Below are 72,089 nucleotides of genomic sequence, written 5' to 3'. Positions count from 1 at the left end.
CAGTTAAGAGGATTTTCATTATGTACACAAAGGAACCAAGCCACAAAGAGGCCCAAGTGCTCAGAGGGAGGTCAGTGAGGGCATTTCTTTCCTATCAAGTTAAGTACAGAACCAATTTCCAAAGACCTCTCTCCAAAGAGAGAAAAGAAACAGACACTGAGCATGCCACAGTCACAGCACTGGCAATAGCTCTTAACAGGACAGATGTTGGAGAACTAACTCATGTCCTGCCAATGAGGAAATATAAACAGAATTTAATATTTTAAAAATTCACAATTTAGCCATTGAGTCATATATTACTTGGTGATAAACTGTCCCGCATGTTAAAGACTATATTGCAGATGAATGTCATTTTTTGGGCAATGACTTGGTATGCTGCTTACATGTCTAAAAACACATTTTGTTTTTTGTTCCTTCACTTCTGTTGCCTCTAAGAGATATATATATATAAGAGAGAGAGAGAGAGAGAGAGTCATGTACATCACATTCCGGCAAAATGTTGCTTTTAATTTGTACTGGAAGAGTGAACCAAATATCTTCATTCACTGAATAGGAGTAGCTGAAATAGCCACATACATAAGAATGGTGTGTGTGTATAAAATATGGTATAGTTGTGTATAGATAGATGGATACTATGTATATGATAATGACAAAAGTTTGAGTTAAATAGACTTAATTCAAATTAATTCAATGTAATGCACATTGAGACTAGTCATAGGAAAACCACGAGGATTGTCCCCAGTGATGTTTTGAGTTTTGGCCCTGGGATCCAGCCTGCATCTGGCATGAACACTCTGGGATGTTTGAGACCTGGAATAAGTCCAGGCTTTATGGCTGGGCAGCTACCCAGTCAGGGAGCCTCAAGGGGGGTCCTAAAGCTCAAGGAGGCTTTAAAGTGTCTGTTACTTTTTGGTAAGGCAGAAAGCACTATACACTCTGGAAAGATCACTGAAGAACCTTAGACCATCTGTTTTCTACCATAAGAATCAGTCCTTGGATGAGTGGCTTCTGTCACTCACAACTTTAGCTCAACCACTAACCCTCTAAAGGGCTTCGGGTCCGATTACCAACCTCCAGGGTCTCTTGCCCATTTCCTTGCCTCATGATTTCCAAATGCCAAATCTCAAATTAGTAATCTGTCCTATTGCTTCTGATACAATCTAGCATCAAGGCCACAAACATTCAGCATCATCAAAATCATTGTAAAGTGGACTTTAACGAGGCAAAAGAAAAGCTTTAGAAAAACAATACCTCTGAGAGGTCTTAAAAGTACAGATAAATAACATTTCATGACAAAAATTCACTGAAAAATTGCTCTCAATTTTGGCTCCTATTATTTCTATCTACATGCTTTAACGTAGATTCATATAGGGAACAAAGCTGAAAAAAGTAATGTCTATTAGTATTTGATTTACATATTTATAAATTACAAATGTCTATGTTCATATATTTATAAAATTATAAATATTACATATACAGTTATATGCTTATTTTATATATATTTGTTACATGTAAGTTATATATTATATAATTATATACTTATATCATATATACAGATTCTGACTCCATGCAATGATTATTTCAGAGAACACTTAGTTATACTAGTAGTATCCAAATACTCATAAGACAACTAATTGGGTTATTCTTTAAGTGATTTCTGTTTTTGTGTTGTAAGCACATGACATCATAGAACTTGCTATACTCATTTCATTTGTAGGATCTTTTATCTTTCAACTTTCCAGCAAACAACACCCAGCCTACTTGCATATTCTGCCTTAAGTGGCATTAGAGTCATGGTACTTTTTCTTTTTAGAAAGAGTATATGTGTGCAGGGGCAGAGGGTAGAGAGAGAAGAAGAGAGAATCTTAAGAGAGTGCCAAGCCCAGCGCAGAGACCAATGACGGGTTCCATCTCATGGCCCTGAGATCATGACCTGAGCTGAATACAAGAGTTGGATGTTGAACGAACGGAGCAACCCAGGTGCTTCTATGGTATTAATTTTTTGATATTCATATTTAAGTACTCTCTGGAAAGAACTGAAGTCACAAGAAAGGATAATATCCACATTACAGATTTCCTAAAATGAGTAGACTAACTAAATAGAAAATATTCACAACGAATATAATTTCACTGAAAAATACCCAAATCTGTGACCCCCCAAAAGCTACTTAACAATTGAGAACTGAAGTTGAGATGAAAACTGAAGGAAAATGGGATTTTACAAGCAGCCCATTTAAAATTTCCTCAGGAACAGTGTGGCTAAAGCCTTCTTAGCAGCTATGATGCTAGCACCCCAGAAGGAGGCTTTTCTTCTCCCCTGAATCATGATTGATACAGAGTATAAGGATTTAGTCTCAATCAAAAAGAGAAGAAAAGAGATAGCCAGAGCCTGAATGTTTCTCAGGGAAACCAGATTTTTACCCCAGTGTAATTACGGTTTGGGTCATTTTGTAATGATACACATATGTATATACATATATGTATATGTATAGGGAGCCATTAACTGCCTCATAGGTTATAGTGGAAAATAAAGAAATCAAAGAGTAACACCTCTTTTATGGAGAAAAAGGGTACATCCATAACTATAACAAACTGAAACCAAAATAAATGATCTCTCTCCTAAAGGTCCTTTGCTTCTGCCATGAATTTCAGAATAAATTTCACTCTATTATCTAGAATTACAGAAATCAAAACATTTATAATAAAACATATACATATAAATGATATATAAAATGTAAATGTATTAAATAAAAATATAAAACTAAAACCACAATAAGTCTTGTTAACATCCATTATCTACATAGTTACCAAAAACACTTTTTTATTTTGCTGGTAAGTACTTTTAAGATCTAGTTTCTTTGCAACTGTCAAATATACAATACAATATTAAATATAGTCACCATGATGTACATTACATCCCCATGACTTATTTATGTTATTTTTATTTTATTTTTATTTTTTAAGTTCGTATTTATTTATTAATGAAAGACAGATTGGGGGGGGGCAGAGACACAGGCAGAGGGAGAAGCAGGCTCCATGTAGGGAGCCCGACGTGGGATTCGATCCTGGGTCCCCAGGATCAGGCCCTGGGTTGAAGGCAGTGTCAAACCGCTGAGCCACCCGGTTATAAAACTTTTTTAAATAAGTTTTTAAGCTTTTCTTATTTATTTTATAATTGGAAATTTGTACCTTATCACAAGCACCTATATCCATTTCACCCACCACTCACCCCCTGCCTCTGGTGACCACAAATCTGCTCTTTGTATCTATGAGCTCATTTCTTTTTATTTGTTTGGTTTTGTTGGTTTTCAAGATTTCACATACAAGTGATATCATATGGTATTTCTCTCTCTGTGTCTGACTTATTTCACTTTGCAAAATTCCCTCAAGTCCTATCCATGATATTGCAAATGGAAAGATTTAACTTTTAATGGCTAAATAATATTCCATTGTATCTATATATCCCATTTTCTTTATTATTCACTGATGAACACTTGATATCGTTTCCATATCTTGGCCATTGTAAATAATGCTGCCTGTGAACATTGGGGATGCAAGCAATTTTTCAAATTAGTATTTTCATTTTCTTCAAATAAATACTCAGAAGTGGAATTCCTAGATCATATGAATGTTTTATTTTTAAGTTTTTGAGGAAACTCCATACTGTTTTCTGTAGTGACTGTACTAATTTACATTCCCACCAAAAGTGTACAAGGGTTCCCTTTTCTCCACATCCTCACCTATATTTGTCATTTCTTGTCTTTTTTTATATTAACCATCCTAAAAAGCATGAGGTAATATCTAATTGTGGTTTTGGTTTGCATTTCTATGATGATTAGTGATGTTGAGCATCTTTTTGTGTACCTGTTCTGTTGGCCACCTGTGTCTACTTTGGAAAATTATCCATTTAGATTGCTCTGCTCATTTTCCAATGGGATTGTTTCTGTTTTGCTATTGAGTTTTGTAAGTTATTTAATAATTTTGAATATTAACCCAGATACATGATTATCAGATACATGATTCGTGAATATTTTCTCCCACTTGGTACGTTGTCTTTTCATTTTGTTGATGGTTTCGTTTGCTCTGTAGAAGTTTTTTCACTGATGTAGTCCTGCTTGTTTATTTTTGCTTTGTTTCCCTTGCTTTTGGTATCAAATCCAAGATATTATTGCTAATGATACTAATGATGTCACAGAGCTTACCTGATTTTTCTTTTTTATGTAATATATAATGTTCTCTAACATACTTTATAATATAATTTGCATGATTTTTATAGTTATTGTTTGCCTCTCTTCCAGAATGCAAGCTCCATAAAAGCAGAGATTTCTCTTGTCATATTTTCCTATTGCTGTCTTTCCAGTGCCTAAAAGAATACCTAGCACATAATAAACACTCTATAAATATTTATTGTATGATGATTGAATTTTATAGATAGTAATATAATTTAAAATTGATTATCCTATAAGTTTTAAGCTTTTCTTGGTTACTACTACATGATAGAGAAGTTTAATCAAAATTCTTGGGACCAAAATTTCTTAAGGTGTGTTTGATGGAACATGACTCTCACAACATACTCTTGTCAAATAAATTTTTAATATATGGTTTACCATACCTCCTTCTTGGAGATATGAAAAGTGTGTCAGTATATTATAGTCTCTGAGATAGTGCACTGTACAAAAACCTCTTTAATTCGAATCCAGCATTTCCTAAATTTACTTAATGTACCTCTTTTTTCATGGAGCAGCTATTAGCATACCTATGGAGTGTTTGTTCTGATGCATACACTGGGGAAACATTGTTCTAGAACAGTGGTTTAAAAATAATAATAATAATATCTAAAGGGGTTTTAACCCAGAAATACAAATTGGCTTAGCATATGAAAATCAGTCATTGTAATATAGTATATTAACTAAATAAAAGATAGAAGCCTCATGATCATCAAAGCATTTGACAAAATTCAAAATTCCTTCATGAAAAACATACTCGGGATCCCTGGGTGGCGCAGCGGTTTGGCGCCTGCCTTTGGCCCAGGGCGTGATCCTGGAGACTCGGGATCGAATCCCACATCGGGCTCCCAGTGCATGGAGTCTGCTTCTCCCTCTGCCTATGTCTCTGCCTCTCTCTCTCTCTCTGTGTGACTATCATAAATAATTAAAAATTAAAAAAAAAGAAAAAATACTCAACCAATGAGGAGTACAAGGAAATTTCTTCAACCTGATGAATGACATCTATCAAAAAAAAAAAAAAAAAAAAAAAAGAAAGAGAGACTCAGTTTACATCATCAATGGTGAAAAACTGCAAGTTTTCTCCCTGTGATCAGCAATCAGAAAAGAATGTTAACTTGCACTATTTCTACAGAACATTAACTAGAGATGCTAACCAGGGCAGTTAGACAAGAAAAAGTATAGAAGCATCCAGACTGTAAAGGAAGAAATAAAACTATCTCTATTTGCAGGTTACATGATTTTTATGTCAAATACACATATATTATTAGACCTAATAAAATGAATTCAGCACTGTTGCAGGACATAAAACCAGTATACAAAAATTCATTATATTACTATGCACAAAAAATAAATAAACCAGAAATGAACCTAAGAAAACAACTCCATTGATAAAGCATCAAAAGGAATAAAATGCTAAGGAATAAATCAAACAAAAGAAGTGCAATGTAAGCACACTGAAGAGTACAGAACATCATTAAACTTTAAATCAATGGAGACCTAAATAAATAGAAAGACATGTTGGAATGGAAAGAATCAATGCTATTAAGATGGAAATTATCCACACATTGATCTCCAAATTCAACACAATTCCAATTAAAACTACCAGTTGAATTTTTTCCCCAGAAATTGACAAGCTGATCCTAAATTCATGTGGAGGCTCATAGGACCCCCAAATAGCAAAGACAATCTTTGAAAAGAACAAAGCTACGAAATGTACTTCCCTATGTCAATACTACAAAGCTTCAGTAATCAAGATGGTGTGGAACTAGCCAAGGATAGACATATAGATAAAGGAAAAGAACGGAGAATTTTCACAACAGATTAATGATGGAGCTGAGATTCAAACTCAGATGAAACATGAAAATCTGTTTCTTTACTACCAATTAAGTTTTTTTAGTTGTCGTTCTCCATATTCTCCACAATACCTAACCCAGCACCAGGTGCTTTATAAGCAGTCAATGGTAACCAATGAATGAATAAAAATACTGCTGGTGATAACAGCTATCCCAGAAGGTAGTGAATGGGATATAAAAAAGAGGATTATACTTTTAAGGACAGCCCACCAAAGAAAGAAATTAAAAACTGTAATTGTTGGAGTGCCTGGGTGGCTCAGTTGGTTAAGCACCCAACTCTTGATCTCAGCTCAGATCTTGCTCTTATGGATATGAGTTCAAGCCCTGTGTTGGAGCCTACTTAAAACAAAACAAAACAAAACAAAAAGCCCCCCACAAAAACCTGTAATTGTCTATGTTCTGAATAAAAACACAGATGGAGTTTCTACTAACATTCTTCAACCTTCAGAATGGATTAGTAAGAATACGAAGTTAAAAATTATCAGTCTCAGGCCGAAAAATTATCAGTCTCAGTCCACCCGGGTGGCTCAGCGGTTTAGAGCCACCTTCGGCCCAGGGCCTGATCCTGGAGACCTGGCATCGAGTCTCACGTCGGGCTCCCTGCATGGAGCCTGCTTCTCCCTCTGCCTGTGTCTCTGCCTCTCTCAATCTCTCTCTGTCTCATGAACAAATAAATAAAATCTTAAAAAAATTATCAGTCTGAAATATAAAACACTATCAAACTTAAGACCAAAAGTGGAATTAGAGTAATTAGGAGGCATTTACCTCATAGTTCCACTTTTCCTGCCAACTTATTATTTTCAGTGAGATTGAAATATTTTAGCTATGTAGGTGGGGAAATTTTACATATATACTATACAGGTGACATTTCCTCGGAAGTCCCAGGAGCCACTATAACTTTTAAGATCCTTGGAAATTTTTAGTCTGGAATGGATTCACAAAACAATCCTAAGGATTTTAATGTCATCAGTGACTAATACGCTCCATCTCAAACCTGCTTTCTCGGACACAGAGAATAAAATGCTGTCACAGTCAAGCTCAGAGGTGATAGTGTTGGAGCACTAAGCCCGTTTCTAACAAATTTAGATTCGACTGTTATTTTGTCTTTCTCCTATCCTAGTGAATTAGTCCACAAGAACATGGCATATTCTTTGGAAGCTGAGAACCTATCTTCTTACAGTCTGGGATGCATGCCTTACAGCTTGGATTGTAGGATATACTTGTGGCAGCTGCTCAACAACACAGGGGAAGGATGTCCAGAGGAGACTGTGGGTGAATGATAGGCCAAACTGCTCAACTTCTTATTAATCTCCTTTTTAGACTTGAGAGCTAACCACAAGCAGTTGCATGCTTTGGTAAAAGTGGATCATAGAAACGGAAATAAATGCCATATCTGGCACACATTGTAGACTCATTCCTTTGGATAGTTGAATGTAAAGAGTTGTCTTTTATGAGGTGATAATGTCTAACAGGTATTTTTAAAGGGCTTATATTATATCTTCTAATATTATATAATTTAAGCTATTTTTAGGTAAAGCAAACAACATCTGAACATTGGTATTTCATTGTCACTAACCCATAAAATCATAGAGAATAACTTACTTCATTTTTAGAACTTAAATTTTCCTGCTTGTGAAAACAACGATAATAAAAGTCATCTTTCTATTCCTGTGTTAACAGGAAAGCTATTGCACAGATAACATAAAATATCACTTTGGCATGAATTTAGCCCTGAAAGAGTGATGTGGGCCTGTGCTAGAAGAGTACAGGACCTTATAGGGTACCTTCTTGGTAGCTAAACTTAAAAGCCTAATTTATCTTCCTACTCTTGTTTACCCTTTGCTCTGATTTTAATATGTAGTCTTTTAACTCGTTATATTATATATTTATTTTGTAAGATACCTGCCCAGAACTCTTTTGGAAAAAAATGAGGGTATAAATAATCAAATTTAATGAAACTGTACAATCCACTGGATTTTCTTGAGCATACACTGGGTATTTATGGGGGTGATGAAACAAACAATAAAAAAAGTCCTAAGTCATTGCTTAGAACACCAACTTGTTAACCACTTAAAATGCATAAATCATGGGGCGCCTGAGTGGCTTAGCCCATTAAGCATCTGGCTCTTGATTTAGGCTCAGGTCATGATCCCACCTCCTGGGCTGGAGCCCCCCACCCTGCCCCCCTGGGCTTTGCACTCAGCAGGGAGTCTGCTCAAGATTCTTTTTCCCCTCTGCCCCTCGCCCCTCACATGCAGACTCTTTTTCTCTAAAATAAACAAATAAATATTTTTTAAAAGCATAAATTATATACAGATAAACAAGGCTTGCCCTAATGTTTGGGAGAAATTTTGAAATATAAAAATGCTCTAAGTAGAATTAAATATTTATTAACATACTTTTATACTTCATTCTAGGTACCAGACTCTAGGTTGGTTGTTTTGTATGTATGATGTATGTTCTCTTATTACCACCATCCCCACTTTCCAAATGAGGAAACTAAGGATCAGAGTCACTAAGCACCTTGCCTAAAGGCACCCTGTTAAAAAGTGGCAGCCAGGATTTGAAGCCAGGCAGGCTAGCTTTGGGTGTATTATACCATTATGTAGCATTAGTTCTTGAGACAGAAGAAAACGGTTGTGTGAATAGCTCTGTGATTACCAATTCTAAAGGCTCAGTAACATCATCTTGGGAAGAAAATGTGGGAGGTTAAAAACATTCTGAAGTCTGGGCCCCACTCAAAAATCATCATGTATATTTTCTAAAAGCCCCATAGGTGATTCTCTTCTTGCTCCCCTGGGTTATGAACTACGGAACTAGATGAACCATAAGCTTCACTTAATAAACTAAAGAGCAACAAAGACTCTGAAGAGATCTTCTATATTCTGAGCAGGCTCTTCAAAATCTGTGGAATATAGGAATGCAATGAGTGCAGTGTCATAGTGATAAAACAGTTATGAAAATAGTCATGACCCAAAGAAACCAAGCCATATAGAGGCCCTGAGCTTTTACTCCTTTCAACAAAAGACAACATTTGCAGCCATAGGACGTTATTGCCTATTTTCAAGAGAATACAGAAATGTCAGTCCAGAGTGAACAAGGGCAGATGAGGCAATACCTCCTTTACAGCCTGTTTAAGTTACACTTTCCATTAACAGAAATGGGAAGATGTACCATTGTAAAAAGGCCACTCGCTTAGCTAAAAGTATAGCCACATGCTCCATTTTCAATACATGAAAAAGAATGTCCTTTTAAATTTTTTTTTAATTTATGATAGTCACACACACACACACAGAGAGAGAGAGAGAGAGAGAGAGAGAGAGAGAGGCAGAGACATAGGCAGAGGGAGAAGCAGGCACCATGCACCGGGAGCCCGACGTGGGATTCGATCCCGGGTCTCCAGGATCACGCCCTGGGCCAAAGGCAGGAGCTAAACTGCTGTGCCACCCAGGGATCCCAAGGATGTCCTTTTAACTTATGTTTTATGGTCAAAACAATGCAAAATACCTTTAATAACTTTGATTTGTGATAGAATATCACAGAGATCGAAGGTTAATATATACTGTGTGCTCAGAAACAAGATTTTATTTGGAAGAGAGAGAATCAGAGCAAAGGATCAAGAAAGAGATGAAATGAAAAAGGCTTGATAAAGTATGGCCAAGTAATAAAACTAACATGTATTTTTCTTGAGAGGTGTGATTCCACTGGAGACACTTTAATGTCAACCCTCCCAACCTTTCCAATTATTTTAGTTCCTGGAGTTTCCCAGATGCACAAAGGATTTAACAAATTATAAAGACCACATCAGTGAATTATTCACTTGACTCCTCATTGTATATTTCATTCACATCAACACTGCTAGACACAGTCGTATCAGGTGCCAAGTTCCTGAAAACAAAGGCTGTCTTTTCCTCAGTAATGGCTTAGATGCTTCAGATCCTTTATGGTCTGATGGAGATGTAACAAAACAATATATGTCCTCAAAACCTCCTCATGTTTATTCTTGCACTAACAGACGGATTTGCTAATGAAGTGACTTGACAAAGTCAAGCTGTTTGTAGTTTGAAACTATAAAATAACTCCTCAAGAATTTGGAGAGCCCTACATAAATTCAAATAAGCAAAAGGGATTATCATTCTGTATAATCCTCTATAGACTTTCACTTTTGAGGTATACTAAATTGTTTGATGATAAGGGAGAAACCCACCAAACAATATAGAAAGAAATAACCAAAAAAAGGAATAATAGTAACTGGAATTACAATAATTTGGACAAGGTGTAGGCTGACATTTTCCCCATTACGACAAGAGTAGTTAAAAAAGGTAGGCTAAACAAATTAATACTCTGCATAAGATTGCAGAGCAAGTAGTATTAAAATAAATATTTTCTGGCATTTTTTTTGAGAGAAAGAGAGACTGAGTGTGCACATGTGCACACACAAGTGGGAGGAGGTGGTGCCAAGGAGGAGCAGAGAGAGAATTTCAGGCAGCCTCTGTTGTGCCCAAGATTGCGAATCCGAGAAACCACCAAGGAGCAGACACCCAGGCAAACACAAGAGGGTTTATTTACAAGCTGGAGCTTGGGTCTAAGCATACCGGACACAGCGGAGCAGGGACTTGGACCCCGAGGTGGGTTTCAGCTGAGTTTTAAGGGCTGGTCTAGGGGAACTTCAGAAGGGGGGAGGAATTTCTCAAGTTCTGTTTACATTCTGATATGGGGCTTTCAAGGGCATTGAGCTCCATTCTCATTCTGATATGGGACTTTCTGCCATGGGCATTGAGCTCTGTTCTTATTCTAATATGGGGCTTCATGCCCTTGGCTTGGGCTCTGTTCTCATCCTAATATGGGGTTTCCTAAGACATTAAGCTGTAAGCTGTGTTTTTTTTCCCTATAACTGAAATAATGTAAATTTCAGCTCTTATTCACAGGGGCCTGGGATGGCTGTACCTGTGCTAATGCTGAACTTAAAGTGGAATGGCCTTAATTTTCTCCGCCTGCACAGCCTCCACGCTAATCTATTAAACAATTCCTAATTTAAAATGCTTTAAAAGACACAATAGTATGCATAATTCTTTTGTTCATATGAGGTATTTTTCTAAGTTTAATTCCATGCTTTTATATCTAATATTTATTAGTATTGTAAAATATCCAACAAATTGGGAATGTTTACAATGATTTATGAGAGTATTTTTCTGCATTTCAACGTCAAAATGCTATCTGCAATTTTCTTTTTAACTTGAAATGTTTATTCATGGTTCAACTTAAGAGCAATATTTGGAACTATTTCCATTCAGGTGAAAATTTAACATATTTGATTACTTAAAAAATATTAATTTGCCTTATATCATCTGGCTTCATGTTTGTTTTTGTCTGATACAGACTGACAATTGTCCTTAAAATACAAATTTAAAATAAAATAAAAATTCTGCCATTTGTCTTTTTTTTTTTTTAACTTCTTTGCTCTCCCGTGGGCTGGCTGGGCTCAGAGGCAGGTGGATCGCCGCTCCTTCCAGACCCAAGCCCAGGGCGCTGGATGGTGATGCTTCACCCAGGGTGGGGGCAAAGTGCCCAGGGTAGCAGCACTTCTTATTTTTGGTGGAAACTGCCCCTCGCTCCTGCTCTCAGGACCTGGGGGTGTGCGCACTCATCGCGACTGTCCCTCTCTTAAGTGGGGCACTCCGCGCGCCCCCCACCCCCCGTCACCTCTGCGCGCCCCCCTGCAGCCCTTGCAGCGCCCAGGGCACCCCAGCGGCGGCCACTGAGCTTCAGGCAAGTTCACCAGTTGCCTCCGTCGCCGCCTGGGAATCTGGGGCCCCCAGCGACTGCGAGCCCCGGTCTCCCTGGGACACGGCGAGGGCGCGCGGCCGCTGTGCCTGCCCCACCCGCCACCCCTGCGAGCGGGGAGGCCCGGAGAGGCGGGGGCGGCCAGCGGCTGGCCTGGGGCAGGAGCAGCGCCGCCCACAGCCCGGGGTCTGGAGCGCAGGGGAGGGGGAGCGGCTGGGGGCAGAGCTCTCCTCCTCGGGGGGGACCCCAGCCGGGTGCACAGCAGCACCAGCCAGCTGCCCAGACGCGCGGGGGTTCCTGGAGCGGGGCAGCCCCGGCGCCGGGGTGGGGGGGGGGACAGCTGCAGCGGGATCAGGCCTCCGTGGAAGCGTGGCTGGTGATCACCGGGACTTCGCCTTCTCTTACTTTGTTAGGAAAGCCACCAGGTAAGGAGGGGACCCCGGAGGACGCGACTCCGTGGCCGGTACAGTCGAGACGCCCAAGCGTGGGGTCCATCCCACTTGCTCACACTTAGATGCAACAGTGTACAGGCCGGACCCCTCCCTCCCCGCCCCACACCCCCGGCTGCCCTGGCGATGCCCGAGGGCGACTGTTCACAGACACCCGCCTTCAGAGGCCTTCCCCGGGCCCCCTCTAGCCTCCGGGGCCCCCTAAATCTTAGCGCCCCCCAAACCCTCCCCTGCAGCTCCTCCGGGAGCACCATGTCCAGCCTGGTCGCAGCGGCTCCGCTCCGCCCGGCCCCCCTCGCCGGCCCTCGCGGGGCGGGGAAGCCGGCGGGGGAGAGCGGAGGAGCCCGAGGCAGCAGCAGGCGGCGTCCTCCCGGGGTGAGTGCGGTCGCCTGTCGCCCCCCGCAGTCCCTCCCGGGCTCGCGCGCTTCCTTCCACTCTAGGCTGCGCCCAGGGCTCCGCGGCGCGCACGGAGGCGCTGGGGAGGGCGGCGGCGGCGGCCAGCGGGGGGCTGGCGGGTCCGGGCCTGGCCAAGCCCGAGGCCGGCTCCTCCCGGTCGGAGCCCAGCGCCCGGGCGGCGGCGGCGGAGGGCGGGTGCCCTTTGGAGACCGAACAAGGTAGTTCCCGAGCATCCCCCCCTTCCCACTTCCCTTGGGGGCGCGGGGCTGGGTGCGGGGTGGGGGCGTCGGGGTCACGCCAGCGGGGGGGTGTGTATTCTAAATAATACACCTATTAGAATTCTATCAATCCATTTTTTCATTCTTACTTGCTACTCTGCATGGTTTTATAGTCTCTGGGTCTGCGCTAATATTTCAGTGCATCGACTAGTTAAAAGGGAAAGGAAAGATGGGTGTAAAAACAAGAAAAGCAGTCGATTTCAAGTAGAAGAAGTAAGCACCTGCTTGTTCTCAAAGATGCTTCTGGTTTTTAATCAGCTCAGAAGTCTGGAAAACCCTTGTAAGCAAGAAAACAAGCTATTTCATCTGGCTTCGGTTTCCATTTCACCGCCAAGAAGGATTGATGGCTTGCGAGTCTGACCTGTCACTCATGGAAATTAGCTTGCTTTATTCAGTTACCCAGGGAACGTTTGGGTTTATGGACTCCTCTACTGTTATGAATTATACATGGCCTTTTTTTTCTTCTATTGTAGATGGATCTATAGTTAAGTATGCAATGTTCGAGAGCTTTTATGGGTCATAGAAAGCCTGTCATGATAGGACTGCAACTATACTAAATACTCAACTTTCACTCATATACAAATAAGCAGTACGTACCATGTTAGGGTAGTACACACATGCGCATTTGCTAACCACTGCTAATTTGGTTTGCTAATCACTGCTAATTTGGTTTTGGGTTCAAAATTTACTTTTTTAAATTTATAACAATATACCTCACCTTCCTGAGCAGAACACGTTAATAAAAGGTCTTTCTTGACTCCTTGACATAAGCTCATCATCATGCACTTTATTATATATACTACACCAAATGGTGACGTTCACAGGAATCATTGAGCTGCCACGTGAAGGGCTCCAAAACGTGCCACGGTGAAGTAAGGACTCTTCTGGGCTGAAGATAGCTGTGAATCCACAGTACAGGGAGAGCTTTCTTTGAAGTCCCCTTATCCATCTAAAGATATATCCTCCCCCTAGAAAACCTCAATTGTCTTAAATCCTCTCCCCAAAAGTCTCATCCCCCAGGGAAGACCGGTTCATCACAGAGCCTCAGAAAGGTAGGCACTACACTCAGACAGACATGGGCACAACCCATCATATCTTCCATCTGTTCTCCTAAGGACTCACTTGTCTTTCCAAAAATTCATTTACTCTCCCTTCAGTGGCCTTTCTCCCTGCTCCTTTCCCTTTTTAAAATGCTCTATCTGCTCTCAAATCTCACCACAGCTCTGGGTATTTAGTTCTTGTCGTGAGGTCCCTTTACATGTAAAATTAAAAATTTATAAACGTGGATGCCTTTACTCCTGTTATTTTGTCTGTTGTCAGTTTTGTTCACACACCCCCAGGTACTGAACTGAGAGGGTCAGGAGCAAGTTTGTCCTCCCCTGAGCAGCATTTCTGGCCGCTGTCTATGTGGCCCAAACTGCTTTACTCATTTCATTTAAGGTCTTACTCTGTTAATCCCTTAAATGTTTCTGTTTTCCTTCCTTTCCACCTTCCTTTTCCATTTTCTTCTTTCTATTCCTCAGTTCTCTTTCCCCTCCTCTGTCTCTGCCTCTGCATTTCTTTCTCTCACATTAAGCTTCTATTTCATCTGCCATAGTTCCTCTCACTTCTTGCTGTTAAGAGTGTAATCACCTCCTCTCTAATCTTCCATGGGAAGAGAAAATAAATGCCCATATGTTTTAGAGTTATTTCTAAAAGCAGGTCGAGCAGGATTCACCTGAAGACTCTTTTTTTAATAATAAATTTATTTTTTATTGGTGTTCAATTTGCCAACATACAGAATAACACCCAGTGCTCATCCCGTGAATGGGTGATGGGCACTGAGGGGGGCACTCGACGGGATGAAGACTCTTAATATAAAACTCTTCCTTCAGTGAAGTGCATGACTTTAGTGTATAGGCCTCGTAATGTCTATTTTACTTCCTCAAAAGAGATTTTTCCTTCCTTCTAGATTTGGTCAGTTGCAGATAACTTACATAGCTACAAATATTTTCTAGATATATGAAGCATTGTGTATGAAACATACACGTGCATTACGAAGAAAAAAGTTGAAATTTCATTTTCATGTAATTAGAAATATATACACTTCTTGCACATACATATTCATATGTATTGTATACATTTGTATATGTGTATGTAACAAACTGCACATTTACACAAATTAGTGCATCAGTTCTTTTGAGTTGTTTTAAGATTTTTTTTAAGTAATCTCTACGTCCAACCTGGGGCTCGAACTCACAATCCTGAGATGAAGGGTCACACACTCCACCGACTGAGCCAACCAGGCATCCCTCTTTTGGCATTTCTATTTGAATCTAATCACATGTATATTCTTAGTCTCATTCCTTATTATTAGTTTATAGTTCATGATTAATATTAGTTTATAGTTCATGATAGATTTTTGTATCAGTTAAACCACAACCAAATTACCTACCAATGAAAAAAAACACCATATCCGATTTTACCCTAAAAATTATTTTATGGATAGCCTGTTGCTCAGCTTATATAAAGTACTTTTCAATTAGAAAAGATTTTTGCGTGTACTAGGTTCTAGACACTGCTCTAGCTAGGAGTCACTGGGAGAGAGAAGGGAGATGAACTGATAAGGCTTCTGAACTACAGGTGTATTTAGGTGTTAGAAGTGAGGAAAACTATATAAAGGCAGGAACTTTTAAATATCTGTGGTGGATCAAGGGCATTGTTGACCACTCATTCCAACAAAGGCAAGCAGCAATGGAAACAATAGTACCAAGGACTCAGGTAAGAAACACATGACACCTTTTTGGAATTGTAAGTAGTTCAGTAAAATTCAAAATTCATTCTCTCTCTCTCTCTCTCAGTAAATGTGTGAAAGCAGATTGTCTTTGCTTATCTGCCTATTTGGTTAATATTCTTGGGAATAACTGTTATTGTTATTGTTACGTATCTGTACAAAGACTGAGTCACAAAAAGGACATTTGTGAATAAAAATGACCTTAATTACATGGCATCATGGAGCAAATGAGTATCCATGGAGATTATGTAGCTAATTCCCCACTCAGAATATTTTCACATTGTGAAGATGTTTGGCTTTTGTTTTGTTCCTTTTTGATGTGTGCAATGTATTTATTTGCTAGCCCTATACTTATTTTGTTATAGCTTTTATTTCAAAGAGGCTATCGTCTGGTGTATACTCTTAGCATTTAAGGGAAAAAAAACCCCACATCACATACATCCTAGAGATTGCTATTCAAATCTTCCCTCTATCACTAACTAGCTGTGAGACACTAGGCAATTCTTTCAAGCTTGTTGGGCCTCAGTGGCCTCATTTGTATAAATTGAGGGTTTGAGTCAATGACTTCCTATGACTGCCTGAATCAAAGTGATTATTACCTCTGCTTCTTTGAAGTCCAAATTGATATTCAAGTAAAAAGTTCCTCAGCTACCAATCCCTATACTTTACAGCAGTGAAATTTAGAAAGATTTGTGCTTCTTTATGTCTTTCCCTCTTGAGGCCTACATGCATTAGCTCTTCTTTGAGTGTTAATGAAAATGTAAATTCATGCTGAAGTAGCTTTCTAATTAGATTTGTTTATAGAGTGATTTCAATTGTATCTTTCCTGAAAATTAGAAAAGGAAAATGATCACTTATTGAAATCACTGAATTTATCATACATTTTAATTAAGCAAGGTAGGTAATTTTGTTCTCATTTCACAAGTGAGAAAAATGAGTTAAAAGGGCTTTTAGGTTTATATTATGTGCATTTTATCACATAAAATAATTTTTTAAAGAATTGTTAAATGTCTAAGATAGTGAAGTACCTGAATATATATATACATACATATATATTATAACTTTGACCCAGATCTGTACAAGGCCAAGTCTATATTATATCATGAGGGTTTTGTATTAAGAATCAGGGTTGGGGATCCCTGGGTGGCTCAGCACTTTGGCACCTGCCTTCGGCCCAGCGTGCGATCCTGGAGACCTGGGATCGAGTCCCACGTTGGGCTCCTTGCATGGAGCCAGCTCCTCCCTCTGCCTCTCTCTCTCTCTCTCCGTGTCTCTCATGAATAAATGAATAAAACCTTAAAAAAAGAATCAGGGTCAATTACACATCTTTTAAACTCTTGGCTACATCTGATTTTGGGGAGGCCTTCTATCCCATCCATCTTCCTCTTTTGACCCTAAGTTCTCTATTTTCTAGCTTTTATCACTTTTTTTTCATCTTCCAGGACACTTTCATCAACCTTGTAATGACTGATAAAAAAGCAAAAGCTGAGATGCCTGGGATGTGCAGTTGGTTAAGTGTTGGACTCTTGCTTTCAGCTCAGGTGGTGATCTCAGGCTTGTGAGGTGGAGTGGCACAAAGGGCTCTGCACTCATTGCAGAGTCTGCTTAAGAATTTTTCCTCCCTCCACCTCTGCCCCTCCCCACTGCACTCTATCTCTTTCTTTCACTCTAAATAAGTGAACATCTTTTTAAAAAGTATTTTTTATTCATTCACGAGAGACAGAGGACTCCTTTTTTTAATAAATTAATTTTTTGTTGGTGTTCAATTTACCAACATACAGAAAAACACCCAGTGCTCATCCCGTCAAGTGCCCCCCTCAGTGCCCGTCACCCATTCACTCCCACCCCCCGCCCTCCTCCCCTTCCACCATCCCTAGTTCATTTCCCAGAGTTAGGAGTCTTTATGTTCTGTCTCCTTTTCTGATATTTCCCACACATTTCTTCTCCCTTCCCTTATATTCCCTTTCACTATTATTTATATTCCCCAAATGAATGAGAACATACACTGTTTGTCCTTCTCCGATTGACTTACTTCACTCAGCATAATACCCTCCAGTTCCATCCACGTTGAAGCAAATGGTGGGTATTTGTCGTTTCTAATGGCTGAGTAATACCTGGGAAATGAACTAGGGGTGGTGGAAGGGGAGGGGGTGGGGTGTAGGGGTGAATGGGTGACGGGCACTGAGGGGGGCACTTGATGAGATGAGCACTGGGTGTTATTCTGTATGTTGGCAAATTGAACACCAATAAAAAATAAATATATATAAAAAAATAATGTATGTTTCCAATAATAGAAATTATGGTAATAGCTCACTAAGACCTTTTACTTAATTCATCACAAAGCCCTATGTGTATCTGTCAAAAAGATTCCTAATGTGTTAATTCATGTATTTCTTCACAAAAGAACCTCTCACCTGGACAATTACTATAAACCTGTGATAGAGCTTCTCTTTCCATTGTCCATACTGTTCTCCAAGTGAAATTTCTCAAAAGCTATCTGATCAGGTTATAGCCCACTTTTAAATCCTTCAGTGGATTCCTGTTACCCTTGGTTTGAAGTTTTCACTTCATAGAATGGAACACAAGGCCTTTTTCAACATTCCTGTTGATTATTCTCTAAATTTTCTGCCGCTTCTACTCCCTAATCTCCACCCACTTTGCTCTGCTGGGATGCCAAACCATTTGCAGTCTCTCAAAACAGGTCCTGCTGACTCTAGTTTATGTAAAGGCCTTCACATGCTTCCTGGCATGTTATAAATGCAAAATAAGTGCTGCTATTATCTTTACTATCACTCCTGATCCCTGCTTTACTCTCCCCCCACCAAATTGTTCCAAATTTCCACTCCATCTCATTGTCCAGAACTTAATGATATGGCCACCCCTGACCTACAGGAGAGCCTGGGAAAGTCAATCTTTGAATCGAATGGCCATGCACGCAATCGGTTTTTAGGAGTGCCTGGGTGGCTCACTTGGTTGAGTGTCTGACTCTTGGGTTCAGCTCAGATCATAATCTAGAGTTATGAGATGAAGTCCCCACATTAGCCTCCATGCTGGGCATGGAACCTGCTTAGAATTCTCTCTCTCTCTCTCTCTCTCTCTCCTCTCTCTCCCCCCCCACCCCTTGCTCTCTCTCTCAAAAAAAAAATTGGTTTTATTAGAAAGGAATAATGTATCTTGGGAAGCCATTACTTCTTGATGTAAAAATTAATGTCTGAACTGAATTTTGATAATATCACCACTCCCTTGTTTAAAAATACTGGCAGTGGCTTACAAGTGTGCTTACAATAAAATATAGCATCTATGGGAAAAGCAAAAAAAAAAAAAAGGTTACAGATAAACAGGGCTGTTATGGTGGACTTGCCATCATTCTTCTTCTTAGTGCATCCTGTAATACGCAGCTACTATCGTTTGGTTCAATAAGGCTGCACGAGCTCCAGCCATTGATTCCACATTTTACCAAACAGGAATGAAAAGTCACAAAGAAGGATGCACCCCTTCTGTATTAGTGTGGTTAGGCTGTCCTAACCAAATACCACTGACTGGGTGGCTTAAACAGTAAAACCTGTTTTTCTCATAGTTGTGGAGGCCAGAAGTTAGGGAGGGGAAGATAGATGTGTAGAAGAAAATCAGTGTGCTGATGATGCTTTTACTAGAGAGAGATGAAATGGACCCTGGACAGGAAAAGAAACAAAACTTCACTACTCAAAGCTAGAGATCCCAAAATATACAGCTCTTAAAAACATGATGAGAATATAAATACTAAATCCAAACATATAGAAGATCAGAAGAATTAAAAATGAGAAATGACACATAAAGGACCTTAAACCCTGGGATTGGGAGTAATAAGTAAGAATTAAATGGAATAAAATTATAATTCTTTTAAAATTACTTGGAATAAACTATCTTCTTTTTACAGAAATGTTAACACATAAGGCATTAATCAATTACCCCAAATTAAAACATCGTTAGAAAATAATATATATAATATATATGAATGTAGTCTTGAGGCAAAGAGGGTATTCCAAAAAGAGACCTAAGCCTCAGAAAAGAAAAAACTAGATGGACTTGACAGCACAAAAACTGCAAAAGCTTATACAGCCAACAAACCATGTACTCTGATCTCATTAGAGCCCTTTATGACAATCTGTGTTTTCTAAGAGGAGAATAAAGAGTAGCAGAAAAAAAAATCCCTTGAAATCAGAATCAGCTCATTCGATCCTATAGAAATTTCTAAAATTCATATTTCTGAGGATCTTCAGTATCGATCTCCAACTCATGTTTGCAGTGATGCCAAACCAAGTACCATGTAGCCGTCCTCAAAGGCCTGGCAAGGGGAAGATTTGCTGTAAGCATGGAGGATTGGGGATAGTCCCAGGCAAGCCCTTTCAGTGACCACCTCTCTTTGTTCCTGGCCTTACACAGTAGAAGCATAGACTCGGTCCAAGGCGCAGTGGATGCCATCCTCATTAGGGTGCACCTGTTATGAGTCAAGCCAAATCTGAAACATTTCCATATAGTGTTCTTTTATTTTTGGAAAGTGGAGACTCTTTAAAACAAAAGGGATGTTTAGGTGTGTCATTGCTGTCTTTGATCCCGGCACAAATAATTTAAAAACATGAGTTGCGCTACTCCTGACTAATTCTGGTGGCATCTGGTTTGCCTGATTTCCACCTTCTGCGTTTCAAATTTTTTAGTTAAAATTTTCAAATTAAAATTCCTGCTATCATCATATATACCCATATATGCACACACGTATATAGACGTGAATATGTATGCACTCACGGGGTGATATGTATACACAAGCAAATATGTGTACCTGTATACATATGCAGATAAACACCCACACATATGTGTGTTTCTATGTAGGTACACGTACGTGTGCATGGACATGTTTGCGTATAAATACACATATATAATGTATAAGTAGACATTTTAAGTTATAGATTAATATATAGCTACATAATTGATGAGGAAATGTTGTCCTATTTATTTTTCAAAACATCTACATTTCCCCCCTTGTTTCTGTGAGAAATACTTTCCCAGCCATAAATGCTTAAATCCTTTTTGATTCAGAATCTGTTTGTGAGAGACCATTTTATACTTCTGATTCACAGGCCTCCTCCATAATTGATCTCCTACAATGGTTTTGTGACAGGCTCCTTTCTGAAGCAGGCAAAGAAATAAGTGAGATAATGCAACCCTATTTATTTATGAGGATTGTATTTTCATTGATTGACATCTGAACCCAGAGGAAATATGGTTTCATTTTCCACCAGCCGGGTGAATCGAGATTAAATGTCACCTAAATTCTCTCAAGTCAAGAATTCTTTTTATCATCCCCAAAACAAGAGAATCGTTTCCATTAGCCTGAACACAAAGCTTGAAACTTCGTTCCTTACGCCAATTTGTCATGATTTGTATATAATTGTGAGGAAACTAATTAATGTGTTTTATATTTTTCCTATTAATTAGTAGACATTGTGGAAACTTCTGTCAGAAATGTCAGAACATTTCATAGATTTTTTTTTAATTCTCCTTTGAGCTTTCTGGAAATGATGGTGCAGGCTCTTTTCTTTGAAGAAAACTGGAATTCTTGCCTTGGATACTAGTACTCATAGTCGAAAATTGTAGTATAAAATAATAACTGTTTTCCCCACTATTATTTGAAGCCTTAGAATGGGGAAAGGAAGGATAATTGGTTGTTATGTCTAGTCTGTGACAGATTTTGAAAACTAGTTTTGAAGTGTTTACTCTTGTATTCTTTAATGTTTCTTATATGAAGGTAAAATAACCAAAATCAACCATGGAGAGAAAAACCAAACACTTCCTTGAGGGACTGAAAGATTTAATTATGGTCAAACGAGATAGTGTTCAAAATTTTTCATGTTTAAAGGAAGATGCTGTGCTCAGACGGTCTCACTTAGAAGAGATAAATGAGTCAGCTGCTCCATGGCCAAGTGGCCAAACTTTTAATTGGTCTTTATCATAGGTGGGCTGTAAAAATCCTATGTGAAGATTTTGGGTGTCAAAAATGAGCATTTCCGCTACCACATGCAATTTGCAGAAATCCATCTGACAAGTCAGCCTCTAAGGCAAGTATCTCAGCCAAAGGTTTCACTTCCAACAACGTTAAGGAAGACAACAGACAGCTAACAGGGAACGAAGGAACCACGAGGACGCTGCAGCTGAAAGTGCATGTGGGATTTCCTGCTCTTTAGAAAAGGCAATTCACTTTCCCTGGCTGACTCTTCAAGAGATTTATTTTCCTTTTTTGTCAGGATGAAGGAGATAACTCATAACCAAAGAGCAGCTGTTTTTATGACGTGTTCGGTAATAAAGTCTAATAAAGCCTAAGGCCTCGAAAAAAATTTAAATCACTTATTTCAAGGTACAAATTAAATGTGCTTAATTGTTCTACAAGCTTGCTCCTCAAACCGTGAGCATGGGCATCACCTAGATGCTTCCTAGGACTGTAGGATCACACTCGTACCCTTACATACACTTCCAGTATCTTCATTTAAACAAGACCCCCAGGTGCATTTAATATGCACATGCATATTAGTCTAAGAAACCCTGCTTGACAGTATCTGTTCCGAATGCTGATCCAGATCCAATATCTTCATTTCCTGGGTAATCAATACCTCAGGTGCCCGTTTCAGTGTTGGATAATTCCAGTGATTATGAAAATCTTCCTCACGTGAAGACAAAATTCTGCTTATCTATCCTATGCATCAAAATAGTCCATATTCTTCAAGGGCCAATCATGATAAGGTTTATTTCTCTGTCAGGATAGAATTTCAGATACTTAAACTTGTTGCTTGCTCTATTTCCTTACTCTTTTCTAATCCCTTTCGTCAGTGCTCACAAAGTAGTTATTTCTCCAGCCACGTTGGATGCTCTATACGAACTACGTCGTGATAATTTGGAATCAAGGTGTGGTCTCTCGATTTAAAAAGCAGTATTCCAGTGATCAATGCAGAGTTGAGTAAATGCTGCCTCCTAGATCCTGCACATTCTTTCTCTATTACTGAAACTTAAATTGCATATATACACACACTGTATACATCACAGTGTACTGTATTCTTAGACCACTTCAGAAAATATACTATAAACATTTCATTTTGCTTTTTAAGAAATTATGCATATCATACCCTCATTTAAAACATTAAACAAACTCCATTAGATCATGTTGATGGGAGCTCCTTGAGAAAGGACACAGGTCTTCCCTTTCATTCTTACTACCGGTCATAATCTGCTGTACATGTTAGGCATAAAATAATGATTTTCCAGTTATTGTGTCCATCTTTGATGTATAGAAGTAAAATCAGAGGCATAGTGAATATTGGCGAGAATGGAGATTCTGAGTTGCAGACCAACCTTTTCGCCCTGGTTACGAGACTTTGAATGAGTTGCAAGCCTGTCTAGACTTTGTATGCCTCACCTGTAAGAGAAAGTACTAGAATCTACTGACTTTCAATCATTTTTTTAAATAGGGATTTTTTTCTTACTCAAAGGAAACCTTACTTAGAGCACAAATCTCATAAAATGGTAAGAGCTAAGTTGCTCAAGCTGAAGAGGGGGATTGAAGAGGAAGGCAAGACCTTCCTAGAAAATGAGAAGGAAAGTACGTTAACCTAATACGTATTTGAGAATCTCAAGTAAATATTATGAGAGGCAAAAGCTCTCATATGTGTTAGAGACTCAGGATTAAGCTTTACTTTTCCACCAAGGATGGCTTACGTTAGTTTGGATATCTCTTATATTTTGAATATCCTTTTATATTCTCTTATTTTGGATCTTTCAATGTGCAGTTATTTCTTAATGTTGAGAAAGCTGAAATGTGAAAAAGAACTCTGGGTAAGCCTTTTTTTTAATTTTAGTAGAAATAAACATGAAATCTACCCTCTTAAATGTTTAAATATGCTGGTTGAACAGCCGGTCTCAAGGATGTTTTCATCTCGTGACTGAAACTATTCCGATGGAACAAAAGGTGCATTTCCACCTTTCATTCTCTTTGCCTGGCAACCACCATTCTAACTTTGTGCTGTGATGTTTAACCATTTTATATATCTCAAATAAGTAGAATCATGGAGTATTTTTCTTTCTGTTACCAGTTTATTTTATTTATCATAATGTCCTCACAGTTCATTCACATGCAGCATGACGGGATTCCCTTCTTCTTCAAGGCTGACTAATATTCCACTGCCTGTCTGTACCACACTTCCTTATCCATTATTCTCTAATGGTCACTGAATGATTTCTACTTCTTGGCTGTTGTGAATAATGCTGCAATACATATGAGTGCACGTATCATTTCTAGATTCTGCTTCCAATTATTTTGGATAAATATTCACAAGTGGGATTGCTGGATCATAAGATAATTCTAATTAAAAAGAAATTTTGGGGAGGGAGAAGCTCTCTGCTGTTTTCCATGGCAGCTACACCACTTTACATTCCCACTTAGAGTGCACAAGTGTTCCAATTTCTCCACATTCTTACTAATACTTTAAAAAATTTTGGGCATCCCAGGTGGCTCAGTGGTTTAGCACCGCCTTCGGCCCAGGGTGTGATCCTGGAGACCCAGGATCGAGTCCCACATTGAGGTCCCTGCATGGAGCCTGTTTCTCTTCCCTCTGCCTGTGTCTCTGCCTCTCTCTCTCTCTCTCTCTGTGTCTCTATAAATAAATGAATAAAATCTTTAAACAATTTTTTTCTCTATGTACAAAATGTGTATCTGTGTTTGATAATGGCCAGTGTGTTGGGTGATAATTCACTGCATGAGTTGATATCTCATTGTGTTTTTTATTTGCATTTCCCTGACGGTTAGTAATATTAAGCATGTTCTTATGTCATGTATCTGTTCACCAGTTGTATATATTCCTTGGAAATACATCTATTACATTCTTTGCCTATTTTATTTATTTATTTTTATTTTTATAATTTTCTTCCTATGTTTGTTCTTTTTTTTAAGATTTTATGTATTTATTCATGATAGTCACACAGAGAGAGACAGAGAGGCAGAGACACAGGCAGAGGGAGAAGCAGACTCCATGCAGGGAGCCTGATGTGGGATTCGATCCCAGGTCTCCAGGATCGCACCCCGGGCCAAAGGCAGGCGCCAAACCGCTGTGCCACCTAGGGATCCCCTCTTTGCTTATTTTAAAAATCAGGTTATTTGGTTTTTGATATTGATTTGTCAGGTTTCTTTATATATTTTGAATATTAACCCCTTATTATATAAATGGCTAACAAATATTTTTCCTATTCCATAGGCTGCCTTTTTACTCTGTTGATTGTTTCCTTTAATGTGTAGAAATAACTACATCTCCTGTACTCTCATTTATCTATTTTTGTTTTTGCTGTTTGTGCCTTTAGTATTTTATCCAAAAAATTATTGCCGCGATCAATGTCATGAAAATTTTTCCCCCTGGCTTTCTGCTAAAGATTTATAATTTTCGGTTTTACATTTATGAGTTGTTGTTGTTGTTTGGTATGGTGACATATAAGGTTCTCATTTCATTCTTTTGCATGTGAATATCCAGTTTTCCTGAAACCAGTGTTTGAAGAGATGATTTTTCTCCCCATTTTGTATTCTTGGCACTCTTGTCCCCCCAGGACAGGCATTATCTTAATAATAATTATTTAGGTATTATATATTATATATTATCTATATAATTAGGTATTATATATTATATATTCCTGAGTTTCTAAAGGGAATTCATAACAGATCTCCCAACTATCCTGAAAGGGGGCTAGTCTGGGTACGTGGTCTCTCCTGTGAAGGTAAGGACACTTTAGATCCCGAGTCAGCACACCTTGGAATTGCTCCAAGTTCTTCAGTGTCTGAGATGGAAACACAAGCAAGGTTCATTTATTTACTTATGCCGGACCTCCCTCATCACAAGAGAATGTTTTCTTAAAATCTCCTAGTATACAAAATATAAACACAGGCAAAAATATAAGCATTCTATGTAGTTATCCATCTCTTTGGTAAAGCTTGAAATAACTTCTTGCCAATAAAGAGTGGTCATTGCTGGAGGATAATATAAAATTTATAACACTAGAATTCTCTCTCCCTTACTTTTCTTCTATGGGTAAGTAACCATTTGGTACAAATGAGACCGTATAGGGAAAACAAGAGCGACTTAACTCCTGTAAAGCGTCTGGTCTCAGGCAAGGGTCAAGAGTTTCCATATGCTCAGAGACAAATACCTTTTATGGGAAAGAGAACAAACCAGAGATAACAGCTGACAGGGAGGGATGGTTGTCTGGCAAAATTAGAAGTAACAATTTAAACCCTGCTGTATTTCTAATTTCCAGGAGCCCTAGAAGAATTTTGACCAGAAAGAAAGGAATCCTGTGATTGTCTTATGTCTGCTAAACAGTAATGACTACAAAATAATGATCGTGGGACTGAAGGATGCCTACGCAAGCCCAGCCTCTTATCCTTTGGAAAACTGCTTTTATGTCTGGCACACCACCCCTTCAGAGGAGGGCATTGCTCTTTTCTTTTCTTTTCTTTTTTTTCTTTTCTTTTCCTTCCTTCCTTCCTTCCTTCCTTCCTTCCTTCCCTCCCTCCCTCCCTCCTTCCTTTCTTCTCTCTTTTTCTTTCCTTTCTTTCTCTTTTTCTTTCTTTCTTTCTAGATTTTATTTACTTATTTGAGAGAGAGAGCACGAGCAGGGGGAGTGTGAAGGGTAGAGGAAGAATCAGACTCCTCCCACTGAGTGTGGAGCTCAAGTTGGCTCCATCCCAGGACCCTGGGATCATGACCTGAGCCATGCAGGCATCCCAACATTTTTCTTTCTATCCAGTCCCCTATATGTAAGGTATCTCCAATAAACTCCACCTGCTTTCTTTCTCTCAAGTTCAGTGGTCATTTCTATGAAATTGAGACTCAAGAATTTGGTCTTGGTGGTCTAGTCGCACAAATGTATTTAACGTTTTAGAGAAGTTTTCCTATAGAATCAGAGATGCTCTATGTATGTTTTCAGGTCTTAAACACTTTGCCCCTGAGAACCAATACTATTCTTGAGATGCTTTAAAAGTTTTATTTCCGAAGAAGAGGAAGAGGAAGAGGAAGAGGAAGAGGAAGAAGAAGAAGAAGAAGAAGAAGAAGAAGAAGAAGAAGAAGAAGAAGAAGAAGAAGAAAGTTGTTTTATTTATAAACTCTGAAGGACTATGGGACAGACATTGAATTACATGAATTTATCACAATGTCACTTGAACAACTCTCCTCTACATTTTAGCTTTGCTCTGAAATATACTCATTGGGGAAGATATTTAGTTTTGCCTTGTATCATATTCACCTAAGCTCCTATATAGCTGTGCACATAGTACTTGCTTAAAAAACATGTTTTTTTTTAAGTTTATATTTTTTTTTGCGAGGGGGAGAGAGAGAGAGAGAGAGAATGTGTGCACATGCACATGAGTGAGAGGAGGGGTAAAAGGAGAGAGAGAGAGAATCTCAAGCAGACTCCCTATTGAGTATGGAGCCTGAAGTGAGGCTCAATCTCATCATCCTGAGATCATGACCTGCACAGAAATCAAGACTCAGACACTTAACCAACTGAGCACACCCACCCACCCCAGAAAGTATGGTTTCATTTGACTATATTTGGAATTGCTTTCTAGACAAATTCTTGGTAGATTTCCTTGGATGAAAAATTTATTAGTCTCATTGACATTGTGTCTACCTCGTGTGTCATTATGGCTTCATACATACTGTCTTTCTTTTTAGATCGAAAATAAGGATGGGGAAGATGGTGGAAGAGTAAGGTCCCCAAGTCACCTGTCCCCTCCAAATTACCTAGATAACCTTCAAATCATCCTGAAAATTTATGAATCCGGCCTGAGATTTAAAGAGAGAACAGCTGGAATGCTACAGTGAGAAGAGTTCACGCTTCTATCAAGGTAGGATGATGGGGGGAAATGAAATAGAGAAACAAAAGGCATCCAAGGGGGAGGGGCCTCACGAGAAGTCCAGCAAAGGCTAGTGCCCCCAGAAGAGGAAAGCCCCGTCCTGGAGAAGCAGGAGCTTAACCAATCTTCCCAAGCAGAAAGATGCTCGCAGGGAGTTAGAGCAGGACCCCAGGAAGGCGGGGATGCCCTCAGGCTCCCTGGGACACTAACAGACACCTGCGCCCCCAGGAAAGTGCACCCAGCTCCCTAAGGGCTGCAGCGTGTGCATGGCGGGACCCCAGAGCAGCTCGGAGGGGATCCAGCAGAGGCTCCGGAGAGAGGGGGCTGCAGGGACCCGAGAGCAGCTCAGAGGCGGCTCTAGCAGAGGTAGAGGCTCCACGTGGAGGGGGCCGTGTGGCCCGGGAGCAGCTCTGTGGGTCTCAGGTGGCGGTTCCGCAGAGAGGGTCTTCGCGGCCGGAGCGCGAATCCAACAGCACAGGCCCGGGAACACAGGGCTCTGGGGACACAGCCTAGGATCCAACCTCCCCCCAGGACAGGCAGAGGCCAGGAGGGCCCAGGACAGCAAGGATGCTTCTGCCCCGAGCTGAGGAGATCAGCGGCCCCGCCCCCGGAGCATCCAGGCCCCTGCAGTCCGAGAGCTCCCGAGTTACTGCGGAAGCTGAATCCAGGGCTCCAGAGCCAGCCACTGCCACTGTGGTTGTTCCTCCTGGGGCCTCATGGGGTAAACAACCCCCACTGAGCCCTGAACCAGGAAGGGGGAGAGCAGATCCCCCAAGTGCTAACTGAAAATCAGCACAACAGGCCCCTCCCCCAGAAGACTAGCTAGACACACAAGTTCCAGGGGAAGTCAAGGGACTTAAAGTATACAGAATCAGAAGATACTCCCCCGTGTGTTTTTTTTTTTTTTTTGCTTTTTGATTTCTGTTTGCTTTCCCCATCCTTTATTTTCCTTTCTTTCTTTCTTCTCTTTTTTTCCTTCCTTTTTTCTTTTTCTCATTTCTTTCCTTCTTTCTATCCTCTCTTTTTCTCCTTTTCCCAATACAACTTGTTTTTGGCCACTCTGCACTGAGCAAAATGACTAGAAGGAAAACCTCACCTCAAAAGAAAGAATCAGAAACAGTCCTCTCTCCCACAAAGGTACAAATATGGATTACGATTCAATCTCAGAAAGCCAATTCAGAAGCACTATTATACAGCTACTGGTGGCTCTAGAAAAAAGCATGAAGGACTCAAGAGACTTCGTGACTGCAGAATTTAGATCTAATCAGGCAGAAATTAAAAATCAATTGAATGAGATGCAATCCAAACTACAAGTCCTCACAACGAGGGTTCACGAGGTGGAAGAACGAGTGGGTGACATAGAAGACAAGATGATGGCAAAGAGGGAAACTGAGGAAGAAGGAGACAAACAATTAAAAGACCATGAGGATAGATTACGGGAAATAAATGACAGCCTGAGGAAGAAAAACCTACCTTTAATTGGGGTTCCCGAGGGCGCCGAAAAGGACAGAGGGCCAGAATATATATTTGAACAAATCCTAGCTGAAAGCTTTCTTAATCTGGGAAGGGAAACAGGCATTCAGATCCAGGAGATAGAGTGATCCGCACCCCCTAAAATCAATAAAAAATGTTCAACTCCTCGACATTTAATGGTGAAGCTTGCAAATTCCAAAGATAAAGAGAAGATCCTTAAAGCATCAGGAGATAAGAAATCCCTGATTTTATGGGGAGGAGTATTAGGGTGACAGCAGACCTCTCCACAGAGACCTGGCAGGACACAAAGGGTGGCAGGATATATTCAGGGTCCTAAATGAGAAAAACATGCAACCAAGAATACTTTATCCAGCAAGGCTCTCATTCAACTTGGAAGGAGAGATAAAGAGCTTCCAAGACATGCAGGAACTGACAGAATATGTGACCTCCAAACCAGCTCTGCAAGAAATTTTAAGGGGGACTCTTAAAATTCCCCTTTAAGAAGAAGTTCAGTGGAACAGTCCACAAAAACAAGGACTGAATAGATATCATGATGACACTAAACTCCTAGCTTTCAATAGTAACTCTGAATGTGAATGGGCTTAATGACCCCATCAAAAGGTGCAGGGTTTCAGACCGGATAAAAAAGCAGGACCCATCAATTTGCTGTCTATAAGAGACTCATTTCAGACAGAAGGACACCTACAGCCTGAAAATAAAAGGTTGGGGAACCATATACCATTCAAATGGTCCTCGAAAGAAAGCAGGGGTAGCCATCTTTATATCAGATAAACTAAACTTTACCCCGAAGACTGTAGTGAGAGATGAAGAGGGACACTATATCATACTTAAAGGATCTATCCAACAAGAGGACGTCACAATCCTCAATATATATGCCCAGAATGTGGGAGCTGCCAAATATATCAACCAATTAATAACCAAAGTTAAGACATACTTAGATAATAATACACTTATACTTGGTGACTTCAATGTAGCTCTTTCTACTCTCGATAGGTCTTCTAAACACAACGTCTCCAAAGAAACAAGAGCTTTAAATGATACATTGGACCAGATGGATTTCACAGATATCTACAGAACTTTACATCCAAACTCAACTGAACACACATCCTTCTCAAGTGCACATGGAACTTTCTCCAGAATAGACCACATACTGGGTCACAAAGCGGGTCTGAACCAATACCAAAAGATTGGGATCGTCCCCTGCATATTCTCAGACCATAATGCCTTGATATTAGAACTAAATCACAACAAGAAGTTTGGAAGGACCTCAAACACGTGGAGGTTAAGGACCATCCTGAATAAAGATGAAAGGGTCAACCAGGAAATTAAGGAAGAATTAAAAAGATTCATGGAAACTAATGAGAATGAAGATGTAACCTTTCAAAATCTTTGGGATGCAGCAAAAGTAGTCCTAAGGGGTTAATGCATTGCAATACAAGCATCCATTCAAAAACTAGAAAGATCTCAAATACAAACGCTAACCTTACACATAAAGGAGCTAGAGAAAAAACAGCAAATAGATCCTACACCCAGCAGAAGAAGAGAGTTAAGAAAGATTCGAGCAGAACTCAATGAAATCGAGATCTGTCGAAGAGATCAACAAAACCAGGAGTTGGTTCTTTGAAAGAATTAATAAGATACATAAACCATTAGCCAGCCTTATTAAAAAGAAGAGAGAGAAGACTCAAATTAATAAAATCATGAATGAGAAAGGAGAGATCACTACCAACACCAAGGAAATACAAACGATTTTAAAAACATATTATCAACAGCTATACGCCAATAAATTAGGCAATCTAGAAGAAATGGACGCATTTCTGGAAAGCCACAAATTACCAAAACTGTATCAGGAAGAAATAGAAAACCTAAACAGGCCAATAACCAGGGAGGAAATTGAAGCAGTCATCAAAAACCTCCCAAGACACAAAAGTCCAGGGCATGATGGCTTCCCAGGGGAATTCTATCAAACGTTTAAAGAAGAAACCATACCTATCCTACTAAAGCTGTTTGGAAAGATAGAAAGAGATGGAGTACTTCCAAATTTGTTCTTGAGGCCAGCATCACCTTAATTCCAAAACCAGACAAAGAGCCCACCAAAAAGGAGAATTATAGACTAATATCCCTGATGAACATGGATGCAAAAATTCTCAACAAGATACTAGCCAATAGGATTCAACAGTACATAAGAAAATTATTCACCGTGACTGAGTAGGATTTATTCCCAGGACACAAGGCTGGTTCAACACTCATAAAACTATCAATGTGATTTTGCAAGTGACATATCAGATAAAGGGCTAGTTTCCAAGATCTATAAAGAACTTATTAATCTCAACACCAAAGAAACAAACAATCCAATCATGAAATGGGCAAAAGAACAGAAATCTCACAGAGGAAGACATAGACATGGCCAACACCCACATGAGAAAATGCTCTACATCACTTGCCATCAGGGAAACACAAATCAAAACCACAATGAGATATCACCTCACACCAGTGAGAATGGGCAAAATTAACAAGGCAGGAAACTACAAATGTTGGAGAGGATGCAGAGAAAAGGGAACCCTCTTACACTGTTGGTGGGAATGTGAACTGGTGCAGCCACTCTGGAAAACTGTATGGAGAATCCTCAGAGTTAAAAATAGACCTCCGTACGACCCAACAATTGCACTGCTGGGGATTTACCTCAAAGACGCAGATGCAATGAAACGCTGGGACACCCGCACCCTGAGGTTCAGAGCCGCAATGCCCATGATAGCCACACTGTGAAGGGGCCTCGGTGTCCATCAAAGATGAATGGATATGGAGGGTGTGTGGTCTCTGTACAAAATGCAAGATTACTCAGCCGTTAGGAATGACAAACACCCACCATTTGCTTCGACGTGGATGGAACCAGAGGGTGTTACGGCTGAGGGAAGAAGGCAATAGGTGAAGGACAAACATTATATGGTGTCATTCTTTTGGGGAGTATGACAAAAATAGTGAAAGGGAATAGAGGCGAAAGGAGAAAAAAATGAGTGGGAGATGGCAGAGAGGGCAGAACAGGAGAGACTCCTAACCCTGGGAAACGAACAAGGGGTGGAAGAAAGAGAGGAGGGCGGGGGGTGGCGGTGACTGGGCGACGGGCACCGAGGGGGGAACTTGATGGGATTAGCACTGGGGGGTTACTCTCTATGTTGGTAAAACGAACTCCAATAATAAATAAACCGATAAACTCACAAACTTCCCGAGACACAAAAGTCCAGGGCCAGTAGGCTTCCCAGGGGAATTCTATCCAATGCTTCAAGATGAAAGCATACCTATGCTACTAAAGCTGCTCCGAAAGATAGAAAGAGATGGAACACTTTCAACCCCGTTCTTGGAGGCCAGGGTCACCTTAACTCCAGAACCCAAGAACCCACCAAAAAGAAGAATCCTGGACCGATGTCCCTGATGAACGCAGATGCACACCTTCTCCACAAGATACGACCCAACAGGATGCAACGGGACATTATTAAGAAGTTACTCACCACGACCCAGTGGGGTTAATCGCCAGGGTGCAAGGCTGCTTCAGCACTCGGAGAACACTCGATGGGCTTCATTCATCAGATCTGCAAGAGAGAAAACAAGAACCAGATGATCCTCTCAAGAGACGCAGAGGAAGCATTTGACAAAATACGGAATCCATGCCCGATCCAAACGCATCAGAGTACAGGGATACAGGAAACGTCTCTCAGCATCTTCCAAGCCATCTCCGAAAAGCCCGTGGCAAATTATCATTCGCAATGGGGAAACACCGGGAGCCTTGCCCTGAAGAACAGGCACGAGACTGGGATGTCACTCTCACCACTGCTATTCTCAGCACAGTACGAGACGTCATGGCCTCAGCAGTCAGGCAACAAAACGAAACAAAAGGCATTCAAACTGGCAAAGAAGAAGTCAACAACTCCCTCTTCGCCGATGACATTATATTGTACCTAGAAAACCCAAAAGACTCCACCACATGATTGCTCAAACTCCCTACAGCAAGTTCGGCAGTGCGGCAGGATACAAACGTGGGGCCCAGAAACTAGTGGCCTTTCTACATGCGAACAAGGAGACGGAGGAAAGGGACATCGAGGAAAGGGTCAACCCCAATTATACAACTGCAGCACCCCCAAAAAAGCATGAGCTACCTAGGAAGAACCCTAACCAAAGGTGTAAAGGGTCTCTACCCGAAACACTGCAGAACAAGTCTGAAGGAAACTGAGGAAGAAACAAAGAGATGGAAAAGGTTCCATGATGCTGGATTGGAAGAATTAATATTCGGGAAAATGTCAATGTGACCCAGGGCAATTGACACAACTAATGCAATCCCTGTCAGAAATACCATGGACTCTCTTCAGAGAGCTGGAGCAAGTCATCTGAAGACTTGTGTGGAATCCGAAAAGACCCCGAACGGCCACAGGAAGAGTAGCCAAGAAAACCACTGCGGGGGCAGCACAATGCTGGATTTCATGTTGTGCCACGAAGCTGTGACTGGCAAGACAGTGTGATACTGGCACAAAGACAGGCACACCGATCAATGGAACAGAAGAGAGCATCCAGAGGTGGACCCTCAACTCTATGGGTAACTAATATTCGGCCAGGCAGCAAAGACCTTGCAGGGGGAACAAAAAAGACAGTCTCTTCAGTAAATGCTGCTGGGAACACTGGACAGCCACACGCAGAAGAATGAAACTGGACCATTCCTCTCACACCATACACAAGGATAAACTCAAAATGGATGAAGGATCTAAATGCAAGACAAGATTCCATCAAAATCCTAGGGGACAACACAGGCAACAACACCATTCTTGATCTGGTCCACAGCAACTTCGTGCAAATTACATCAGCCACAAAGGCCAGAGAAACAAGAGCAAAAATTGATCGCTGGGACTTCACCAAGATGAGCAGCTTCCGCACAGCAAAAGAAACACTCAAAAAACTTAAAGCCAACGCATAGAATGGGAGAAGATATGTGCAAATGACCCTGTCAGGTAAAGGGCCAGTATCCAAGATCTCTGAAGAACTTCTGCAACTCCACAGCAAAGAGACCAAGGATCCAATCTGGTAGACGGGCAAGAGACGTGAACGGAAATGTCACAGAGGAAGACGTAGGCGTGGCAGACAAGCACATGAGACAATGCACCGCATCACTGGCCGTCAGGGAAATACAGGTCATAAGCACAACGAGATCCCACCTGACACACCAGTGACCACGGTGAATGTTAACAAGACAGGAAGCAGCGAATGTCAGTGATGATGTGGCGAAAGGGGAACCCTCTTGCACTGCTGGTGGGAATGTGACCTGGTGCAGCCACGCCTGGAAAACCGTGTGCAGGTGCCTCAGAGAGGTAACAACAGATCTGCACTGTGATACAGCATGGGGGTGCACTGGTGGAGAGTACCCCAATGATACAGATGCAGGTAAATGCTGGGACACCTGCACCCCGAGGTTTCAAGCGGCAACATCCATGATAGTCACTCTGCGGAAGGAGCCTCGGTGTCCATCGAAAGATGAATGGATAAGGAGGGTGAGTGGTCTCTGCACACAATGGAAGATTACTCAGCCGTTAGAAACGACGAACACCTACCATTTGCTTTGACCTGGATGGAACCGGAGGGTATTAAGGCTGAGGGAAAGAAGACAATCGCGAAGGACAAACATCATATGGTCTCATTCTTCTGGGGAGGATGAAAAAAATAGTGAAAGGGGAGAGAGGGGAAAGGAGAAAAAAATGAGTGGCAGATAGCAGAAAGGTAGACCGAACAGGAGAGACTCCTAACCCTGGGAAACGAACAAGGGGTGGAAGAAAGGGAGGAGGGTGGGGGGTGCGGGTGACTGGGCGACGGGCACGGAGGGGGGCACTTGATGGGATGAGCCCTGGGGGATTATGCTCTATGTTGGCAAAATGAACCCCAATAGGAAATAAGAAACACACCTATAAAGAAACACACAAACCTCCCGAGACACAAAAGTCCGGGGCCAGATGGCTTCCTAGGGGAATTCTATCAAACGCTTCAAGAAGAAATCATACCTGTGCTACCAAAGCTGCTCCGAAAGATAGAAAGAAATGGAATACTTCCAAACTCGTTCTTGGAGGCCAGTGTCACCTTAACTCCAAAACCCAAGACCCCCCCCCACCCAAAGGGAGAATTCTGGACCGATGTCCCTGATGAACACGGATGCACACCTCCACAAGCTATGAGCCAACGGGATCCAACAGGACATTATTAACAAGTTACTCACGATGACCCGGTGGGCTTTATCCCCAGGGTGCAAGGCTTCTTCAGCACTCAGAAAGCACTCAAGGTGCTTCTTCAGATCTGCAAGAGAGAAAACAAGAACCAGATGATCCTCTCAAGAGACGCAGAGGAAGAAGCATTTGACAAAACACAGCATCCATTCCTGATCCAAACGCTTCAGAGTACCGGGATAGAGGGAACGTCCCTCAGCATCTTCAAAGCCATCTACGAAAAGCCCGTGGCAAATTCTCATTCCCAATGGGGAAACACTGGGAGCCTTTCCCCGATGACCAGGCACGAGGCGGGGATGTCCACTCTCACTGCTGCTATTCTCAACATAGTACGAGACGTCGTGGCCTCAGCAATCAGGCAATGAAAAGAAATAAAAGGCATTCAAATTGGCAAAGAAGAAGTCAAACTCTCCCTCTTCACCGATGACATGATACCGTACCTAGAAAACCCAAGACGGCTGGAACTCCTACAGCAAGTTCGGCAGTGTGGCGGGATACAAACTCGGGACCCAGAAACCAGTGGCCTTTCTGTAAGCGAAGAATGAGACCGAGGAAAGGGACATCGAGGAAGGGGTCAACCCCATTTATACAACCGCAGCACCCAAAAAAACCATGAGCTACCTAGGAATAAACCTAACCAAAGGGGTAAAGGATTGCTACCCAAAACACTGCAGAACATGTCTGAAAGAAACTGAGGAAGACACAAAGCGATGGAAAAAGGTTCCATGCTCCTGGTTTGGAAGAATTAATATTGGGGAAAATGTCAACGTGACTCAGGGCAATTTACAGAAATAGTGTAATCCCTCTCAGAAATACCATGGACTATCTTCAGAGAGCTGGAAAAAATCATCTGAAGACTTGTGTGGAATCAGAAAAGACCCCGAACGGCCACAGGAATAGTAGCCAAGAAATCCAATGCAGGGGGTGGGGGTGGGGCAGCACAATGCCAGATTTCAGGGCGCGCCTCAAAGCTGTGAGCATCAGGACAGTGTGGTACTGTCACAGAAACGGACACATGGATCAATGGAACAGAGGAGAGCATCCAGATGTGGACCCTCAACTCTACGGGCAACTAATATTTGGCCAGGCAGGAAAGATGGGAAAAAAAAGACAGTCTCTTCGATCAAGGCTGCTGGGAACACTGGACAGCCACATGCAGAGGAATGAACCTGGACCATTCCTCTCACACCAAACACAAGGATAAACTCAAAATGGATGAAGCATCTAAATGTGAGACAAGATTCCATCAAAACCCCCCGGGAGAACACGGGAAACAACACCCTTCTTGAACTGGGCCACAGCAACTTCTTGCAAATTACATCAGCCACGAAGTCCAGAGAAACAAGAGCGAAAATGGATCGCTGGTACTTCATCAAGATGAGCACTTTCCGCACAGCAAAAGAAACACTCAACAGAACTCAAAGGCGGCCCACAGAATGGGAGAAGAAGGTATGTGCAAATGACCCCGTCAGATAAAGGGCCAGCATCCAAGATCTCTGAAGAACCTCTGCAACTCCACAGCAAAGAGACCAACCATCCCATCCAGAAAACGGGAAAAGTCACGAACAGAAAAGTCACAGAAGAAGACCTATATGTACATGGCTAACAAGCAGGCAAGACAATGCTCTGGGTCACTGGCCATCAGAGTAATAAAGGTCAAAACCACAATGAGATGCCACCTCACACCGGTGAGAACATTAAAAAGACAGGAAACACCAAATTTTGGGGAGGCTGTGGAGAAAGGAGAACGTTTTCAAAATGCAAAAATTTCAGAGGTAGCCATACTCACCTGACAGGGACCAAGCGGGAGGGGCGGGCTCCTGGCCAGGCTGGGGTGCTTGGGGAGGGACCTGAGAGCTGGGAGGGGGAGGCAGGCGGAGTAAGAGCCAAGGGCTTGGGGAGGCTCCTGGGGCCCAGCAGCCCAGGCCCTCAAGCCACCGTCCCAAGGCCGTGCCCTGACATTGCAAAGTGCCTGCACCCTAACCCCTCTGAGCGCACGCACATGGGTTCTGCGGTACCTCCCTGAGCCCGGGGGAGGGGCCCCGCACCCTCCCTGAGCCGCCCAAAGGAGACCTGGCCTGACCTGTAGGAGGCCCCACCGCCGACCCCTCCGCCAACAGGTCCCACCACTCCTCCCCCGCAGCCCTCTGCCCGGCACCCTGGCGGCCCAAAGGGTGTGGGTCCGGCTCGCCACGGGGCCACCTCCATGCAGCCCCAAGGCCCGCTGTCCCCCTCCCGGTCCCTGCCAGGCACCTGCTGCGCCACACGCGAGGGTCAGATGCCCCTCGCACAGCCACCCCGGGGCCCGTCACGCCTCCCGGGGCCCACGCTGACCTGCGCGCAGGGGGCCGAGGCCTGCAGAGCCGCTGCCGGGAGCCCGGAGCGCCAGGAACCGCAGGCCTGGAGGGGCGGCGCGGCCGAGCTACCTCCTGCCACCGCCGGGTCGCCGCATCTGCGCACAGCTCCTCCTGTGGCCAGCCGCGGCCCGCTTCAGGTCACGCTCGGGGTCAGGCGCAGGGGCAAGCTCCTGGAACCCTGTGGCCTCACCCCCGCTCCCGTCCCTGGGCCCGCCCCCCGCACAGAGGCCCGCCCTTCGCGGAGTTCAGAGCGGAGTGGAGAATGCCTATGCCTCTGCCGGGTAGTCTGGTCAGGCGCTGGGTTTGAGGCCTTGAGCCCCCCGCTCAGTCCCAAGGGACTCCTGCTCATGGAGGCACGAAGCCTCTCTCTGGCTCTGTGTCTCCCTCCCTGTCCTTCCGTCCGGGTCTCTGTCTCTCCCTCCCGGTCTCACTCTCTGTCCCTCCTGGTCTGGCCCTGTCTCCCTCCCTATCTCTCAATCTTAGCCACAGCAATCAGACATCAAAGAGAAATAAAGTGCATCCGGAATTGCAAGGATGAAGTAAAACTTTCACTATTTGCAGTTGACATAATAGTACACACAGAAAACCTTAAACACTCCTTCAAAAACATTCTATAGCTGAGAAATAAATTTGTAAAGTCACAGGATACAAAAACAACACACAGAAATCTGTATCATTTCTATACACTAATAATGAAACAGCAGAAGGACAAATTAATAAAATAATCCCATTTACAATTGAACCAGAAATATTAAAATACCTAGGAATAAGCTTAACCAAAGAGGTAAAAGACCTATACTCTGAAAACTATAAAACAATGATTAAAGAGTTGAAGATGACACAATTGGAAAGACATTCCATGCTTATGGATTAGAAGGCCAAATACTGGGATCCCTGGGTGGTGCAGCGGTTTGGCGCCTGCCTTTGGCTCAGGGCGCAATCCTGGAGACCTGGATCGAATCCCACGTCGGGCTCCCGGTGCATGGAGCCTGCTTCTCCCTCTGCCTGTGTCTCTGCCTCATTCTCTCTCTCTCTCTGTGACTATCACAAATAAATAAAAATTAAAAAAAAATTAAAAAAAAAAAGGCCAGATACTGTTAAAAGGTCTATGCCAACCAAAGAAATCTACACTTTGGATGCAATTCCTATCAAAATATCACCGGCATTCTTCACAGAGCTAAAACAATCCTAAAATTTATATGGAACCACAGAATACCCCAAGCAGCCGAAGCAATCTTGGAAAAACAAAACAGGAGGTAACACATTCCAGACTTCCAGTTCTATTACAAAGCTGTAGTAATTCAGAAAGTATACTGTTAGTACAAAATGGACACACAGATTAATAAAACAACACTAAAAAATCTATAATTATATGATCATTTACTCTCTGACAAAGCAGGAAAAAATAATGGGAAAAAGTCTCTTCAACAAGTGCTGTTGGGAAACTGGATAGCTACTTGCAAAAACAATGAAAGTAGGCCATTTTCTTACACCATACACAAAATATACTCAAAATGTATCAAAGACCTAATTGTGAGATCTGAAAGTATAAAAATTCTAGAAGAGAGCAATTTCTCTGGTATTCCTGTAGCGACATTTTTCTAGACATGTCCCCTAAACTATGAGGATGCAGCAAAGGTGGTCCTAAGAGGAAAGTATATAGCAACACAGGCCTTTCTCAAGAAACAAGTTGCAAAGACACAACATAACCTGAAATCTAAAGGAGCTGATAAAAGAACAACAGATAAAGCCTAAATCTAGCAGGAGAAGAAAAATAATAGAGTGGACCATAAAGCAATGATATGGGGGAAAAAACAGAAAAGATCAATGAAATTAATAGCTGATTCTTCGAAAGAATTAATAAAATCGATAAATGCCTAGCCAGACTTATCAAAAAGAGAAAAGAGAAAGGACTCAAAGAAATAAAATCATGAATGAAAAAGAGATCACAAGCAACACTGAAGAAATACAATTATAAGAGAATATTGTGAGCAATTATATCCCAACAAATTAGGCAATTTGGATGCATTCCTAGAAATATATAAACTACTAAAACGGAAACAGGAAGAAATAGAAAATCTGAACAGAGCCATAACCAGCAAAGAAATTGAATCAGATCTCAAAGGTCTCCTAACAAACAAGAGTCCAGGGCCAGACGGCTTCCCAGGGGAATTCCACCAAACATTTAAATAATTAGTACCTATTCTGAAACTGTTCCAAAAACTAGAAATGGAAGAATAACTTCCAAACTCATTCTATGAGGCCAGCATCAATCCCAACACCAAATAAAGACCCCACCCAAAAGAAGTACAGATCAAAGATCCCTGATGAATATGGATGCAAAAATTGTCACCAAGATAGTAGCAAATTGGATCCAAAAGTTCATTAAAAGGATTATTTACCATGACCAAAAGGAATTTATTCCTGAGATGCAAGGGTGGTTCAACAGTTGCAAATCAACATGATACACAACATTAATAAAAGACAAAATACAGCATTCTTTCTTGATTGAAACTCACTGCAGTATAAAGACAGAAGGAACTTACCTCAGTATCCTAAAAGCCATACAAAAAATCCACAGTGAATATCATCCTTAACAGGGAAAAACAGAGATTTTCTTCCAGGGTCAGGAATAAGACAGGGATGTCCACTCTCACTGCTGTTCAACATAGTGCTAGAAGTCCTAGCCTCAGAAATCAGACAAATAAAAAGCATCCAAATTGGCAAAGAAGTCAAACTTTCACTATTTGTAGACAACATGATACTTTATATAGAAAACCCAAAAGATTCCATCCCAAAATTGCTTGAACTGATGTAGGAATTCAGCAAAATCGCAGAATATAAAATCAATGCACAGAAGTCAGTTGCATTTCTATACACTAAACATGAACGGATGAAAGAAATGAAGGAATGGATCCCACTTACAATTGTCCCCCAAACCATGAGACACCTTGGAATAAACCAAAGAGGTAAAGGATCTGTACTCTGGATACTATGGAATGCTTATGAAAGAAATTGAGGAAGACATAAAGAAAAGGAAAAACATTCCATTCTCATGCATTGGAAGAACAAATATTGTTAATGCTACCCCAAAAGTTGTCTATTGCTACCCAGAGCAACCTACACATTCAGTGCAATCTCTATCAAAATACCAATTTTTAAAAGGTTTTATTTATTTATTCATGACAGATACACAGAGAGGGAGAGAGAGAGGCAGAGACACAGGCTGAGGGAGAAGCAGGCTCCATGCAGAGAGCCCAACGTGGGACTGGATCCCGAATCTCCAGGATCCGGCCCTGGGCTGAAGGTGGCGCTAAACCGCTGAGCCACCTGGGCTGCCCGCATTAGCATTTTTTACAGAGCTGAAACCAACAACTCTAAAATTTTTTAAAATAAATTTATCTTTTATTGGTGTTCAATTTGCCAACATATAGAATAACACCCGGTGCTCATCCCGTCAAGTGCCCACCTCAGTGCCCATCACCCCCACCCCCCACCCTCCTCTGCTTCTACCACCCCTAGTTCGTTTCCCAGAGTTAGGAGTCTTTCATGTTCTGTCTCCCTTTCTGATATTTCCCACTCATTTTTTCTCCTTTCTCCTTTATTCCCTTTCACTATTTTTTATCGTCCCCAAATGAATGAGATCATATAATGTTTGTCCTTCTCCAATTGACTTATTTCACTCAGCCATAATACTCTCCAGTTCCATCCACGTCGAAGCCAATGGTGGGTATTTGTCATTTCTAATGGCTGAGTAATATTCCATTGTATACATAAACCACATCTTCTTTATCCATTCATCTTTCTATGGACACCGAGGCTCCTTCCACAGTGCGGGTATTGTGGACATTGCTGCTACAAACATCGGGGTGCAGGTGTCCCGGCATTTCATTGCATCTGTATCTTTGGGGAAAATCCCCAACAGTGCAATTGCTGGGTCCATAGAGCAGATCTATTTTTAACTCTTTGAGGAACCTCCACACAGTTTTCCAGAGTTGCTGCACCAGTTCACATTCCCACCAACAGTGCAGGAGGGTCCCCCTTTCTCCACATCCTCTCCAACATTTGTGGTTTCCTGCTTTGTTAATTTTCCCCATTCTCACTGGTGTGAGGTGGGATCTCATTGTGGTTTTGATTTGTAGTTCCCTGATGGCAAGTGAGCGGAGCATTTTCTCATGTGCTTGTTGGCCACGTCTATGTCTTCCTCTGTGAGATTTCTCTTCATGTCTTTTGCCCATTTCATGATTGGATTGTTTCTTTGCTGTTGAGTTTAAGAAGTTCTTTATAGATCTTGGAAACTAGCCCTTTATCTGATATGTCATTTGCAAATATCCTCTCCCATTCTGTAGGTTGTCTTTGAGTTTTGTTGATGGTATCTTTTGCTGTGCAAAAGCTTCTTATCTTGATGAAGTCCCAATAATTCATTTTTGCTTTTGTTTCTCTTGCCTTCATGGATTAATCTTGCAAGAAGTTACTGTGGCCAAGTTCAGAAAGGGTGTTGCCTGTGTTCTCCTCTAGGATTTTGATGGAATCTTGTCTTACATTAAGATCTTTCATCCATTTTGAGTTTATCTTTGTGGATGGTGCAAGAGAGTGGTCTAGTTTCATTCTTCTGCACGTGGATGTCCAATTTTCCCAGCACCATTTATTGAAGAGACTGTCTTTTTTCCAGTGGATAGTCTTTCCTCCTTTGTCGAATACTATTTGGCTATAAAGTTGAGGTTCCACTTCTGGATTCTCTATTCTGTTCCATTGATCTATGAAACAACCCTAAAATTTGTATGAAACCAGAAAAGACCTCAAATCACCAAAGTAATGTTGAAAAAGAAAACCAAAGCTGGAGGCAGCAAAATTCTGGACTTCAAGCTGTATTACAAAGCTCTGATCATCAAGACAGTATGGTTCTGATACAAAACAGACACATATATCGATGAGACAGAATAGAGAACCCAGAAATGGACCATCAACTCTACGGTCAACTAATCTTTGACAAAGCAGGAAAGAACATCCAGTGGAAAAAGACATTTTTTCAACAAATGGTGTTAGGAAAATTATACAGCCACATGCAGAAGAATGAAACTGGACCACTTTCTTACACCATACACAAAGATAAGCTCAAAATGGGCGAAACACCTAAATGTGAGACAGGAATCCATCAAAATCCTAGTGGAGAATACAGGCAGCAATCTGTTGAACTCAGCCGCAGCAACTTCTTTCTAGACATGTCTCTGGAGACAAGGGAAACAAAAGCAAAAGTGAACTACTGAAACCTCATCAGGATAAAAATTTTTGCACAGTAAAGGAAAAAACCAACAAAACTAAAAGGCAACTATGGAATGGGAGAAGATATTTGCAATGATCTTATCAGGTCAAGGGCTAGTATCCAAAATCGATAAAGAACTTATCAAACTCAAGCAAAAAATTCAGTTGAGAAATGGACAGAAGACATGAACAGACGTTTGTCCAAATAAGACATACACATGGCCAACAGACACATGAGAAAATGTTCCACGTGACTTGTCATCAGGGAAATACAGATCAAAGCCAAAATGAGATGCCACCTCACACCAGTCAGAATGGCTAAAATTAACAAGACAGGAAACAACTGATGTTAGCAAGGATGTGGAGAAAGGGAACCCTTTTACACTCTTGGTGAGAATGCAGACTTTTGCAGCCTCTGTGGAAAACAGAATGGAAGTTCCTCAAAAACTGAAAAATAAAACCATCCTACCACGCAGTAATTGTACTATTAGGTATTTATCTAAAGGATACAAACATAGTTATTCAAAGTAGCTCAAGCAGTCCAATGTTTATAGCAGCAGTGCGTACAACAGCCAAAATATGGAAAGAGCCAAGATGCCCATTGAGAGGTGAATGGAGAAGCAATATATATGGATATAATATGGAATATTACCCAACCATCAAAAAGAATGAAATCTTGCCATTTGCAGTGATGTGACTAGAACTAGAGGGTATGATGCTAAGTGAAGTAAGTCAGTCAGAGAAAGACAGATACCATAATATTTCACACATACGTAAAATTTAAGAAATAAGACAGATGAACATAGGGGAAAGGAAGGAAAAATAAGATGAAAATTGAGAGGGAGGCAAACCATGGGAGACTCTTAACACTAGGAAACAAACAGGGTTGCTGGAGGGGAGGGGAGTGAGGGGATGAGGTAAATGGGTGATGGACATTAAGGCAGGCACATGATGTAATGAGCACTGGATGTTATATGCAACTGATGAATCACTAAGCTCTGCCTCTGAAACTAGTAAAACTATTCGGACTGTATCAAAACAAAATGCTTCTGCACAGTGTAGGAATCATCAACAAAACTAAAAGGCAACCTATGAAATGGTCTGGGGATATAGTGCACAGCACGGTGACTATAGTTAACAATATTACATATTTGAAAGTTGATAAGAATGTAAACCTTAAAAGTTCACATCACAAGAAAAAGAATTTGTAACCATGTGAGGTGTGGATGTTAATTAAATTTATTGTAGTAATTTCACAGTATATATATATATATATTTCAAATTAATATGCAGTACACTGTTTACTGGAATTTAAATAAAAATATTTTTAAACTGTTATATTCTTTACATTTATGCAATATTACATGTCATTTATATGTCAATAAAGCTGGAAAAATTAATTTTTAAAATTGTTTTTACGTTTTCCATCCACACCTCAGAGACAGTGCTATTATCCTTATTGGGCTTTTCGTTGGTTAATTTACATTCTTGAACTTGTACTATCTCATTATTCCTTGGCTCAAAGACCTCCAGTAGGCAGGAAGATACAAAACAATAATAAAAGTAGCCAAGAATTACCATGTTTGTGAAATCACTTAATTCTCACAGCAACTCCATGATATAGGGACTACTACCATGATCATCTTGTAGCTTAAAGATAAAGAGGGGCATGGAAAGCTGAAATAACATCCACTTTGGAAGAGCTAGTAACAGAAGGGGTAGGAATTTGAACCCAGTTAGGGATGAATCTTATGTTCATCCATAAACCCACTTCCTTAAACTACCTCTCTACAGTTTACAAGAACAGTTGTTGCCTCAGGAAGACTACACCCTGGAACATCCTCACTCAGAAAACAATCACAGGATGTAGAAGCCACCAGAAGGCAGGTAACTTCCACTTTTTATTCTATACTTCTACATTCTGAGGGTTTTTTTGCAACAAACATGTATTCTTTGTAATGATCATTATCCATAAAGATGGTACTTAAAATGGAAGACAGGGCATGACAAGTTTTTCAAAGAAAAGGATAAATTTAGCCCCAAGATCACAAAACTAAGGAGTATGCCCCCACACTCTCCCTCTATCTCTGGTAAGCACCAATCTATTCTGTTTCTATCAATTATTATGTAAGTGAGATTATAAGTGTTCATCATTCTCTGACTTATTTCACCTAGCATAATTCCTCCAATGTCTATCCATGTTGTCATAAATGGCAAGATTTTCTTTATGGCCAAATAGTATTCCTTCATCCATTCATTTGTTGATAGATACTTAGGTTGTTACCATTGGTTAGCTATGGTGAATAATGCTGTGATGAATATGGGGTGTAGACATATTCAGGGTGGTGATTTTGTTTCATTGAGTTATATATCCAGAAGTGCATCTATTTATAGTTTCTTGAGGACCCTTCCTACTGTTTTCCATAGTGGCTGTCCCAATTTCCACTCTCAGATGGACCGCTTTCAGACAGTAAAGAGTGTCCCTGAGGAGAGCAGTGCTAGCCACTTGGATGGACACATGAAAGGACAAAGTTAGAGGGACCCAGGTAGAAGGAATGGGGCACTGAGAGGGGGGAATCCAAGGGCTTCTGTTCCTGTTATGACTTTGATTGCACCTCCAAAAGAGATATATTGAAGTCCTAAGCCCTGGATACCTGAGAATATGATCTTATTTGGAAATAGGGTCATTGCTGATGTTATCAGTTAAATGAGGTCATACTGAAATAATGTGGGCCCCAACCTAATACGGCTAGTGTCCCTATCCCTATAAAAAGAGGAGGGAGACACACAAGGGAACTCCATGTGAAGATGGAGGCAGAGATCAGAGTGATGTGTCTATAAGCCAAGGGGTGACAAAGATTGCTGCAGCCACCAGAAGCCAGGACAAAGGCATGGGACAGTATCTTCTCCACAGCCTCCTGAAGGAGCCAACCCTGCTGGCTCCATGTTCAGACTTTTAGATGCCACAACTGTGAGAATACACATTTTTGTTGTTTAAGCTACCTGGTTGGTGGCACTCTGTTATGGTAGTCCTAAGAAACCAAGACAGTTACCTTCATAATTTGAACCCAAGATGCCTCCCTGCTGCACACCTTCACACACACACCACCCTGTCCAAACTTTCATTCATAGCCCTCACATGAAACTTTCTAGTTTTTGACTTCTAGGCTTATTTTGTTAACTGGAAAACTTCCATATCTTCATCCTAACTCTTTTTCATTCACCCTTATATGTTCTGCCCATTACATGTTCGTATGGGGTTAGAAAATACCTTCTGGTCCTGTGAATTAGTGAGTGGGGAAGAGTGCTTTAAGCTGGTAGTAAGAAGTAGTTAGGGTGACATTTTCTTATAGTCATTTCCTTTCATGATCCCATGGCAGCTGGATGTAGAGTCTTGATTCTCACTGAGCAGTGGTCTCAGGGAAGCATCCCTATGCTGGGCCAAGAATCCCACCCAGACCTGCACATAACCTTTACCTCCCCTGGTTTACTGGCAAGATTGTCTGAGCATCACAATGTTGTGCACAATGCCCTGCACATCAGGACCTGCAGCCCTACTTCTTGTTATCAGGCCACCTGCCGGTACATCCTTACTCTGACTTGCCCACGTCTCAGATGAACAGTGGTGGGCCTCAGGATGACACCTTACTCTTAGCTCTCCAGACTGGCTTTTGAGGAGTTCCATCCCCACCTCTTGAAATAACCAAAAATCTGGGATTCAGGGTTGGGACCCTCATTCTTGGTATTGGTGGTTTCTCCACATGACAACTGCCTTTTCATTTTCCCTCTAGGCCTCAGGGAGTGGGATTTTCACAGGCTTACATGAATCTTACCTGAATCCCATTTATCTTCCAAGCCTCAGGTTCAGAAAAATGCTGCCTATCTGTGCTCTTGAATTACAAGCTCTATGAAAAGTGACGAGTGAGAGCATTATAGCAGCAGCTATAGCTAAACTTTATTCAAATCTAGTCATGCTAGCATTGTTCTAGGTGCTTTGAGCCTAGGCACTCTGGCTCCAGAATCCAGGTAAAAAAAAAACTGTAAGCTTTTATACTTCCCTTAGGCCCAGGTTCTTAGAAGGGATATGATAGATATTGGTGAGTACATCAAGGGCCAGAAATTGAGGGGGAAATGAGTAACTGGTTGTCTTTCTCCAGGGTGGGTTCCACCATGAACACTGCCTGTGCTCAACCCAATTCTATCACTTCCAGACCCTTCTCTGCCTTCTCAAACTTCGACCTAACTTTGGTCATTTGACATGTTCAGAAAAGGGTGGAATTTTGATGAGTTGGACATCTGCCAGGTATATAAGTGAATACCATAAAGAGGGCTTGAGTGTGTTTATGAAGCTTTTATTTCCTCCTCCGCCTAAGCATGACATAGTCTATCCTTGGAAGAAGTACAAACACCATCTGTCCCTTGTCAAGCCCAGTGACCAGAGGGCTTGGTCACTCAAAGAACCTGTACTCTTGGGTGGCAGGCTACCAGGGATTGTGCAAGCATTGGGTGGCCCCAGGCTGGGGGTGGACAACTTGACACCATCACATCTCTTTGGTCTGTGTCTTCCTACGTGTTTTTAGGGGTAGACAGTAATAAAAATTCCCTGCCTGAAATGATAGTCAGTGACTGAAGAACTAATGTTTCCCTCTGCCCTGGCTTCTCTTCATTTCTATCTTTCTCTTTAGAATGAGAAAGTTGGCTGTGACACCCTGTTTCAAAGACTCACATCCGAGGAAAATCCATTCTCAACAAGGCAGAAGATCAGGCCATTTGAGCATGCCCTGTGCCAATGAAAGCACATGTTCAGTTGTATACATTTGCCCTTGCTTTCAGATGTTTTTATTCTCGGTCTGCATCCTTCACCTTGAGATTTTAGAAGCTAGAAACACTTTCTTCTACTTAGTTGTAAGTCAGATGCTATTGCATGGAAACTTCATGGTCTTTAGCCAGCAGGGTGGACAGCAAGTTAGAGATGACAGCCATGTGTTATCCTGGTATCAGCCAGGCTAAGTACTGCTAAGTACTAAGAGGCTAAGTACCGCTGCTATACCAAGTGACTCCAAGGTGTCAGAAGCTACAAAATTAAAGATTTATTTCTTGCTCACACCATCTGGGTCAGCCGCATGTCTACTCTAAATCATATTAACCTGGGACTCAAGTTGATGGAGAAGATGCTTTCTAAAGAATTGCTGGGTGTCATGGTGGAGGGAAGAAAGAGCATGGAGATTAACACCACTGAACTGTGCAATTAAAAATGTTTAATATAGGGACGCCTGGGTGGCTCAGCTGTTGAGCATCTGCCTTTGGCTCAGGGCATAATCCTGAAGTCCCAGTATCAAGCCCCACATTGGACTCCCTGCATGGAGCCTGCTTCTCCCTCTGCCTGTATCTCTGCCTGTCTGTGTGTGTGTGTGTGTGTGTGTGTGTGTGTCTCATGAATAAATAAGTAAAATCTTTAAAAAATTTTAAGATAGTATTTTTTTACCTTATATGCATTGTACCACAATAAAAAAATGAAGAGAGATAGAGAGAACCATACTCCAAGTATACCCTAGCTTCTGCTGGAACATAGAATACACATTTCTGCTCACATTTTAGTATTCAGAGCAAATCATATGACCATGTCTATTGTCAGTGAGACAAGGAAGTATACTCTACCCTAACAGTGTCAGTGAATCTCTGAAGATACTAATACATTCTCTCAGACCCTGTTTCTTTTCACGAGCAAGCCCTTGGCTATTCCTCTAAGAACTGGGGAGGTAGGGCAGCAACAGATAGAGCTAGCTTTCTGTGGTTCTCCTGATGTTGAGAGCAGTTGGTGGTGGAGGCAACAGGCACGAGACAAAATTAGGAGACCCACATCACCTCTCAGTCAACTTTAGCCAAGTTTTGCATTTCTCTGAGCCTCAGATTCTTCATCTGAGGAATCAGAGATTAGATCAGACAAGTGCTGATGTTGGTGCCAGCTGGAGCTTTCCTGTGCATCTTCTATTTTACCCTACTTTCTTATGTTGAATTCTACCCAGATAGACCTGGGGGTGTGGGGTGGTGGGAGGAGGCAGGGTGGGAGACACTGGTAAAAAGACTGGACAATCCTTGTTCTGCATCACCTCATTGAAGTATGACACTCCCATTCTAACAAGTGCTAACAAACCATCCCTCCACTGGTTTATTCCATGGACCAATGCAGAAGGGCTCCTTGAGAAGTGGAAAGACTAAAGACAAAAGGATTTGAAGCACAGAATCCTTTAATAATGGTAGCCCATTTGGGCATCGCTCTCTCTATGATTCAAAGGGGAAATTCCTTCTGGGGTTTGCTTCTGTACAGGGAAGCTCTTACAATATGTTGAGGAGAAGGTTGTTCTTCAAGCAAGTGTGTCCCAAGGACCTTCTCAGCAACACTAGGAGATAATAAAACATTCGGGTAAAACTACCAGTGCTGCCAAGATGAGCTCTATAACCAAGGGGACTTCCAAGGTGAGTGCCAACACATCTCTGCTCTCCCTCCCTTCCCATCCTTTATCCCAATCCATTGTCTTATGTCTGTCTTTTTTTTAATTTTTTTAATTTATTTATTTATGATAGTCATACAGAGAGAGAGAGAGAGAGAGAGAGAGAGAGAGGCAGAGACATAGGCAGAGGGAGAAGCAGGCTCCATGCACCGGGAGCCCGACGTGGAACTCGATCCTAGGTCTCCAGGATTGCGCCCTGGGCCAAAGGCAGGCGCCAAACCGCTGCGCCACCCAGGGATCCCTTATGTCTGTCTTCTAAGTACCTTCCTACGACCTGTCTCTCTGCTTCTGAGCTGCCTATTGATTTTCCTCACTGACTGTCTTTCCTTCCTGTGAAGGAATAGGCACAAGCCCTTCTTTTAAGGAAGACTGAATGGCAGCTGGGCGGCTGGGATGGGTCCTCAGGATTTACACTAAGTATGAGTTTGTAGGTTTAAATTGTTTGCTTTTCCATTCCAGTTGAAAAGTGTTTGTCCTTGCCTATTTATTTCTTAACTCTCTCAACAGTATTTTTTTATTGAAGTATAATTAACATACAGTATTATATTAGTTTCAGGTGTACAATACAGCGATTCAACAATTCTATATATTGCTCGGGGCTCATCAAGATAAATGTACTCTTAATCTCTTTCACCTATATAATCCATCTTCCACCCACCTACCTGCTAGCAACCATCAGTTTATGCTATTTAAGAGTGGTTTTTGTTTGCCTTTTTAAAAACCTTTGTTTGCTAATTTGTTTCATTTTTAAAATTCTATATATGAGTGAAATCACATGATAGATATTTATTTTTCCTTGACTGCCTTATTTCACTTAGCATTTATGCTCTAAATCTATCCATGTTATTTGAAATGGAAAGATCTCATCCGTTTTTATGGTTGTGTAATATCCTCTTGTATAGACACGCCTGGGTGGCTCAGTGCTTAAGCATCTGATTTTGGCTCAGGTTGTGATCCTGGGGTCCCAGGATTGAGTCCCATACTGGGCTCCCTGAAGGGAGCCTGCTTCTCCCTCTGCCTATATCTCTGCCTCTCTTTCTCTGTGTCTCTAATGAATAAATAAATTTATTTATTCATACACACACACACACATACATATCACGTGTTCTTTATCCATTCTTCAGTCCATGGACACCCGGGTTGTTTTTTCATATATCAGCTATTGCAAATAATTCTACAATAAACATAGGGGTGCATATATCTTTTCAAATTAGTGTTTTTCATTTTCTTTGGGTAAATACCCCAGTAATGAAATTATGGGATCATATGGAATTTCCATTTTTATTTTTTTGAGGAACCTCCATACTGTTTTCCACAGTGGCTATCCCCAATTTGCATTCCTACCAACAGCACACAAAGATTCCATTTTCTCTGCACCCTCACAAATAATTGTTATTTCCTATGTTTTTTATTTTAGCCATTCTGACAGGCATAAAGTGATATCTCATTATAGTTTGAACTTGCATTTTCCTGATGATTAGTGATGTTGAGAATCTTTTTTTATGTGTCCGTTGGCCATCTATATATCTTTCTTGGAAAAATGTCTATTCAGGTCCCATGCCCATTTTTTTTTCCATGCCCATTTTTTTTAATTTTTATTTATTCATGATAGGCACACAGTGAGAGAGAGAGAGAGGCAGAGACATAGGCAGAGGGAGAAGCAGGCTCCATGCACCGGGAGCCCGAAGTGGGATTCGATCCCGGGTCTCCAGGATCGCGCCCTGGGCCAAAGGCAGGCGCCAAACCACTGCGCCACCCAGGGATCCCTCCATGCCCATTTTTTAATTGGATTATTCGTGGGGCTTTTTTGGTATTGAGTTGTATAAGCTCTTTATATATTTAGAATATTATTTATATATAATTTTTATTAGTGTTTATATTATTTATATATTTTATTTTTTATAAGTTATATATTATTTATATATTTAATTATATATTTAAAAGATATATATAATTTGCAAATATCTTTCTTCATTCAGTAGGTTGCCTTTTTATTTTGTTGGTGATTTTCTTTGCTATGCAAAAGCTTTTTATTTTGGTGTAGTCCCAGTAGTTTATTTTTGTTTTATTTCCTTTGCTAAAGGAGATATATAAAGAAAAATGTGTCTACAGATGATGTGAAATTACTTCCAATGTTTGGTTATGGACTGGAAGAACGAGTATTGTCAAAATGTCCATACTACCCAAGCAATCTACAGATATGCAATTCCTATCAAAATACAACAGTATTTTTTACAGAACTAGAGAAAATAAAAGTAAAATTTGCACCACAAAAGACTGAGTAGCCAAAGCAATCCTGAGGGAATAAAGCTCAAAGTATCACAATCCCAGATTTCAAGATACACTACAGAGCTGTAGTGATCAAAACAGTATGGTACTGGCACGAAAACAGACACATAGATCAATGGAACAGAAGAGAGAATGCAGAAATAAACCCATGCTTGTATGGTCAATTTATCTATGGCAAAGGAGAGAAGAATATACAATGGGGGAAAAGGCAGTCTCTCCCAAAAATGTGCTGGGAAAACTGGGCAGCTACATGTATACAAAAGCATGAAACCAGACCACTTTTTTATGCCATTCACAGAAATAAGCTAAAAATGTATTAAAGACTTAGATGTGAAACTTGAAATGATAAAATTTCTTACCAGTATTTTTTAAGACCACAAGTTACCTTCTGGCATCTAAGCATTTTTCTCCAGCCAGGGCAAAGGATCAATTCATGAAAGAAGCAAATAAACCAAATTCCTATAAGATCCTCTATCTTTCCACTTAATACCTACTCCCCTCCACACACACACACACACACACACACACACACACACACACACCCTCCATGCCATCCTAGTTTTAAATAATTTTGATTTTGGGTGGAGGAATCATGGAATAAGCATGATCTTGGTTGGGGGATAATAAATTCTCTGAGCTCCTTTTATGGCTTACTCTTTGAGATGAAAATTTTCTTTCTTCATTCAGTGCCTCAGGAATCCTCAGTACCCAATGGCATTAAGTGTCCTGCCTGCTACAACGTGTATGATGTTTCCTGCGACCCAGTTCTTCTTGCCTGCACTGGTACAGAGACAAAGCGTGTGGAAGTTATTGGCATAGGTACAACTATTTCCACAGGATTCTTGGTGTTCATTTTCTCAAAGGATATATCTGTGCTAGTTATCTTTGCTGTGTAATCATTACTCCAAAACTTGGCAGTTTAAAACAATGAGCATTTATTATTTCATGGCATCTGAGGGTCAGGAGTTTGGAAGTGGCCTAGCTAAGTGCTTCTGGCTGAGTTTCTCATGAAGTTGTAATCTAGCTGTCAGCAGGGCCTGTCACCAGGAAGACCTGCTTCCAAGATCACCCATGTAGTTGTCAGGCTTGGTTCTTCTCTACATGGGTCTCTGTGTGGGCTGCCTGGATGTCCTTATAATGTATTCCCCCACAGCAAGTGATGAGAGAGAGAGAGAGAGAGAGATAGAGAGAAGAGAAGAGAAGAGAGAAGAGAGATAAGAGAGATGGAGGGAGGGAGGAAGAGCACTAACTGGCATTTCTCAGGGCAAATGATGACAGAGGGAGAAGAGGAGGAGAAGAGGGAGGGAGGAAGGAGATACTACAGTTTCAAAGTAATCAAATATCAGAAGGAACATTTCTTCACTTCTGTTGTATCCTGTTGGTTGCACAGATCAACTCTGATACAACATGGGAGAAGAGTATACAAGGACATGAATACTAAGAGATCGCAGGCCATCCTAGAGACTAACTACTATGTACAGCAAAGGCTGATACAGGGCCAAGTCCTAGTTCACTCTCCAAAGTTTGGAGGGAGCCATCTGTCAGAAGAGAGAAGGGGGAGAGGAGAGGACAAGGAGAGGAGAGGGAAGATGAAGAGAACACAACTGCTTTCCACAGGAAAGTCTGACACTTGGGAACATGTCATATCATGATCTCCTCGAATGGGAACTTGGGTCATTGGCCATCACCCTCTTCAACAAAGAGGGTGATACCTCAGTTCTGGTTTTTTTCATCACTACCATTATTGCTATTACCCAATCCCCATGAATAAGCATGATATGATTCTGAAATCTGCAGAAGGACTTGCCATTTTCCTGAGGAGGAGAAAAGTATGGACTTGTAATAAGATGCACAGATGCCATTCAGATAGAAAACAACAGGTACCAAGGGGCTGTTTAGGTGAATACATGAGTTCTGACCTCAGGCTTTTTCCTCTCTTCCAACTATCTCTCGCCTCGTCAGAAGGTACAGACTCCAATCTCAGCTATGCATCTGACACAGCAGGGGCCCTTTGGGATTCATCCTAAACTGAGATGTCGGGCCCAAAGGGAACTAAGGCTTGGTCCCTGGACAGAGATGGAGCTGTGGTTCTTGCTTCTTTCACAGAAGGCAGAGGGGAATTCTGGGGCATTCTGTGTACCCTTTTCTTCCCCAAGGGAGGCAGATAGGATAGGACGTGGGTGAAGAGGGGAAACAAGATAAGAGAGAAGACTAACTCTTGGATTTTTCTTTTGGCAGATAGTCCAATATTTATGATTTTTGCCATGGGTTGTGCTACTGAAACTGTCCTCAACTTGAGGAATATAAGTATATTGAATAACATAAAAATCCGTACCAACTGTACAGAACAAAGCAATGGAGATCCCCACTGATGTTCATCACCTCATCAATCTTGACTGGTCCCTTCTTGCTCAAAGTCTTGCTTTGAAGTTTGCACACTTCCAAGCTCATAATTCTACAAACCTGAAAAAGTTGGAGTCCTCTGATGTCTCCCCTCCCCAACATTCTCCAGACATTGCAGAATTAAGTTGCTGATATTTCCTTAAGTATGTTTGTAATCTTTATTAGTAACTCAGGTTAAAAAAAATCTTATTGAAGGGGGGTCTCTGGGTGGCTCAGTGGTTGGCACCTGCGTTTGGCGCAGGGAGTGATCCTGGAATCCTGGGATCTAGTCCTACATCAGGATCCCTGCATGGAGCCTGCTTTTACCTCTGCCTGTGTCTCTGCCTCTCTCTCTCTCTCTTTTTGTGTCTCTCATGAATAAAAAAATAAATTAAATATATTTTAAAAAAATCTTATTCATTCATCTAATGGATTCTTTCTTCAACCCAAGTAATAAGTAAGGAAATATTAGATAGCATCTCAGGCTGTGTCCCACAAGTCAGGGGCAGTCACAACCATTCTTCATGTGATGCCATGAGGAAGCAGGGGTCAGGAATAACCCTTACAGGATCCAAACTATGATGTCCTCATGGTGCTGAACACAATGGACACCGTGATACCTGCTCATATGGATCTCTTGATTCTCCAAATTCAGTTTCCTACAGGGTGCAGTAAGTTGCATAAAAGAAAAGAATACCTCACACGTAATGATGACCTTCTGGGAAGCAATCTGTTGTCTGTATCGTGCTGGGGCCCTCGCACTCTATAAGCTTATCTGAGCCTGAAATCTACATAGACTGTGGCTTTCTCCTTGGGACTATGTCTCCATTTTCTCTTCCCTGGGCTTTTGAGCAGGCAGCGTGCAGAGTTTATATGTCCAGGACTCGTTTTATGCATATTCTCACTGTGTGCTCAGCACAGTGATGGAAACTGCAAAAGACACAGGGTTCTCCCTCAGGGATAAGGAGCTAATACACAGAGAATGATGAAAGGATTGCATGTAACTGCACGGAATTCTAAGCACAAATAATCAGAGGGGCAGGAAAATTCAGGGAGGAAAAAGGAAGTAGAGTCAAAACTGGTACACAAAGGTGGTAAACTGAGACAGGGCTTGAGGAAGGAGTGTGTATGAAAGTGAAGTTCCCACTGGGGAAATGGTAGGCTAAAAAATGGTTAAACAGCAAAGTCCCCAGAAAGGCAGTAAATCAAAATAGAGCCTACACAGGAGACCTTTGATAAGGAAACCCTTAGGGTAATAATGGGAAATCCTGTGCTGATTCAACTCCAAGGAGGTCACATCAGCTCAAGTGGGCTGGTGTTGCTGTTACCACCACATACGTTTTACAAAGAAAAAGTGGCAACAGGATGGAGACTCTAACCCAAATTGTCAATTTACAATCTGGGACTTTATTCTCTGTGCCATCCTGCCTCTCAACCAATAACCAAGTCCTGGACACATCAGTCAGCTTGGACTACCACAACAAAGTAACATGAACAAGGTGGCTTAAGCAATAAAAAATTACTTTTCTCAGTTTTGGAAGCTGGAAGTTTGAGACCAGGGTGCCATCAACACTGTTGTCTTCTGAGGTCTCTCTCTTGGGCTGTCTTCTCCCTGTGTCTTCACATGATCCTTCCTCTACATGTGTCTGCTATATATTGGATGTTTGTGCACCCTACCCCCAAGCAATGGTATTGGATAGTGGGGACTTTCAAAGCTTGCCACCCTCATGAATAGCATCAGTGCCCTTATAGAAGAGGCTCCACAGAGCTCCCTTGCCCCTTCCACTGTGTGAGGACACAATGAGATGGCTGTCTATGAACCTGGAAGAGAATCCTTAACAGACATTGAGTCTGCTGGTCCAAGTCTGGAGCTTGGTCTTGGTCTTCCAGGCTCCAGAACTGTGAGAAATAAATTTCCATTGTTTATAAGCCATCGGTTGTGTGTTATCTGGTTGTAACAGTTCAGATGGACTAAGGCAGTGTCTGTGTCCCAATCATCTATTATAAGGATATCAGTCTGATTGGATCAGGGCCCACTATAGTGACCTCATCCTAAAAGGCTATGTCTCCAAATACAGTAAAGTTCTGAGGTATTGAAGACTAGAACTCCAACATATTAATTTTGGCAGAACACAACTCAACCCATAGCAAAGGGTTATAGAGTAAATGACTTTAGGCATTGAGAAAAACTTTTCAACTATTGCTCCCGTATGAAGTGGTTGGCACAGTGTTAATACACAGTGTATACTTAATAGGTATAACCCATTATTCTTTTTCTTCTCTGCATCCTTCTCATCTATGCCCATTACCTTCCCATTTCTTTTCCCCAATTTTCCTTTCATTTTTCTACTGATTATTTCCCTGTTTTGCTACTCTTTCCCTGAACTTCATTCTCTTCTGGAATAAGCAACAGTCATACCTCCAAGAAAGCACGGCAGTCATTCATGGGTGTGGCAGCCAATTGATCACTATATTCTGTGGGTAAGAATATGGGGCTAGAGAGCAGCATCTGCATCTCAGGAGAGAGATTCCATGAGGTCAGGGGCCTCCGAAAGAACATAAGATTCCTAGGGATCATCAGCATTCTGAAAACTACAGAACACTTATGAAAGAAATTGAAGAGGACACAAAGAAATGGAAAAACATTCCATGCTCAAGGAGTGTAAAAACAAACATTGTTAAAATGTTTATGCTATCCACAGTAATTTACACATTTAGTGCAATCCCTATCAAAATATCACCAGCATGTTTCACAGAGCTGGAACAAATAACCCTAAAATTCCTATGGAACCACAAAGGACCCTGAATAGACAAAACGATCTTGAAAAAGAAAAGCAAAGCTGGAGGCATTGAGATTCCAGAATTCAAGCTGTATTACAAAGCTGTGATCATCAAGACAGTATGGTACTGGCACAAAAACAGACAGTGGACCAGAATAGAGAACTCCGAAATTGACCCACAACTTGATAGTCAACTTATCTTCAACAAAGCAGGAAAGAATATCCAATGGGAGAAAGACGGTCTCTTCAACAAATGGTGTTGAGGGAACTGGACAGCTGCATGCAAAAGAATGGAACTGAACCACTTTCTTACACCATACACAAAAATAAGTTCAAATGGATGAAAGATCTAAATGTGAGACAGGTGACAGGCACTGAGGTGGGCACTTGACGGGATGAGCACTGGGTGTTATTCGATATGCTGGCAAATTGAACACCAATAAAAAAATAAATTTATAAAAAAAATAAATGTGAGACAGGAAACCATTAAAATCCTAGAGAAGAACACAGACAGAAAACTCATTGACCTTGGTCTTAGCAACTTCTTAGTGGACAGGTCTCTGGAGGCAAGGGAAACAAAATCAAAACTGAACAATTGACACTTCATCAGGATAAAAAGTGTCTGCACAGTGAAGGAACCAGTCAACAAAACTAAAAGGCACCCTATAGAATGGGGGAAGATGTTTGTAAATGACGTATCTGACAAAGGGTTCGTATCAAATCTGCAAATGATTTATCAAATTCAACACCCAAAAAATAAATAATCCAGTTAAGAAACGGGCAGAGGGCACGAATAGACACTTTTCCAAAGAATAAATATAGATGATTAATAGACACATGAGAAGATCCTCACCATCACTCGTCATCAGGGAAATACAAATCAAAACCATGATGAGATAGTACCTCACATGTCAGAATGGCTTAAATTAACAAGACAGGAAACAACAGGTGTGGGGAAAGGGAAACCCTTTTACAATGTTGGTGGGAATACAAACTGGTGCAGCCACTCTGTAAAACAGTATAAAGGTTCCTCAAGAAGTTAAAAATAGAACTACCCTATGACCCACCAGTTACACTAGCAGGTATTTACTGAAAGTGTACAAAATACTGATTCAAAGGGATACATGCACCCTAATGTTTATAGCAGCAACATCCACAATAGCCAAACTATGGAAAGAGCCTTAATGTCCATTGACAGATGAATGGATAAAGAAGCAGCAATATATATATAATTATATATATAAAATATTACTCAGCTATCAAATAGAGTGAAATCTTGCTATCTGCAGCAGCATGGGTGGAGCTAGAACCTATTATGCTAAGTGAAATAAGTCAGATAAAGACAAATACTATGATTTCACTTATATGTGGAACTTAAGAAAGAATACACATGAACATGGGGGGAAAGAGAGGGAAACCATAAAAATGAATGTTAACTATGAAGAACAAACTGAGGGTTGCTGGAAGGAGGTGGGTAGGTGGGGATGGGTTAAATAGGTGATGGGTATTAAAGGGGGCACTTGTTATTAAGAGCATGGGGTATTGTGTGTAAGTGATGAACCACTAAATTCTACTCCTGAAACACGTATTACACTGTATATTAACTAACTGGAATTGAAATAGAAACGAAGACTATAAAAAAAGGAGGAGGAAGAGGAGGAGGAAGAAGAAGAAGTGAGTTATAATTTATAGGGTTTCATCCCAGGTAAGGAAATGTCAAATAGGTTTCTGCATAAATGATAGCAGACCCATTGCATATGTGACATTGAGTCAGTGTTAAGGAGGAAAAGTCAATGAGACTTGAGCTCCCCAGGCGCTACCTGAGCGGGGAAGTGAAGCATTTTCCTCCAAGAAAGACTTGGCCACCTCTGAAGATGAAACCACATGAGAAGGAACTAGTTTGGTCCAAAAGAAAAAGCACATCTTTGGATTTGTACTGTTATTTCATTCAGACCCACTACCTCAGCACTTTATACAGGGCACAGAAGCCAAAAGTAAATCAATTTAGCTTCATAAAAATACGTGAATACAAAATGCAAACATGCTATTTTTCCATTTAAAACACATGCAAAAAATCTATTAAAGAAATTTTTAAAATTCAGTAGGCTAAACAAAAATAAATGAGGTATCTGTTTCAGTTCTAACCTGTTTCTTCCATCCTGCAAACAGAGCCTCTGTAGACAGAGGAGTACACAAGTGGCCAAGAGGGGACACAAAATTCAAAAGAGAGAACACACACACACACACACACACACACACACACACACACACGGAGAGTAAAACCCAGGCATGTGTGTAGGTAAAAGAGGCAGTGAAGTACTATCAGGATGGGGAAACAAACAGAAGGGAAAAGTAGGGATGAATTTATATTAAAGAATGTCTCCATCTTGTGGTCATTATGGTGTAACCACTAATTAAGTCAAGTTTTATTTCCATTTATTCATCCATCCATCTTTCTGTGCATTTATTCACCAACCTAACTGGTACTTTCCAGTTGTGGCAGGCACTGTTCTGAGTGTTAGGGCTAGAGTAGTGAACAAAATTCCCTGCCTTTCTGTAACTTCCATTCTGGTTAGAGTTTACATTAATTAAACAACTATAATGTGTGGTATGTTACATCAGAAAAACAGGGGCGGGTATATCAGAAGCTGTTGGGGGAGGCAGTCAGGATTTTGATCAGGGTGACTTTCAGTAAGTCCTCAGTGAGGTGGGAGAAGGGCCTGAGGAGAGGGAAAGAGGGACGCCCCAGTTGTGTGGGGAGGGAACATCCAGGAAGAGGGAACAGTCAGTGCAAAGGCTTTGAGTGGAAGGCTAAGGCTGGTGCTCAAGAAGGGTGAAAAAACCATCTGGGGCTGTAGTGTGGTGAGCAGGGAGGTGAGTGACTAGGTGAACTTCTAGAAGAACCAAGAGAAGAACAAGGAGGTGAGGAAGGAAGGAGGCAGCACAAGGAAGAAGACCAGGTTTGGTCTGGTCATACAGGCTTTGGTTTTGGTGCTGAGTGAGGTAATGGAGGATTCTGAACCTGGGAGGGATGAGATAGGACATGTTAACTCTGGCTACTCAGTTAGAGGAGCCTCCAGGGAACCCAGACTGGTTAGGGCCACTGTGGTTCTACAGGTGAGAAATGGGGTAGGCTTGGATCAAGGCTATGGGGATGGTAAAAATGGTAATATTCTAGATACATTCTGAAAGAAGATTCAACAAGGTTTTTGTAGTGTAAGTGCCTGAAAATCAGCTTTTGATTGATGAGGCATACATTTCCAAGACATCTATTTTGAATAAACATATTGCCAGCTATATGATACAACTACTGCTAAAACAACTAGATAAGAAAAGGAACCAGGGTGTCCCATCTGAGTTTCCTTTTTAGAAAGTCCTTGGCAATCTAGATTATTGACCACTTAAGGAACTCTGCTATCACCTCTTGTGCCCTAATTCCTGCTCTGTTTTAAATTTATGAGTAAAGAGTAAAGCCAAGAAATCCTAGGTAGCCTACCCTCAATCTCAGTAAGGAGAGTACCCAGGTCTGTAATCTCTATCTGACACCTTGCTTGATGGCTCTTGGGCATGCCATATGCCTTCCAAGATCTCTGAGTAATAAATTTCTTTTTTCAAAGTCCCTTGATAGTTGTTGCTGAGATACATCTTCCAATAATAATAAGAGCCACAAGGGCCATGCCAACCACAATATTGGCTCTCGATGGGAAAATGTCTGTGGGGACTTGCCATAGGTAGTGGGGGCCCAAGTGAGTGCCTCAGGCATTCCAAGCTAATAATATCACTATCAATAGGCTAAGAAGGACACAGAACAAAAACTACAGGAGTTCATGATTACTAGACAGCCCTTCAAAAAATATTAGAAAGGAAGAATGCTCACCATTTGCTTCAATGTGGATGGAACTGGAGGGTATTATGCTGAGTGAAGTAAGTCAATTTGAGAAGGATAATCATTATATGGTTTCACTCATACAGGGAATAAAAGAAACAGTGAAAGGAATTATAGGGGAAAGGAGAGAAAATGACTGGGAAAAATTAGAGAGGGTGGCAAAACATGAGAGACTTCTAACCCTGGGAAATGAACAAAGGGTTGCAGATGGGGAGGTGGGCAGGGAGGGGGATGGGGTGACTGGGTGATGGGCACTGAGGGGGGCACATGACAGGATAAGCACTGGGTGTTATACTATATGTGGGCAAGTCAAACTTCAATTAAAAAAAATATATATTAGAGGGCTCTCCTTGAGCGGGAAGGAAAGACTAAAAGTAACAAAGACAAGAAAGGACCAGAGAAATCTCCAGAAACAATGACAAAACAAGTAATAAAATGGCACTAAATAAATATTTATGAATAATTACTTTGAATGTAAATGGACTAAATGCTCAAATCAAAATACATAGGGTGTCAGAATGGACAAAAACAAACAAACTAGATCCAACTCTATAGTACCTACAACATACTTATTTGAGATGTGAAGACACCTGCACATTGAAAGTGGGGTGACGCAGAAATATTTATCACACAGACGGATGTCAGAAGAAAGTTGGAGTAGCAATACTCAGATCAGATAAACTAGATGTTAAAACAAAGATTAACAAGAGACAAAGAAGGATATGACACCATATGATAATAAAGGAGACAATCCAACAAGAAGATCTAACCACTATAAATATTTATGCACCCAATGTGGGAGCAACCAAACATATAAAACACTTAATAAAAATATAAACTATATATATAAATGTATATATATAAACAACACAACAAAAATTAATTAATTGATTATAATACAATATTACCCCAAAGATACAGAAGCAATGAAACGCCGGGACACCTGCAACCTGATGTTTCTAGCAGCAATGTCCACAATACCCAAACTGTGGAAGGAGCCTCGGTGTCCATCGAAAGATGAATGGATAAAGAAGATGTGGTTTATGTATACAATGGAATATTACTCAGCCATTAGAAATGACAGATACCCACCATTTGCTTCAACGTGGATGGAACTGGAGGGTATTATGCTGAGTGAAATAAGTCAATCGGAGAAGGACAAACATTATATGGTCTCATTCATTTGGGGAATATAAATAATAGTGAAAGGGAGTAGAAGGGAAGGGAGAAGAAATGTGTGGGAAACATCAGAAAGGGAGACAAAACATAAAGACTCCTAACTCTGGGAAACAAACTAGGGGTGGTGGAAGGGGAGGAGAGTGGGGGGTGGGGGTGAATGGGTGACAGGCACTGAGCGGGGCACTTGACGGGATGAGCACTGGGTGTTATTCTGTATGTTGGCAAATTGAACAACAATAAAAAATAAATTTATTATTAAAAAATGAAAATAAAAAAATAAAATAAAATAAAATCATGAATGAGAAAGGAGAGATCACCACCACCACCAAGGAAATACAAACGATCTTTAAAACTCATCCTGAGCAGCTATACACCAATAAATTGGGCAATCGAGTAGAAACTGACGCATTTCCGGAAAACCACAAACTACCAAAACCGGAACAGGAAGACACAGAAAACCTGAACAGGCCAATATCCAGGGAGGAAACTGAAGCAGTCATCATCAAAGATCTCCCAAGACACAAAAGTCCAGGGCCAGATGGCTTCCCTGGGGAATGCTATCAAACGTTTAAAGAAGAAACCGTACCTATTACTACTAAAGTGGTTCCGAAAGATAGATGGAATGCTTCCAAACTCGTTCTTGGAGGCCACCATCACCTTAAGTCCAAAAGCAGACAAAGATCCCACCAAAAAAGGAGAGTTATAGACCGACAGTCCTCACGAACACGGATGCAAATATTCTCAAGACACGAGCCGATGGGATCCAACGGTACATTAAGAAGTTACTCACCATGACCAGGTGGAATTTATACCAGGGATGCAAGGCTGGTTCAACACTTGGAAAGCACGCCACGTGACTTAGCAGATCTGCAAGAGAAGAAACAAGAACCAGACGATCCTCTCAAGAGATGCAGAGAAAGCATTTGACAAATACGGCATCCATTCCTGATCCAAACGCTTCAGAGTACAGGGATAGAGGGAACGTTCCCAGCATGTCCAAAGCCATCTACGGAAAGTAAAGCCCTCAGCAAATTATCATCCTCAATGTGGAAACACTGGGAGCCTTTCCCTGAAGATTGGGAACGAGAGACAGCGATGTCCACTCTCACCATGGCTACTCACATACTACTAGACGTCACGGCCTCAGCAATCAAGCGACAGAAAGAAATAAAAGGCATTCAAATCGGCAAAGAAGTAGTCAAACTCTCCCTCTTCGCCGATGACATGATACCGTACCTGGAAAACCCAAAAGACTCTTCCCCAAGATTGCTGGAACTCCTACAGCAAGTTCAGCAGTGTGGCAGGATACTGAATCAATGCCCAGAAATCAGTGGCCTCTCTCTATGCCAACGATGAGACCGAAGATAGAGAAATGAAAGAGTCAGTAACATTTACAATTGCACCCAAAAGCATGAGGTACCTAGGAATACACCTAACCAGAGAGGTAAAGGATCTCTACCCAAAAAACTACAGAACACATCTGAAAGAAATTGAGGAAGACACAAAGAGATGGAAAACTACTCCATGCTCCTGGATTGGAAGAATTCATATACTGGGAAAATGTCCACGTGACCCAGGGCAATTTACACATGGAACACAATCCCTATCATCAGAAATATCACGGGCTCTCTTCAGAGAGTTGGAACAAATCATCGGAAGATTAGTGTGGAATCAGAAAAGACCCCAAATGGCGAGAGCAATATTAGAAAAGAAAACCACAGCTGGCGGCATCACAATGCCGGATTTCAGGTTGTGCTACAAACCTGTGCTCATCAAAGACAGTGTGGTACAGGCACAAAAACAGACACACAGATCAATGGGACAGAAGAGAGAAATCCAGAAGTGGACCCTCAACTCTATTGTCAAGACCATATATTCGACCAAGCAGGAAAGACCATCCACTGGAAAAAAGACAGTCTCTTCACTAAAGGCTGCTGGGAATGTTGGACAGCCACACGCAGAAGAATAAAACTGGACCATTCTCTCACACCGTACACAAAGATAAAACTCAAAATGGATGAAGGATGTAAATGTGAGACAAGATTCCATCAAACTTCTAGGGGAGAACACAGGCAACACCCTGTTTGAACTTGGCCACAGCAACTTCTTGCAAGATACATCCATGAAGGCCACAGAAACAAGACCAAAATGAATCATTCATCAAGATGAGAATCTTCCGCACAGCAAAAGAAACACTCAACAAAACTAAAAGACAAACCTCCAGAATGGAAGAAGATATTTGCAAATGACCTGTCAGATAAAGCGTGAGTTATCCAAGATCTCTAAAGAACTTATTCAACTCAACAGCAAAGAAACCAGGAGTCCAACCCTGAAATGGGCAAAAGACACGAACAGAAATGTCACACAGGAAGACATAGACATGGTCAACAAGCACACGAGACAATGCTCCACATCACCGGGGTCACGGAAATACAGATCGAAAGCACAATGAGATACCACCTCACACTGGTGAGAATGGGGAACAAAAAACCAGACAGGAAACAACAAATGTTGGAGAGGATGTGGTGAAAGGAGAATGCTTTCAAAATTCAAAAATTTCAGAAATAGCCATACTCACCTGATAGGGACCAAGGGGGGGCTGGCGTGCTCCCGGCAAGCCTGGGGAGATTGGGAAGGGGGAAGAGGGAAGGGGGGCAGGGGCGGAAGGAGTAAGGGAGTAAGGGGGGCAGGGGTGGAGGGGGAGGGGGCGGAAGGGGGAGAAGGAAGAGCCAAGGACCTTCGCGGGGTTCCTGGGGCACAGCAACCCAGGCCCTCAAGCCACCACCCCAAGGCCGTGCCCTGACGGTGGACGGTGCCTGCATCTAAACCCCTGTGAGCGCATGCGGAAGGGTTCGGCACCCTCCCTGAGCCTCAGTGGAAAACCGTGTGCAGGTGCTTCAGAGAGGTAACAACCGATCTGCCCTGCGATCCAGCAGGTGCACTGGTGGAGGTGTGACCCAAAGGTACAGATGCAGGGAAATGCCGTGACACCCGCACCCCGAGGTTTAGAGTGGCAACACCCACAACAGCCACACTACGGAAGGAGCCTTGGTGTCCATCGAAAGATGAATGGATAAGGAGGGCGAGTGGTCTCTGCACACAATGGAAGATTACTCAGACATTAGAAATGACAAACACCCACCATTTGCTTCGACCTGGATGGAACCAGAGGGTATGACGGCTGAGTGAAAGAAGTCAATCAGCGAAGGACAAACATCATATGGTCTCATTCTTCTGGGGAGGATGAGAAAAAAATAGTGAAAGGGAATAGAGGGGAAAGGAGAAAAAATTGAGTGGGAGATGGCAGAAAGGGAGACCGAACATGAGACAGTCCTAACCCTGGGAAACGAACAAGGGATGCAAGAAAGGGAGGAGGGCGGGGGGCTGGGGGTGACTGGGTGATGGGCACGGAGGGGGACATTTGATGGGATGAGCCCTGGGGGGTTATGCTCTATGTTGGCAAAATGAACCCCAATAAGAAATACACCTAGAAACAAACACACAAACCTCCCGAGACACAAAAGTCTGGGGCCAGATGCCTTCCCAGGGGAATTCTATCCAACGCTTCAAGAAGAAAGCATACCTGTGCTACTAAAGCTGCTCCGAAAGATAGAAAGAGATGGAATACTTCCAAACTCGTTCTTGGAGGCCAGTGTCACCTTAACTCCAAAACCCAAGACCCCACCCACCAAAAGGGAGAATTCTGGACCGATGTCCCTGATGAACACGGATGCACACCTTCTCCACAAGCTACGAGCCAACGGGATCCAACAGGACATTATTAACAAGTTACTCACCATGACCCGGTAGGCTTTATCCCCGGGGTGCAAGGCTGCTTCAGTACTCGGAGAGCACTCAAGGTGCTTCATCAGATCTGCAAGAGAGAAAACAAGAACCAGATGATCCTCTCAAGAGACGCAGAGGAAGAAGCATTTGACAAAATATGGCATCCATGGCAGATCCAAACGCTTCAGAGTACCGGGATAGAGGGAACGTCCCTCAGCATCTTCAAAGCCATCTACGAAAAGCCCGCAGCAAATTCTCATTCCCAATGGAGAAACACTGGGAGCCTTTCCCTGAAGACCAGGCACGAGATGGGGATGTCCACTCTCACCGCTGCTATTCTCAACAGAGTACGAGATGTCATGGCCTCAGCAATCAGGCAATGAAAAGAAATAAAAGGCATTCAAATCATCAAAGAAGAAGTTAAACTCCCTCTTCGCCGATGACATGATACCGTACCTAGAAAACCCAAAAGACTCCACCCCAAGACGGCTGGAACTCCTACAGCAAGTTTGGCAGTGTGGCGGGATACAAACTCGGGGCCCAGAAACCAGTGGCCTTTCTGTACGCAAACAATGAGACCGAGGAAAGGGACATCGAGGAAGGGGTCAATCCCATTTATACAACCGCAGCACCCAAAAAAAAGCATGAGCTACCTAGGAAGAAACCTAACCAAAGGGGTAAAGGATCTCTACCTGAAACACTGCAGAACATGTCTGAAACAAACTGAGAAAGACACAAAGAGATGGAAAAAGGTTCCATGCTCCTGGGTTGGAAGAATGGATATTGGGGAAAATGTCAACGTGATCCAGGGCAATTTACACAACTAGTGCAATCCCTCTCAGAAATACCACGGACTCTCTTCAGAGAGCTGGAACAAATCATCTGAAGACTTGTGTGGAATCAGAAAGACCCCGAATGGCCACAGGAATAGTAGCCAAGGTACCCACTGCGGGGGGGGGGGGGGGGGCGGGAGGAGGCAGCACAATGCCGGGTTTCAGGGTGTGCCACAAAGCTGTGACCATCAAGACGGTGTGGTACTGGCACAAAAACAGACATCAAGAATTTCTCTAAAGGCATCAGTGAAATTAATATTAAAGCATCTGGAAGCTAATTATTTTGAGAAGGGCATGTGGCACTAAGCTCAGGTCTGAATTTATGGATTTGGAACTGGTATTTAAGATGAAATATTTAATGGATAATGAAGCAAAGCATATTTGGTGACAGAAAATATCTAATACCTTGTGCCATGAATCCCTGACACAGTTTCAAATTTGTGCTTCTCTTGTGTTTTCTTGACCTATAAAATGTTACGTGGAGTTATTCACTGAACTTAACTCATGACACATCCGTAAACCCAAGCTTGCCAAAATATTTTAGGTGGGTATGTGGAGGGCAAGGGACGCTGAGGACTCCTGGGTCCATATACATGCACACCTATACACCAGCATCAGCGCTCTTTCTTCAGCAAAATTACACTTCCTTCCCATTTTTGTTTCCAAACAATGGGCTAAAGAGAGTAAAACCAAAATATAAACATGTTGAGGATATCTTTTATTATACACAGAAGTATCTTAGTATGCTGGGAAACAATAGTATACATTATACCAATTGGCTTTGAAAAATCAAGTCGCTGACTCTTCATCTAAACTCAAATATGTGAGATACACATCCCTGGTTTTGAGATTACTCCTTAAACTAGATCTTTACCTCAGAAGCATTCTGAAACAATAACATTTTGGGGATAATGCTAGGTAAATTTAACGAAATGAATGCTAGGTCTTTAGCCACGCTGGATCTGAACCATTTAAAGTATTAGAAGATTTACTAACAATATGTTTATACCAATATTTTATTAGTGAGTTTGCTTGGTATTATTAAGCTAGCCTACATTGGGTTTCTCCAGAACAGGCCCTGAGACTAGGACCAAGGCTAGGAGTTTATTTGGAAGACTATCTCAGGAAACATTGGCGGAGGAGGGGACAGTGAGCCAGGGAAGGGAAGGAAGCCAGTAGATGAATTTATGAGTATGTTATAGCTGTGGGGAACTTGGGCTCATTTCCACTGTGCTACTCTGGGAAGTGGTGTAGAGCAGACCCGAGAGTTGTCTCACCCAAAGGATAAGAAAGATGGAGGGCTTAGCCACTAGCTCCCATCTGTCATGAGTTTGAGGCTGTTCCCAGGGATGTCAGCTCCCTGGCACTTCCAGCCCACCGGGCACCAAGAATGCTCCTGTGGGGAGAGCTAAGGGATGCAGGTATTGGCAGCAGAAAGCTTATCAGCATGCATAGGGATGTTGAGTGACAAGGGGATATACATGGTGTGCCAAAATCACCTACTCAGAGGCATAACTGTTTATAAACACACTAATAAAGCTTCTTTTTAATGGGAGGAAACCAAAAGGCCAGCAACTGAGGGTGGAAAGATAGGAGAAGCATCAATTGTAACCCTTCTGATAGCAGTCCTACTCTCTTCCCACACAGGATCCTCCTTGACCCCCAGGCAATCCCTGGAGGTCAGACTAAAGGAAGCCTGAGAACATTTTTTGCTTATCTTCTCAGCAGATATTGGGAGCAGGTCAAGGAAGAAGCTTTACAGAGCACAGCAAGAGAATGCGATGCTTTTCTAGTCAATGGTAACTTAAGAGTTTATATTCCGAAGAAATTATATACTTCTATATATTATTAGGCTGTTTACATTTTATTGTTTTATTATGTTTATGTTTATATGTTCATGTTTTATTTATTTATTCATGAGAGACATAGAAACATAGGCAGTGGAGAAGCAGACTCTCTTCAGAGAGCCCGCTGTGGGACTCGATCCCAGGACCACCACCTGAGCCAAAGGCAGAAGCTCAACCACGGAGCCACCCAGGTGTCCAGAAGTATTTCTTTCTCATGCTGTACACTGTAATCACCCTATTTCTCTACAGGCTTGAAAGCCACAGGATTATCCCTTCAAAGGAAAATACTGAAGCTGAGGTGCTTACTGTTCTTCAATAAAATTTCCACGTGGTACTCCCTTTTAGATTTTATGGTATGCCCCTGTCTCCACAGGAGTCCCAGCCCTACGAGCTTCTGTACCCGGTAACATCAAAATGAATGAGCAACTACGACTTGGGCTGTTTGTATTTCCAAAAGTGGGAATTGGAGGAGGGTAAAGGAAAAGTTTTCCCTGCCTTAAGGTTCAAGGGCACTGCGAAAAGACAGTGGCTGATGCTGATTCTGGAAAACTGTTTCTCATAGAGCTTTCAGGCTGATTTCCTCAACTCCTAACTTTTTGGGAGGAAGGATTCCTTTCAATAAGGTGAGGACTAGATAAGGTGTAAGTAGCTAACTAGAAAAGGGTGGTAGATAGTAAGTGTTGTGGACAAGGGAACCACGTGTGAAAAATACATTAGGCCAAAGGGATAAGCTCATGAAAACACGCTCAATATCTTTAGTCATTACAGAAATGCAAATTAACACTAAATTGAGATACTACTTTACATCCACTAGAGTAGCTAAAAATTCTTTTTTAGATTTTGTTTATTCATGAGTGAGAGAGAGAGAGAGAGAGAGAGAGGCAGAGACACAGGTAGAGGGAGAAGCAGGCTCCATGCAGGGAGCCCGAAGTGGGACTCGACCCTGGGCTGAAGGCGGTGCTAAACCACTGAGCCACCCGGCTGCCTGAGTAGCTAAAATTTAAGACTGACAAATCCCAAGTGCTGATGAGGAGTCAGAGCAATTAGAACTCATATATACTGCTGATGGGAGTGTAAAAGTGTGGTACAGGGTGGGGTAGCCTCTTATAAAGTTAAACATATACCTACCTTATAGTCCAGCAGCTGTAGATCTAGGTCACTGTCCAAGATAAGTGGGAATATATCCTTCACAAAAGGATGTAAAGAATGCTCATAGCAGTTTTACTCAAAATAGCCCCAAACTGTAAACAACCCAAATGTCCATCAACATGAGGATGGGCAAACAAGCTGTGGTATTATTTTACCACTCAGTAATAAAAAGGATGCATTAGTGTACTGATCCCTGCAATGAAATGACTGAATCTCACAAGAGAAAAGAAGCCAGACACAAAAGGGTTTAGAAATACTGTATGCTTCCACTTATATGAAGTTCTAGAATAAGCAAAACTCACCTAAGGTGAGAAAAACCACTGGATGCTTTTGGGGGACTTGAGGAATTACCTGGGGACAGAGGAAGATTCTTTCAAGAGATGGAACTCTGGTAAGGGCACAGGTTACACAGGTGTATCTAGTTGTCAAAACAGTTCAATTATTTGTGCATTTCAGTGTATGTAAATTTTACCATAAAAACTCTAAAAAATAATAATAATCAAACAGAGGGGCTGGGGAGTGGGTGGTATAAATAAAACAAGAATGGTAGGATATTCATAGTTGAAGTTGAGTGATGAGTAAGTGGGGCTCATTACACTACTCTGTTTACGTTTGAAATTTTCTACACACACATAGGCATGCACACAACGTTAAAAACCCAGTAAGCAAGATCATCAAAAGGCTATTAGGCACCTGAAAATAATGCAGAATGGCTGAAGTGGAGAGTGTCTTTTCTACTCTTTCATCTAGTACAAATCTTCCAGACAGCAGCGGACTAAAGATAACAAATCTCTTAGTCACACATCACTTGAGAGCATGGACAGTTTCAATGATAAGCTAACATGAACAAAAAGCTATGGTGGAAAAACAGACATTTGTATCTCTTGTGTAAACATACCTTACCAAACATTGTTCCTTAAGGTACTTTGCAGCAGTTGGAACAAGAATTTAAACAGGAGCCATTTAGCTACCATGGAATATGGACATATTTACTGGTACAGGCTCAGACCAGCATAATCCCCTTTCTTAACCTGGTAAAGCTTCTGAAGTTGCAGTAACAAAAATCTAATTTTAAAAAAGTCACAAATGTCTTATAAATAAAAAATCATGTCTGAAAATATATAGTATGCCCAATAAATCATCAGTGATGAAAGTCACTTCCTACTTTAAAATAGATTAATGCCAATGTTGAGAACGTTTCATAAGGGTCGATGTTAAATTTCCTTCATCTTTTCTTTTTAAAGATTTTGTTTATTCATGAGAGAGAGAGAGGCAGAGACACAGGCAAAGGGAGAAGCAGGCTCCATGCAGGGAGCCGGACGTGGGACTCTTTCCTGGGTCTCCAGGATCAGGCCCTGGGCCGAAGGTGGTGCTAAACCGCTGAGCCACCCAGGGCCGCCCCAAATTTCCTTCATCTTAATGCAATACAGTTGTGTGTGTGTGTGTGTGTGTGTGTGTGTGTGTGAGAGAGAGAGAGAGAGAGAGAGAGAGAGAGAGAGAGCACTCAAGGTTTTGTATAGACTTGTTAGAGTGAATCACAGATTTCCTTTTAGGAAAAACTTAAAAGTTCCCTTTAATTTTGCAGATGAGAAAACCAGGGCAAATGAAGTCACTTATCCAAAATAACAAGAGGATAAGAAGTATAAGACCATAATTCAGCTTTTCTGATTTTTTCAAATTGAGATGGACCATTCTGCTTGCATATATGAATTTGAGATGAATATGAGATTCTTGGGCAGCCCCGGGTGGCTCAGCAGTTTAGCACCACCTTCGGCCCAGGGCATGATCCTGGAGACCTGGGATCTAGTCCCACGTTGGGATCCCTGCATGGAGCCTGCTTCTCCCTCTGCCTGTGTCTCTGCCTCTCTCTCTCTCTCTCTCTGCCTCTCATGAATGAATAAATAAAATCTTTAAAAAATTCTATTACTTGCATCCATATTGAATACTCCAGAGAACTTTATCTTGACAATTTACAGAATGTTATACAAACTCAGAATTGTTTAAAATGTTTCCAGTGAATTAGTAGAAATATACTTTCGCCCCATGGAGATTACCATATTGGAACATGATGACATCTTCAAAAGATTGTGGAAAATACAGCCAATTCACCACTTGCATATGCTTCCTGACCCAGTATCAGAGTAGATAGTGAACAACTCAAGACTTTTTAATTTTTTTTCTCACCCACATCTTTACTTGGGTGCCATCATACTCTTGATACCAGTTTGTTTTGTTATGTTTTAAAGTAGCATGTTACAATCCATTAGTGGTTGATGGAGTCAACTTAAGGGGAGACAATTAGCATTTTTAAAAATGAAATTAACTAGATTAGAAAATAGTGTACAACATATATAGTTAGGGAAGGACTATTTTGAGAAATTTTTGTTTCAGTCATATACA

General features: G+C 41.6%; 2 long non-coding RNA genes across 6 annotated transcripts; one reads left to right on the top strand and one right to left on the bottom strand.

Annotated features, from left to right (window-relative positions):
* The first annotated feature begins 12,207 nt into the window (after positions 1 to 12,207).
* Positions 12,208 to 54,585, top strand: LOC144309653 (uncharacterized). Of its 5 annotated transcripts, XR_013375590.1 has the most exons (6): positions 12,208 to 12,288; positions 27,498 to 27,670; positions 44,841 to 44,933; positions 49,375 to 49,523; positions 52,535 to 52,666; positions 54,086 to 54,585. It is a non-coding gene; the product is annotated as an uncharacterized LOC144309653 (long non-coding RNA). The 5 variants fall into 5 exon arrangements; XR_013375586.1 differs by lacking the exon at positions 54,086 to 54,585 and having other exon boundaries at positions 52,535 to 52,793; XR_013375589.1 differs by lacking the exons at positions 12,208 to 12,288; positions 54,086 to 54,585 and adding an exon at positions 12,645 to 12,687 and having other exon boundaries at positions 52,535 to 52,793.
* Positions 32,551 to 52,649, bottom strand: LOC144309654 (uncharacterized). Its single transcript, XR_013375591.1, has 3 exons — positions 52,502 to 52,649; positions 35,421 to 35,497; positions 32,551 to 32,760 (listed from the first exon to the last, which is right to left on the bottom strand). It is a non-coding gene; the product is annotated as an uncharacterized LOC144309654 (long non-coding RNA).
* Positions 54,586 to 72,089: the final 17,504 nt, after the last annotated feature.

This window comes from Canis aureus, unplaced genomic scaffold (assembly GCF_053574225.1).
Source record: "Canis aureus isolate CA01 unplaced genomic scaffold, VMU_Caureus_v.1.0 ptg000135l_RagTag, whole genome shotgun sequence".
In the NCBI taxonomy this organism is placed as follows: Eukaryota; Metazoa; Chordata; class Mammalia; order Carnivora; family Canidae; genus Canis; species Canis aureus.
Note: the sequence above shows the minus strand (reverse complement) of the source record. Positions and strands in the feature narration are given on the sequence as shown.